General features: G+C 47.0%; 1 protein-coding gene and 1 long non-coding RNA gene across 9 annotated transcripts in view; both read left to right on the forward strand.

Annotated features, from left to right (window-relative positions):
- Positions 1-8,844: 8,844 nt before the first annotated feature.
- On the forward strand, positions 8,845-41,098 carry LOC135238492 (uncharacterized). Its single transcript, XR_010325131.1, has 4 exons — positions 8,845-9,398; positions 12,266-12,377; positions 32,037-32,145; positions 40,914-41,098. It is a non-coding gene; the product is annotated as an uncharacterized LOC135238492 (long non-coding RNA).
- Positions 41,099-53,267: 12,169 nt separating this feature from the next.
- Positions 53,268-72,089, forward strand: part of LOC135238424 (adhesion G protein-coupled receptor B2-like) — a 93,919-nt gene continuing 75,097 nt past the window's right edge. For 4 of the 8 annotated variants that reach the window (XM_064306309.1, XM_064306329.1, XM_064306318.1 and 1 more), the window contains exon 1: positions 54,700-55,477. The gene's annotated coding sequence lies outside the window, so the exon portion shown is untranslated. Of the gene's footprint in view, positions 53,407-54,698; positions 55,478-72,089 lie in introns of those variants that run through there. The other 4 variants (XM_064306301.1, XM_064306363.1, XM_064306337.1 and 1 more) reach the window with 4 other exon arrangements.

Below are 72,089 nucleotides of genomic sequence, written 5' to 3' on the forward strand. Positions count from 1 at the left end.
AGGCCTGTTAGACCCAGGAGAGCGTGCACGTCAGACCCGGGAGAGCGTGCACGTCAGACCCGGGAGAGCGTGCACGTCAGACCCGGGAGAGCGTTACTTCAGACCCGGAACTGCACGTCAGACCGGGAAGCGCGCACGCTACAGTCCAAGGAGAAGAAATGCGCACATCAGACACGCGTGAGAGCGCGACACGTCAGATCCGGTGATGAGCGCGCACGTCAGACCCGGAGATCATGAGGTGCGTTAGACCCAGGAGAGCGTGCACGTCAGACCCGGGAGAGCGTGCACGTCAGACCCAGGAGAGCGCGCACGTCAGACCCAGGAGAGCGCGCAAGTCAGACCCGGGAGAGCGTGCACACAGATCTATTGCCTACGCCCTGTCCTGCTTTCCTCTGGGCCGCACGCGGGTGTTTAAATAGCCTTCGCTAATGCTAAATAATGGTGATATTTTCCCTGGGTGTTCATGTTTACATGATGTCCTCATTACGGCTTATGAATGCGTGTTAATGCGCATTAAAGCAAAGCCCTTTGCCCTCAAACCGCCCCCTGCAGAAACGGGATCGTTGGCATGCGTGTTGGGTATGCGTGTTGGGTATGCGTGTGGGTATGCGTTATGCGTGCGAGCCCCGCTGTGCGAGCTGCAGCCTGTGAATGAGCCGCCTGGATGACGCATAAGCAGGAAACTCTCCATTTAAATCATTCTGAACGTCAAATAAATTCAGCTGCTTGTCAAATAGTCCATTAGAAACGTATGTATCTGCATAATGCCGTGCACACCGTCCATAATTCAGCACTGTGGGGAGAACCCCTATACAGCTCAGTGAGAGAACCCCTATACAGCTCAGTGGGGAGAACCCCTATACAGCTCAGTGAGAGAACCCCTATACAGCTCTGTGGGGAGAACCCCTATACAGCTCAGTGGGGAGAACCCCTATACAGCTCAGTGGGGAGAACCCCTATACAGCTCAGTGGGGAGAACCCCTATACAGCTCAGTGGGGAGAACCCCTATACAGCTCTGTGGGGAGAACCCCTATACAGCTCAGTGGGGAGAACCCCTATACAGCTCAGTGAGGAGAACCCCTATACAGCTCTGTGGGGAGAACCCCTATACAGCTCTGTGAGGAGAACCCCTATACAGCTCAGTGGGGAGAACCCCTATACAGCTCAGAGGGGAGAACCCCTATACAGCTCAGTGGGGAGAACCCCTATACAGCTCTGTGGGGAGAACCCCTATACAGCTCAGTGAGAGAACCACTATACAGCTCTGTGGGGAGAACCCCTATACAGCTCAGTGGGGAGAACCCCTATACAGCTCTGTGGGGAGAACCCCTATACAGCTCTGTGGGGAGAACCCCTATACAGCTCAGTGGGGAGAACCCCTATACAGCTCTGTGGGGAGAACCCCTATACAGCTCTGTGGGGAGAACCCCTATACAGCTCAGTGGGGAGAACCCCTATACAGCTCTGTGGGGAGAACCCCAATACAGCTCAGTGGGGAGAACCCCTATACAGGTCTGTGGGGAGAACCCCTATACAGCTCTGTGGGGAGAACCCCTATACAGCTCAGTGGGGAGAACCCCTATAGAGCTCAGTGGGGAGAACCCCTATACAGCTCGGTGGGGAGAACCCCTATACAGCTCAGTGGGGAAAACCCCTATACAGCTCAGAGGGGAGAACCCCTATACAGCTCAGTGGGGAGAACCCCTATAGAGCTCAGTGGGGAGAACCCCTATACAGCTCAGTGGGGAGAACCCCTATACAGCTCGGTGGGGAGAACCCCTTATACAGCTCAGTGAGGAGAACCCCTATACAGCTCAGTGGGGAAAACCCCTATACAGCTCAGAGGGGAGAACCCCTATACAGCTCAGTGGGGAGAACCCCTATAGAGCTCAGTGGGGAGAACCCCTATACAGCTCAGTGGGGAGAACCCCTATACAGCTCAGTGGGGAGAACCCCTATACAGCTCGGTGGGGAGAACCCCTTATACAGCTCAGTGAGGAGAACCCCTATACAGCTCAGTGGGGAAAACCCCTATACAGCTCAGAGGGGAGAACCCCTATACAGCTCAGTGGGGAGAACCCCTATAGAGCTCAGTGGGGAGAACCCCTATACAGCTCAGAGGGGAGAACCCCTATACAGCTCGGTGGGGAGAATCACTATACAGCTCAGTGGGGAGAACCCCTATAGAGCTCAGTGGGGAGAACCCCTATAGAGCTCAGTGGGGAGAACCCCTTATACAGCTCGGTGGGGAGAACCCCTATACAGCTCGGTGGGGAGAACCCCTATACAGCTCAGTGAGGAGAACCCCTATACATCTCAGTGAGGAGAACCCCTATACAGCTCAGTGAGGAGAACCCCTATACAGCTCAGTGAGAGAACCACTATACAGCTCTGTGAGAGAACCCCTATACAGCTTAGTGGAGAGAACCCCTATACAGCTCAGTGGAGAGAACCACTGTACAGGTCTGTGAGAGAACCACTATACTCCACTAACCACTGAGTGCTGGGCTCACCTGGCAGCGCTGCTCATGACCTTTAACCTTGTGGGTGCATCTCTCCTGTGGGTATATCTCTCCTACAGGTGTAGCTATTCTAAAGCTGTAGCTCTCATTGGGTGCAGTTCTCTTGCTGGTGTAGCTCTCCTGTAGTTGTAGCTCCCCTGCTGGTGTAGCTCTCCTGTAGGTGGCGCTCTCCTGTAGGTGGAGCTCTTCCGTAGGTGTAGCTCTCATGCCGGTGTAGCTCTTCCTCTGTGCTGGGCTGATGAAACCTTCACACTGCAATCCTTCCGTAGTGTACGGGAACCTGCTTGTGGGAAATGCTGTTCAGCAGTGCAGGTACATAGACGTGCATGCTGGGAAATTTTCTACTACCGACGCTTCCAACACAGGACTAGGCTGAGCATTCATCACTGGTGCATACACTGGTGTTCAGAGAGCGACTAACGTTATAAACACCGGCACTGACACCCGCTGGCAGGCACGCTGCATGAATTCTGGGTCTCTGTCTCCATCTTGGCTCAAAGCCATGCGGTAGATGCCCACATGTACCCCCGACTGATGGAGATGCACTGGGGACACTGTCTTTGTGTTGTCCTTATTTTGGCCTCTAGCCCAAAGAGCATTTAAACACATGCAGGTGGCTGTTGGGGATGCGGTGTGATTGCTGGGTTTCTCTGTCTCCATCTTGGCTCAAAGCCATGGGATAAATGCCCACGTGTACACCCGGCTGATGGAGATGCAGCAGGAAACCTTGGTCTCTCTGCCTCCATCTTGGCTCAAGGCCATGGGATAAATGCCCATGTGTCCACCCAGCCATGGGGGGAAGCTAAAGGGAGAAGGAAAGGATACCTTAACCTTGTTCAAAAACTTCATGCTTGGACATTCATGGGTCACTTTTGGATTATGCTTTACCTTCTTGGTCTTTCAAACTAAAATAAAGAAATTAATGTACCCCCAGTCCAACCTAGTTTGAGTAGAATTTTTTCACAAAATGCCCAAATGTTTTTGAGAGAGACATTCCTAATCAGGTAGCTTTCTGTCCAGATGGATTGATCATGGAAGTCTGTTCAGCAGGCTAATTCTCCATCAGTGCAGCAGTTTACCCCTCCTGCCGAGCATCCGTCCAGTCTGCACACAAGCATGGAACAGGCAAGTCCAGTCTGCACACAAGCATGGAACAGGCAAGTCCAGTCTGCACACAAGCATGGAACAGGCAAGTCCAGTCTGCACACTGGGAGTTTCTCTGCATGTAGATGTTATCACACGAGCATAACGATATATTGCTTTTCTCCTGATCTCAGAACCTGTGGCACCTTGTTTACATGCTGTAGTTTAATGTTCTTCTGCGTAGTTTTGTTGTTGTTTATATATTATAGTTTAATCCTCATTTGGGTAGTTTTGTTGTTTGCATGCTGTAGTTTAATGTTCTTTTGTGTAGTTTTGTTGTTGTTTATATATTATAGTTTAATCCTCATTTGGGTAGTTTTATTGTTTGCATGCTGTAGTTTAATGTTCTTTTGTGTAGTTTTGTTGTTTATATATTATAGTTTAATCCTCATTTTGGGTAGTTTTGTTGTTTGCATGCTGTAGTTTAATGTTCTTTTGTGTAGTTTTGTTGTTGTTTATATATTATAGTTTAATCCTCATTTGGGTAGTTTTGTTGTTTGCATGCTTTAGTTTAATGTTCTTTTGCGTAGTTTTGTTGTTGTTTATATAGTATAGTTTAATTTGCATTAGTGTAGTTTCGTTGTTGTTTATATATTATAGTTTAATTCTCATTAGTGTAGATTTCTTCCTGTTTATAAATTATAGTTCAATGCTCATTTGGGTAGTTTTGTTGTTGTTTGAATATTGTGGTTTAATTCTCATTAGTGTAGTTTTGTTCTTGTTTGTATTACTTAGTTTAACGTTCAGTAGGGTAGTTGGCAGGTTGTCAGTCAAGTGTGCACTTCTTGCTCTTGCTGTCTCTCCTGGGACTGCAGTCTCCCCCTCTGGGATATTTACTGCACTTAAATCCCTGATCTTTGCACTTATGTTTGCATTTTAAATCACTGGATAAGAGCATCTGCTAAACGCCAGAAAAGTCAATAAAGCATTGTGTGTGTGTGTGGGTGTGTGCGTGCGTGCGTGCGTGAATGTATATGCATGTGTTGTGTGTGTGTGTGTGTGGTTGTGCGTGTGTGCATGCATGGGCGTGTGTGTGTGTGTGCTTGCGTCCCTGCATGGGTGCATGTGTGTGCATATTTATGCATGCGTTTGAGTGTGTTTGTGTGTTTGTGTGTACCATGCTAACAAGATCAGCTGCACATGTTAAATAAATAGTCTAAGAATATATGCATTCTGTATTCATTAAACATTTGATTAGGAGCAATTCTAATTACTGTGGAAAGGACGTCTGCTCCCCTCATGTGTAGTGTCCCATCTGGACTGTGTTAATTCTATGGTTGCTTATTGTATTACTGACAGTAAAATTAATAGGCTCCAGCTTGTCAAAAACACAGCTGCCAGATTACTGGTGCACACCTGGAGGACTGAACTCACCACACCTGCCGTGCATCTGGCTGTCTTTCACAGATCTTCAGTAACAGCCAGCGATGTTTAGATCTCTAACGGTCCTCCCTGCGCTCGTCAGGAGCGGGAACGACGGAGGTCCCTGGGCGTGCGTGGGCGAATGCCGGAGTCCTCGCAGGTCAGCTGGGCAGAAATTCTTTAGTTATCTTCTCATTTTACACCAGAAACAGAGCAGCTAAGGATAGTGACTGGAACAAATTTACTCTCAGCAGACAGTTATTCTGAGTGGGTCGGGGTTTCAGAGTGGGTGGTGCATTTAGGGTGTGCGGGGCATTCAGAGTGGGTGGGACATTCAAGGTGGGTGGGGCCTTCAGATTGGGTGGGGCCTTTAGTGTAGGTGGGGGTTTCAGAGCACATGGGGGGTGTCACAGCAGCAGTTGTGCATGGTGTTCTGGTGCTTCTGGGCACAGTGGGCACTGGCACGGGTGGGATTCTTCATCAGACTGAGGTGCTCGTCAATCGACTAGAGCAGAGCCTTACCGCATGCGGCACTCAGCACCCCTGCAGTGAACATTTCAACATTTCATGTCCTTCATCAATAATCCATCGATACACCGCCCCCGGGGCCCATGAACATGCAGAATGCATGAGTTAATGCATGTGAGAATGGGTAAAACCCGGTCCTCTGCGTCAACACCAGCTCCGCAAACTCAGCCCTAAAAATCAAACAATCTGAAAAAGTTCACATTTCTCCTGGATGAGATTCATTTATAATTTATGCATCAGGTCCTTGGCCTCTATGGACAGCCGCCACGTTCTAAACAGAATTTATTTCCTCCTTCTAATTTGCATTTGTATCTTTTTTTTTTTTTTTTTTTTTTAGACCTTGGAAGACATTTCAGGGATTCGGCAGTGAATGGTACATTTCAAAAAACTTATTCAGAAGCTCTCAGCTCTAATGGGGTGTTTCTGTGAGCTTACAATGCTGAAGAGAAGCAACTTTTGTGTCTAGATGAGAAAATTCTTCTCTTTATGTCAGAGAGGGAAGATTGTGCTGCGAAATGCTTGTGTGAAATGGCTGTACTCTCTGTTAGACCCGTGAGCCTTGGGAGTGGCTGGAGCAGCTGCAGCCCAGTGGCTTCTAGAACATTCTCCAGGAGGTGTTTTCTAGAAACTGAAGTCACTGTTTCTTTAGTCAAACAAGTTTTTTGTGTGTTAAACTTGTACCATGTGGCTTAACTTTACATTTACAGCAGAGGCGAGAAATACTTTTCTAAAAAGTATGAAAAGTATGACATTTTGAAGTGTGAAAAACAGTATATAAAACAGACAGAAGTCAGAACAGATTCTGACTTTATTATGCTCAGGCACAGACAATCTTATGCTAGAAAAATTCATTGAAAAAACTGTTACTGATATACCTCTCTTCTGAGAACTTTCAAAAGGCAGGACGAACGCATGGGCAGTGTTTTTGTGTGTGTGTATGTACAGGATATGTTTGTGTGTTTGTGTGGCTGTGAGAGTGCGTGCAAGTGTGTGTTTGTGTATACAGTATGTTCAGTATATATAGGACGGAGTGTGGCACAGTGGGTAAGGAACTGCGCTTGTAACCGAAAGGTCGCAGGTTCGAATCCCGGGTAAGGACACTGCCGTTGTACCCTTGAGCAAGGTACTTAACCTGCATTGCTTCAGTATATATCCAGCTGTATATAAATGGATACAATGTAAAGTGCTAAGTAAAAAGTTGTGTAAGTCGCTCTGGATAAGAGCGTCTGCTAAATGCCTGTAATGTAATGTAATGTAATATACATATGTATATATGCATGTGTTGTGTGTGTGTGTACATGCGCGTGTGTGTGTGTGTGTGTGTGTGTGTGTCTGAAGTTAGTGACTCACCCAGCCACAGGGAATGTCAGGCTTATGCATGTCTACGCATGACACAAATAAACCGCAATCAATTGACCTTTAAAGCAGCGCAGTAAAGACGGCGGCCATGTTGGGCGGTCTGGCCGGAGGGGGAGGACCGGGCGGAGCTTCACAGAGTCCGCTTCTGCTCTCAACCTCGCTTTGGATAAATAAGCATATCGCCTTTTCACTTCCTCACTCTTCCCAAAGTCTGCTCTTCATGGAGTCTTCAAATTTTGGGTCATTGGGTGAGATGGTGGGGAGCTTGTTCCCTGCACCCAGGGGGCAGAAAGCCTGAATCATGACCTCACAGGTACAGTGCCTCCCATAGGTGAGCTGCAGCACCAGGGACAGCGCCACCCACAGGTGAGCTGCAGAACCAGGGACAGCACCACCCTCAGGTGAGCTGCAGCTGTAGCTGGTTGCTCATGGTCTCAGATGGGGTCCATACGCGGGTACAGGTTTCACAGAGAGGGCCTTTTTGGGCTGAGTGCTGTTCTGGGGTGTGCTTTGCCTGCAGAGAGGCAGCATCTCTGCCTGGGAGTGCACCTGCTGCTCATCTTTATTAGCGTCCTGCTTCAGCTCGTTTCAGGTGTTGTGTCTTTATTTTGTTGTGATGTGTGTGATGGGCCTGTTGGGCTGTAAATAAACCTGTCTCTATTACCTGCTGAATCTCTACCCCACACCCCCCTCCCTCACCTGCCCCACACCCACCCTTTCTCCTGCCCCACGCCCCTCTCTCACCTGCCCCATACCTCTCTCTCCCCTGCCCCACGCCCCTCTCTCTCCTGCCCCACCCCCCTCTCTCACCTGCCACACGCCCCTCTCTCTCCTGCCCCACCCCCCTCTCTCACCTGCCCCACCCCCCTCTCTCACCTGCCCCACGCCCCTCTCTCACCTGCCCCACGCCCCTCTCTCACCTGCCCACCCCCCTCTCTCCTGTCCCACACCCCCTCCTCTCCTGCTCTCACCTCTCTCACCTGCCTCACACCCCCTCTCTCCTGTCCCCACCCCCCTCCCTCACCTGCCCCACACCCCTCCCTCACCTGCCTCACACCCCCCTCCCTTACCTGCCCCACTCACCTGTCAATACCCCCCCTCTCACCTGCCCCACCCCTCCCTCACCTGCCCACACCCCCTCTCTCACCTGCCCCACCCCCTTTTCCCTGCCCCACACCCCCCTCTCTCACCTGCCCCACACCCTCTCTCACCACCGTCTCCCTCAGGATGTATCACGGCTGGTATTTGTGCAGTCTTAGCAGAGGCCGTTGAGCAGAGCGGCTCATTTCTGAGGAGTATAATTACACCCCCCCCCCCGTGCTGCATGTGATTCGCTCATCCGTAGTCCTCCATCCTGTCCTACAACAGGGGTTTGTAAACACGCAGGGTAAAGCCATCAAATGCTGCTTACAGTGAGGGCATCAGCTGATAAGGGAGCGTCCAGGGCGATGAGCAGGAGCATTCGCTGTGTGGTTATAAATGTGTGGTGAGGCTTAATAAGAAAACTATTCAAGGACAGGGAACAGAAAAGGGTTCAGGGAGGTGGGGGGGGGATGGGTGGGTCACATGCACTCTGTGACTGGCATCTCCATAGTTAAAGAGCTCTGCGAGGCCGAGAGAGAGAGACAGGGAGAGAGAGAGAGAGAGAGAGAGACGGGGAGAGACCGAGAGAGAGAGAGACAGAGAGAGAGAGACAGGGAGACTGAGAGAGAGGCAGAGAGAGGCAGAGAGAAGCAGAGAGAGACAGAGAGGCATAACAGAAGCTTAAAAGCATTTGTGCTGTTTGGTCTGTTTTGTCTTTGTTGTTTTGGCTCATTATTTTTGCCAGGAGCCCCTGAGGGTGAAGGGTAAGGATTTTTGTTTGTTTATCTGAGTGAAGAAGTCACACTCTCTCTCTCTCTCTCTGAATAAATGCCGGTGAAACCTGGAATCACCACATCTCCCTGTGGCCAGTTATTCTGTCCCTCCTGGGTGTGTGACCCAGGGGGTGACGGGACGGGACGGGACAGGACGGGACCGTTTTTTGTTTTTGTAATGAGCAGAAAACCACTGTGAGGTCCCCACGCTGAGCCTCCTGTGGGATTCTGGCCTGGTCTGCAGGAGGCCCAGTCTGCAGGAGGCCGGGTCTGCAGGAGGCCCAGTCTGGAGGAGGAGCGGTCTGCAGGAGGTCCAGTCTGGAGGAGGTTGGGTTCGGAGGAGGCCCAGTCTGGAGGAGGTCGGGTCTGCAGGAGGTCCAGTCTGGAGGAGGTTGGGTTCGGAGGAGGCCCAGTCTGGAGGAGGTCGGGTTCAGAGGAGGCCCAGTCTGGAGGAGGTTGGGTTCGGAGGAGGCCCAGTCTGGAGGAGGTCGGGTCTGCAGGAGGCCCAGTCTGCAGGAGGCCGGGTCTGCAGGAGGCCCAGTCTGGAGGAGGAGCGGTCTGCAGGAGGTCCAGTCTGGAGGAGGTTGGGTTCGGAGGAGGCCCAGTCTGGAGGAGGTCGGGTCTGCAGTGATTGTCTGACCTGAAGCCGCCCGTTTGTGAGCCATGGTTACACAGAGAAAGCACCCAGCTTTGATGCCAGTGTGTGAAACCAGGTGATGAATCCACAGACAGCACAATTAAAAAATTTAAGCAAACAGAAAAAAACAATCTCACACACACACACACACACACACACACACACACATGTCTCTCATCTATTCTCACACACACGCACACACACACACACACACTACATGTCTCTCATCTATTCTCACACACACGCACACACACACACACACTACATGTCTCTCATCTATTCTCACACACACGCACACACACACACACACTACATGTCTCTCATCTATTCTCACACACTCTCTCCCAAGCATACGCATATGCACATGCATACACACACACACATACACACTCAAGCATGTGACGTCTCCTGCTCCTCTCCTGTTGTACATCTGTAGTTTAGACCCCGCCCCAAAACGCCGCTCTGAATGTTATGAATATTAATATTAATTAAGTGAGAGAGAGCTGGAGAGAGGAAGCCGTTTCATTTTTTTTGTAATGATGCCACCACACTGGAGTTCCTCAACAGCTGTTATGTGTATGGGAACAATTTATATTCATAAGTTTTTTTGAATCCATATTTGCCTATTTATATTTGCATATTTATAGTAGAGTATTTTGTGCTGATACATACAGACGCAGTGTAACAGTTTAAATCTTCATTTTAAGTCATTTTGTGTTGTTTCTGACCTGCCTGTAAGGAAAGATGCTTTAAGTTAACTCAGCTGTCTCATGGTGCTGCCAGGTGGCTTAAGAGTCAGCCAGTGAACCCAGTTTGGAGCTCATACTGAGGTGAAGCACCGCATCATTAGCAAAGAGCTGCTTTTAAGAGAAATGTTCTCTTTAATTAGTCTCTGAAACATATCTCACAGAGAAGCTGAGGCCTTACCGGAAACAAGCAGCTGGACAGTCAAAGTCGTACATAGCAGATTAAGATTTTTTATTTTTATTTTTGGAAAGGTGCCATGGTAGTTTCGTGTGTTGGTATAGGAGTGGGGTCTGTGTGGGTACAGGGGGCAGGGGTTTGTGGGTAAAGGGGTGGGGTCTGTGTGGGTACAGGGAGCAGGGGTTTGTGGGTAAAGGGGTGGGGTCTGGGTGGGTAAAGGGGGCAGGGGTCTGTGGGTAAAGGGGGCAGGGGTCGTGTGGGTAAAGGGGGCAGGGGTCTGTGGGTAAAGGGTTGGGGTCTGTGTGGGTAAAGGGGTGTGGTCTGTGTGGGAAGGAACTCCCTTTACCCACTCGGTGAGATTAGGGACTCCCGTTACCCACTCAGTGAGATTAGGAACTCCCTTTACCCACTCAGTGAGATTAGGGACTCCCGTTACCCACTCAGTGAGATTAGGAACTCCCTTTACCCACTCAGTGAGATTAGGGACTCCCGTTACCCACTCAGTGAGATTAGGAACTCCCTTTACCCACCCAGTGAGATTAGGGACTCCCTTTACCCACCCAGTGAGATTAGGGACTCCCTTTACCCACTCAGTGAGATTAGGGACTCCCGTTACCCACTCAGTGAGATTAGGAACTCCCTTTACCCACCCAGTGAGATTAGGGACTCCCTTTACCCACCCAGTGAGATTAGGGACTCCCTTTACCCACTCAGTTAAATTAGTGGAAGGAAGTCAGAAGCAGGAAGCCAGGTCTGGATGGTGTTGTGGCTGTATAGAAGGTGGGGGGGGGGGAGAGCATCCAGGGGTCCCCCATCATGAGTTTTTATAAATGGTTATATTTAAAGGGAAAAGTTTTGTGTTTTGTGTGGGTATTTTATTCATATTTTATTTTCCCGAATCTATATATAGTGCATGTAAAGTCTGGCCAGGGACCCCCTACCGAACCTTCAAAGGGGCCCCCAGGGGTGCATGGGCCCCCTGAGGATAACACAGACTGCAGAGTATCAAACTGAAAATAGAATTGTGTGTGTGTGTGTGTGTGTGTGTGTGTGTGTGTGTGTGTGTGTGTGTGTGTGTGTGTGTGTGAGTGTGTGTGTGTGTGTGTGTGAATGTGTGTGTGTGTGTGTGTGTGTGTAAGTGTGAATGTGCATGTGTCTGTGTGTGTATGTGTGAATGTGTGTGTGTATGTGTGTATGTGTGAATGTGTGTGTGTGTGTGTGTGTGTGTGTGTAAGTGTGAATGTGAATGTGTGTGTGTATGTGTGAATGTGTGAATGTGTGTGTGTGTGTGTAAGTGTGTAAGTGTGAATGTGAATGTGTGTGTGTATGTGTGAATGTGTGAATGTGTGTGTGTGTATGTGTGAATGTGTGTATGTGTGCGTGTGTGTGTGTGTGTGTGTGTAAGTGTGAATGTGCATGTGTATGTGTGAATGTGTGTGTGAATGTGTGAATGTGTGTGTGTGTGTGTGTGTGTGTGTGTAAGTGTGTAAGTGTGAATGTGAATGTGTGTGTGTATGTGTGAATGTGTGAATGTGTGTGTGTGTATGTGTGAATGTGTGTATGTGTGCGTGTGTGCTTGAGCTGCTCCTCTCTCTCCCCTGAGCTGCTCCTCTCTCCCCTGAGCTGCTCCTCTCTCCCCCTGAGCTGCTCTCTGTGCCCCTGACCATGAGCTCCTCTCTCGGGGAACACCAGACTGCAGAAAGAGTGCAGTATGATGGCTGTGTTATCTGACACACAAGGGTGTCAGAAATCAAATCCTAATCCATCACTTCAAAGTGGTAGCTAAAGGATTTCTGCTTCATTTCCTTTTGTTTGCATTTGTTGATGGATTATAGCTCCTCTTGACTGAATGTATCCATAATGTCAGCAAGGTCTGTTGGTTTATTGTTGATTGAATTTTTAAATCGTTCTTTTATTTTTTTTTATTTGACAGAAACCCGGTCAGAGTCGGGGAGCTGAGACTGTATCGAGCCCCCTGGGAGACGGGCGGGGCGGAGGAACAGAGCGACCGCTCGCTCGCTGAAGCGCCAGCATCCTGCACGCAGGTCAGAGCACCCGGAGCATGCTATAATGCGCTATAATGCGTTATAACGTGTCCTAATGCACAGGAGGGATAAAGCCTCTTGTAACTGGATTCCATGCTGAACGTAATGTCAGCACTGCACTTTGTGCTCAGGAGCGTTTAGGAAAGTGTGCCTTAACTTCGGGATCACGCTGGAACGGGAGAGCCTAATAAAAGCACTTTAGTAAAAGGCTGTGGAGAAACGGCCTTTATTTATTCATGTGGCAGCAAGTCCAAGTTATTCTGAGCACATACGAATATTTACCAGGGTGTTGTGTGGGATTGTGCTCAGTTTTTACCTAGGAGTTGTGTGGGACTGTGCTCAGTTTGTACCAGGGAGTTGTGTGGGACCGTGCTCAGTTTGTACCAGGGAGTTGTGTGGGCTGTGCTCAGTTTGTGCCAGGGAGTTGTGTGGGGCTGTGCTCAGTTTGTGCCAGGGAGTTGTGTGGGGCTGTGTTCAGTTTGTACCAGGGAGTTGTGTGGGGCTGTGCTCAGTTTGTGCCAGGGAGTTGTGTGGGGCTGTGCTCAGTTTGTGCCAGGGAGTTGTGTGGGACTGTGTTCAGTTTGTACCAGGGAGTTGTGTGGGGCTGTGCTCAGTTTGTGCCAGGGAGTTGTGTGGGACTGTGTTCAGTTTGTACCAGGGAGTTGTGTGGGGCTGTGCTCAGTTTGTACCAGGGAGTTGTGTGGGACTGTGTTCAATTTGTACCAGGGAGTTGTGTGGGACTGTGTTCAGTTTGTACCAGGGAGTTGTGTGGGGCTGTGCTCAGTTTGTACTAGGGAGTTCTGTGGGGCTGTGCTCAGTTTGTGCCAGGGAGTTGTGTGGGACTGTGTTCAGTTTGTACCAGGGAGTTGTGTGGGCCTGTGCTCAGTTTGTACCAGGGAGTTGTGTGGGGCTGTGTTCAGTTTGTACCAGGGAGTTGTGTGGGGCTGTGCTCAGTTTGTGCCAGGGAGTTGTGTGGGACTATGCTCAGTTTGTACCAGGGAGTTGTGTGGGACTGTGTTCAATTTGTACCAGGGAGTTGTGTGAGGCTGTGTTCAGTTTGTACCAGGGAGTTGTGTGGGGCTGTGTTCAGTTTGTACCAGGGAGTTGTGTGAGTCTGTGCTCAGCATTTACTTGAACGCTGTATGGGTCCATGTTGAAATGTGTTTTTTATAAACTATTCATTATTAGGAGGCGCTTATCCACAGAGAGTCACTTGCCAGTAAAAGATACTCACATGCTGTACAGAACCTTATGGTACAGCAGTAAAAGAGCAAAGCATGCTGGGATGCGTCATAAAAATATGCAGCATTTTTTACACAGAGTGATGATCGTGTGTGGAACAGCTCGCTAGGCCATGTAGCAGCAACCTTCAGCATGCTCAGTTCCAGGCATGACTCACTGGTGGATTCTCTCTGTGGGTAAATTATGAGTCTAAGTGGGCTTATTGGCCTGTTCTCCCCGTTGGGTATCCTTCATTTCATGAAAGCATGCATCCAATGAGACCCAAGCACATCACTAGCTTAAATTCAGGAGTGCTAACGCACATCACATTAGCATCACTAGTTTAGACTCAAGAGCACTAAAGCACATCATATTAGCATTACTAGCTTAGACTCAAGAGCACTAAAGCACATCACATTAGCATTACTAGCTTAGACTTAAGAGCACGAATGCACTTCACATTAGCATCACTAGCTTAGACTCAAGAGCGCTAATGCACATTACATTAGCATCACTAGCTTAGACTCAAGAGCACTAAAGCACATCACATTAGCATCACTAGCTTAGACTCAAGAGCACTAATGCACATCACATTAGCATCACTAGCTTAGACTCAAGAGCACTAAAGCACATCACATTAGCATCACTAGCTTAGACTCAAGAGCACTAAAGCACATCACATTAGCATCACTAGCTTAGATTAAAGAGTGCTAACGCACATCACATTAGCATCATTAGCTTCAATTCAAGAGCACTAATGCACATCATATTAACATCACTAGCTTAGACTCAAGAGCACTAAAGCACATCACATTAGCATCACTAGCTTAGATTAAAGAGTGCTAACGCACATCACATTAGCATCATTAGCTTAGATTCAAGATTGCTAAAGCACATCACATTAGCATTACTAGCTTAGACTCAAGAGCACTAAAGCACATCACATTAGCATTACTAGCTTAGACTTAAGAACACTAAAGCACATCACATTAGCATCACTAGCTTAGACTCAAGAGCACTAAAGCACATCACATTAGCATCACTAGCTTAGATTAAAGATTGCTAATGCACATCACATTAGCATCACTAGCTTAGACTCAAGAGCACTAAAGTACGTCACATTAGCATGGATTCATACATAATTCATACAATTCATACTGTAATAGCGCTAATGCACATCACATTAGCATCACTAGCTTAGACTCGAGCACTAAAGCACATCACATTAGCATCACTAGCTTAGACTCAAGAGCACTAAAGCATGTCACATTAGCATGGATTCATACATAATTCATACAATTCATACTGTAATAGTGCTAATGCTCATCATGTTAGCGTTTGCACAGTTGTGACTATCCTAGTTGCTTAGGATGCCTAACCTGACATGCATGTCCTTTGGTGCAAGGGGGAACCCATGGGGAAATTTGTGGGAAGAACATGCTCCACACGGAGTGGTTCCGTTAGGGGCAGGGAGGGGGGGGGGGCGAGATGACTCTCATAGGAGCGGGGGAGTCACAGGTTTATAAACAGTGGGCGGATTACGGTGGGTCATTCAGCCTGAAAACTTGGGCCTCCCCAGTCCTGCTCTTCAAAAGAATATTTAATTATGAGAATCCTTTTAATTAAAATCGAAGCCGCAGACATACTTCTCCAAGTGGAATTGTGTGAATTAATTAAACATTGTATTTCAGGAGTGTAAAAATAGTAATAAATAACATTTAAAAGCTTGAAATTATGCATCAAGATCGAACAGGAAAAACCTTTATGATAGTGTCTGTCTGATGCGTGTGTGTGTGTGTGTGTGAGTGAGAGAGAGATAGAAAGGCTGTGTGTCTGCGTGTGTGTGTGAAGGTATTTGTGTGTGTGTGTGTGTCTGATGCATGTGTGTGTGAGTGGGAGAGAGAGAGAGAGAGAGTGAGGCTGTGTGTCTGCTTGTGTGTGTGTGTGTGTGTGTGTGTGTTTGCGCAAGCATCTGTGTATGAGTGAGACTGTGTGTGAGAGCGAGAGACAGTCTGTGTGTGTATGCATGCACACAATCTGTGTTAATATCCCTGGGTAATAATCACTGCAAATTGTGTATACTCCCTGTGTTTTAGACTGTGTAATGGAAAAAGGCTTTAGCCAACTCAATAAAGACCCTCTAGAGCTGCAGCATGTAATATATTTACCATGGCAACAGTGAAAATGACAAATACCTGGTCATCAACGTGAATTGAAACTCACATACTAATTAACCTTTTATTCTGGTTATTTTCTGACGTATGTACCTTGTGTCTAATGTACAATCAATTCATTAGGTCCATGACTACGTCATGTGAGTCTTTAAACAAAATGATACTGGATTTTCTGGACAAAAATCTAACTAAATTGCTCACAATATATATATATATATATATATGTATACCACTCTAGATTACCGCAGCCCACTCTAGATTACCACCGCTCACCCTGGATTACTACAGCTCACACTAGATTCCCACAGCTCACCAGAGATTCCCACAGCTCACCCTGGATTACCACACCTCACACTAGATTACCACAGCTCACCAGAGATAAACACAGATCACCAGAGACAAACACAGCTCACCAGAGATTACCACAGATCGCCAGAGATAAACACAGCTCTTCAGAGATTACCACAGCTCACCAGAAATTACCACAGATTGCCAGAGATAAACACAGCTCACCAGGGATTACCACAGATCACCCTGGATTACCACAGCTCACCAGAGATTACCACAGATCACCAGAGATAAACACAGCTCATCAGAGATTACTACATTACATTACATTACATTACAGGCATTTAGCAGACGCTCTTATCCAGAGCGATTTACACAACTTTTTTACATAGCATTTTACATTGTATCCATTTATACAGCTGGATATATACTGAAGCAATTTCGGTTAAGTACCTTGCTCATGGGTACAACGGCAGTGTCCTACCCGGGAATCGAACCTGCGACCTTTCGGTTACAAGTCTAGTTCCTTACCCACTGTGCTACACGTCAGATTGCCAGAGATTACCACAGTTCACCAAAGATTCCCACAGATCACCAGAGATTTCCACAGCTCACCAGAGATTACTACAGCTCACCAGAGATTACTACAGTTCACCAGAGTTTAGCTCAGCCCACCCTGGATGATTGCAGATCACCTGTATGAGCAGAGTCCATGAACTCTGACCTCTGTCCATCCCACCTTCCCCGGCAGACATGCTCTCTGTTTCTCTCCACTGCTGACTCTCTCTGCTGTGAACGGCCCTTGCTTGTTCCGGTTTGTTCCGGTTTGTTCCGCGAGTGCCGTTCCAGTTATCACACATCACATAGAGAATTTCTCCCTCTGTCCGTCTTTTGTATCAAGATCCTATTTAGATGTGTACTTATCTTGAAAATATTTGATTGCAGTTTGGAGTGGAAAAACCCTCAGACCTCTGCTTTGTGAACACCGGCGCATGACGCCCCCAATGCTGATAAAACTGATTAATAACCTGACAGGCTGAAACTCACTCTGCACTCTCCCAGCTTTTTCCATCTCAAGTTAATTGTAAGAAAATTCATATGTTGATGACATGAAGATGACATTAGCACCTGAAGCAGAAAGTGACTTGCGCAAGCTGTTCCAGAAAGAGCTACGCGTCATTAAAGATTTAATCACTGAAATTAAAACTGTCAAATGTCGAAAAGGGTAGCAACCCCACCTGAAAACCTTTATTAATAGAGACTAGTGAATAAAGGAATCTGAGATGTTTTTCTGCAGGAGCACTTTCATAATGGCACATCCACACACACACACACTCTCTCTCTCTCACACACACACATGCACTCGCACACACTCTCACGCAAACACACACACTCTCACACATGCACACACACACTTTCTCGCACACACACATGCACAAAGCACAAACATACACACACTATATTATGGTTGGTGCCAAATTTGTCCAGTATTATTTGGATTTGGATCTTTTTTCCTCAAATCTTTGATGTGATTCACATTGAAGTCAGCACAAAGTTTCTCAATTACACACACACACACACACACACACACCTGCAGAGAGACTAAACTCCTAAACCCCTACACACCGACATCCTAACCTCTGAACACCTACACCCTAACCCCTAAACAGCTACACCCCTACACACCAGCATCCTAACCCCTGAACAGCTACACACCAACATCCTAACCCTAAACACCTACATCCCTACACACCAACATCCTAACCCCTGAAAACCTGCACCCCTACACACCAGCATCCTAACCCCTGAACACCTACACACCAACATCCTAACCCTAAACACCTACACCCCTACACACCAGCATCCTAACCCCTGAACACCTACACACCAACATCCTAACCCTAAACACCTACACCCCTACACACCAGCATCCTAACCCCTGAACAGCTACACACCTACACACCAACACCTTAACCCCTAAACACCTACACCTAACACCAACATCCTAACCCTAAACACCTACATCCCTACACACCAACATCCTAACCCCTGAAAACCTGCACCCCTACACACCAGCATCCTAACCCCTGAACACCTACACACCAACATCCTAACCCTAAACACCTACACCCCTACACACCAGCATCCTAACCCCTGAACACCTACACCCCTACACACCAGCATCCTAACCCCTGAACACCTACACACCTACACACCAACACCTTAACCCCTAAACACCTACACTCCTAAACACCAACATCCTAACCCCTAAACACCTACACCCCTACACACCAGCATCCTAACCCCTGAACACCTACACCCTAACCCCTGAACACCTACACCACTACACACCAGCATCCTAACCTCTGAACAGCTACACCCCTACACACCAACATCCTAATCCGTGTTTAGCAGTTGTCTACGAACATGAAATGCACTTTTTTGTATGTCGCTTTGGATAAAAGCGTCTGCCAAATGAATGTAATGTAATGTAATGTAACCCCTAAACACCTACACCAGCGTACTAACCCCTGAACAGCTACACCCCTACACACCAGCATACTAACCCCTGAACATCTACGCCCCTACACACCAACATACTAACCTCTGAACACCTACACCCTAACCCCTAAACACATACACCCCTACATACCAACATACTAACCTCTGAACACCTACACCCTAACCTCTAAACACATACACCCCTACACACCAGCATCCTAACCCCTGAAAACCTGTACACCTTAACTCCAAAATGCCTAAACCCCTACACACACATACACCAGGAGATGTAACTGATGGCCAGTTAATGGAGTGAGCATGGCTATTCCTAACATGCACACTTACAATAAAACGATTGGTCGAAAAACTTGTAGCATCCAGTCGTGAATAATCAAGGGTGCATTTTCCCTGGGTGCTTTGATATTTAGAGAGATGAGAGTAAAGTCCTCAGATTCTCATTACCAGAGTTGAATTTTCATTTAGTGCATATTAAGCAGCTCATTCGCATTCCCGATGAAGACAACAATCCTAATTTCACACAGCAAAACACTGTCGTTTCTTCAGAGTGGCGTGTTTATAGCTGTTCAATTAGGTACTGTGGAACAACTGTAAAATTAATATCGTTTCCAAACTGTCATTCGTGAATGCATTCACAAGGAATAATCCAGTGATTGACTTCATATATCCATCGTTTATCATCTTCCATGAACAGAATGAAAAATGAAATGTGGTTTGTGAGAATCCAGGCAGGGTTCCAAGCACAGCCATATACCCATGGGACTGTCAGTTGCTATAAATCTGAAGAACATTGATTGCGTTCAATTATCTACCAGTAGATTAAGCTACCCAAATATCTACTGCATTTTGAACGTGCTGATTGGCACCAGAACTGATGTACATACACATAATTTCCCCAAAAGTTCCCACCCCCACAAAAGTTTTCTCCTGATGGTGAAGCAGTTATGCTTCCATGTATCAGCACTAGTAAAATGGGCTCAAATCTCTGTGGTCATAACCTGGATTTTCATGAAGGGGGTTAAAGTGTTTGTTAAGGCCCCCAACCCTGGTTCTGGAAAGGCACATGGTCTGCTGGGACCCCCAACCCTGGTCCTGGAGAGTTGCAGGGTAAAGATTTTTGTTTGTTGAGAGGCCTGTCACTCTCTGGGTCCAATGCTGGGGACCCCAGCAGACCCTGCGACTCTCCAGGACCAAGGCTAAAGACCTCAGCAGACCTTGCGGCTCTCCAGGACCAGGGCTGGGGACCCCAGCAGACCCTGCGGCTCTCCAGGACCAAGGCTAAAGACCTCTGCAGACTCTGGGACTCTCCAGGACCAGGTCTGGGGACGTCAGCAGACTCTGTGACTCTCCAAGACCAGGGTTGAGGCTTCGTGAGAGTAACGAGGCTTTTAAAAAAATTCATATGTGTTTTATCCACACCTTGCCTTGCATAACATAACGTAACGTAACGTAACGTAACATAAGCATAACATAAGCATAACATAAGCATATAACATAACATATAACGTAACGTAACGTAACGACGAGAACACACTTCAGCCCAACAATGCTCGCCATTTTCCAAAATAAATTGTACCTAGTGCTCCAGTTACCTCCAGCCTAGATATGATCTAACACCATATTATTTCTACGGCTGGTTTTTAGAGTCATGCAGTCTTATCATATTCTGCCCTTTTTCTGAAATATGTGGCAGACTGTGGAGCTGCAGAATCCCCTGGTGTCCGGTTTGCAGGTTATGTTCGGATTCCACAGCGAGGGGGGGGGGGGGTGTTCGGATTCGACATTATCATTTCGCCGGCAGGTCACTTTCAGCCTCCAGTGTCAATCAGCGCACCCCTTTGAACAGCCCGGCCAAGCTGTGTCGCTCAATTACTCTCCTGGAAGATTTTCCACCCTCTACCCATTTATTGCTTCCTGGCTTCTGAAATACACTTTAGATAAACGCGGATTGCGTTCGCTTTTCAGCCCGCAGGTTAGAAACAGGTGCGCAGATCAAAGGAATATGGTAGCGGCGGCATTGGCGGAAAGGTCCGGGCTCGAGCCGCTTCATTCCAGGTTAGAGATTTGAACCTTTTGGCCGGCTGCCTTCATCAGACTAATGGCGCTCTGAGCTGACAACAGCTCGCACTTTATTTAAAATGAAGATTTCTGGGTCGGCTGACAGGGGTTAAGTACTCATAAATAGCGGGCGAAATCCGAGCCTTGAGCGGTACGAAGCAGAATTACATCCATCTGAACACATCCACCGGGGAAAATATGAAATGCGTCTGAAAGAGCCGGACTCATTCAAAGATTAAACTTTCCCCAGATATAGTAGGTTTGAATGGGACACACATAAAAAGGCCGTTTAAAGGGCTGTCATTAACAGCGTATCTCAGCTGGGTGGATAATTACCCGCCAGACAGAGTCATTAGCACAGCGGAGTGGAGGGAAACCACAAAACACTCGAGTTATATTGAGGTTTCAGCGAGAACTCCAAATCTCTCCAACCTCAGACAACTTCCACACAGGCGCTAATGCCGCAGTATTTACCTTGTCTGGGGCTATTTTGGTTCAATAACAATGACTGTGAAACACGAACAGCTGCCTGAACTAGCCAAACTCGTCCAGTCGGCTGCTCTTCCAGCTTCCTGCAGGAGGCTATGATGGACTGCAAAAAGGGCGGATTCAGTTCAAAAGTGCAAGTCCTATTGGATAAGGAGGCTGTTCATCATTCCAAAACCTAAATGTCTCTGAATAGATCCTTGGGCCAACATCCCACACTGCTGGTTGTTTTGTATACAGGTCTGTTTGGGTTTGGGTCTGGTTATATACAGGTCTGTTTGAGTTTGGGTCTGGTCATATACAGGTCTGTTTGGGTTTGGGTCTGGTTATATACAGGTTTGTTTGGGTTTGGGTCTGGTTATATACAGGTCTGTTTGGGTTTGGGTCTGGTTATATACAGGTCTGTTTGGGTTTGGGTCTGGTTATATACAGGTCTGTTTGGGTTCGGGTCAAGTGATATGTACGTATAAATCCATAAATCCATGGGTCCGGTTGGGGTCGGGTGCCATTTTGGAGCTGTAGAGGCCTGCGGTGCCTGGCCGCTCAGTGACTCTTCCACGCTGTCCTCTCTGCTGTGAGCAGCAGCCCTTCGGCCTTCAGCTCTCTGTGCATCTGTCACGCACAAACAGGCTTTTCCCCCGGGTTCCGTGCGCAGCGCGCTCCGATGGCTCTTCCAGGCCGCGAACGTGTTTGGCAAACCGCCGTCCCTGTTCAGTCTCCACGGTGACAGATGGTTTTGGATTGAGGAGCTGTCTCTGTGTGTGTGAGGCGACACCCGCAGCAGCTCTGCCATTTTCACTGGCCGCTGTTCACTATCAGAAATGCAGAACAAGAGTACAGGGTTCTAACATAACATAACGTAGTGTAGCATAGCATAGCCAAGCATACCATGGCATAACATAACATAGCGTAGCATAGCATAGCAAAGCATACCATAGTATAACATAACGTAGTGTAGCATAGCATAGCAAAGCATACCATAGTATAACGTAACGTAGCATAGCATAGCAAAGCATACCATAGTATAACATAACGTAGTGTAGCATAGCATAGCAAAGCATACCATAGCATAACATAACGTAGTGTAGCATAGCATAGCAAAGCATACCATAGTATAACGTAACGTAGCATAGCATAGCAAAGCATACCATAGCATAACATAACGTAGCATAGCATAGCAAAGCATAGCAAAGCATACCATAGCATAACATAATGTGGGGTAGCGTAGCACAACGCAATGAAATGCAATGCAACCTAATGACGAGATCAGGCTCTTCTTGCCCTACAATGCTCGCCATTTTCCTACCACTAAATTGTACCTAATGCTCTAATTTCCTACAAGCTAGATAGTACCTAATGCTGTTAGAGCCTGGTCTAGAAAACCCCCAGAATTTCTGCCTCTACTACATGACCTGCAAGCCATTCCACACAGACTACTCACTGCGTGAAAAAATGTTTCCTACTCTCCGTGTGAAATGCTTCCTAATGTCTGTATGAGATTTCAATTTCCATTTATGCCCCCTCGTTCTACTAACGGAACTGTACCGGCCACACAACTGCGTCCAATCAGAGGAACAAAGTGACTCAGTCCTGTAGGCTCTTACGATAACTCAGTCGTAGCTTCTCTTTACCTGAGTAACTCAGTCCGTAGCTCCTTCTGAACTCAGTCCTGTAGGCTTCCTGTTTACCTGAGTAACTCAGTCCTGTAGTGTTCCTGTTTACCTGAGTAACTCAGTCCTGTAGGCTTCCTCTTTACCTGAGTAACTCAGTCCTGTAGGCTTCCTCTTTACCTGAGTAACTCAGTCCTGTAGTGTTCCTGTTTACCTGAGTAACTCAGTCCTGTAGGCTTCCTGTTTACCTGAGTAACTCAGTCCTGTAGGCTTCCTTTTACCTAGTAACTAGTCTGTATTTCTTTTACCTGAGTAACTCGTCCGTAGTCTGTTACCTGAGTAACTCAGTCCTGTAGTGTTCCTGTTTATTTACACAACTGTTTTTTTTTTTTTTCGAGAGATCAGTGAAAGTACTGCTTGAATCACTTCTCAGTTTTATTACCATTGAATAATGACAGTTCTATAGCATGTATATGAAGCTGTGGTGACAGTGTTGAGTGGGTGAGGCTGTGTTATGCAACATTAGGGAGAGTTTTATAAATGCAGGTTTCCCTGGTGATGTGCTGCTGAATGTGCTTTGATCCTAAAGGAAATGGACTCTGGCTTTCTTATCCATCTCTGTCTGTTTGCAAGAAACACGTTCTTTTCTACAAGAAACCTTTTAACAGACTCTCTCTCTCTCTGTCACACACACACACAGTTGGAACTGAGTAGTGTGTGTGTAATTTTCTTTGAATAACTACATTTCCACTAATTTCTGTAACTGACAGAAATAAAATGTAATCTACCATAAATTTGATTTGATTATACATATGATGTGAATAATATCATATACGTGATAGCACAAATTAAGACCAGACTTATTATATATAAAATTTTTATGAAATTAACTTTTTTAATTTTATAAATTGGATAATGAAATCTTTTGTGAACGCTGCTTTATTCAGGAAGAGTTCTCCTGCGCATTTGATTGGGTGATAAGGGGTAATTACTCTCATGGGTTTTCACCATTGTAAATGGCATTATGGGTCATTTTAATGGGCTCCGCCCACGTGACAGTTCACTGGAAAGAGAGAGAGTGAAAAAGAAAGAGTGAATGAGAAAGTAAGAATGAGAGAGAGAATAAATGAGAGAGTGAGAAAGAGAGGGAGCAGGAGAGAGAGGGACATAATGAGAAAGAGAGTGAATGAGAAAGATACGGAGTTAGAAGGAATTAGAAACAGAGAGAGAATGAGAGAGTGAGAAAGAGAGGGAGCAGGAGAGAGAGGGACATAATGAGAAAGAGAGTGAATGAGAAAGATACGGAGTTAGAGAGAATGAGAGAGGGCAATTGAGAGAATAAATTAGACAGAGATAGAAAGATAGAGAGAGGGTAGAGAGGGGATATAGTGAGTGAGTGAGAGAGAGAGAGATGCACTTTTCACTGCAATGCATGCTGTATATGGTTTATTGCTGCAATAATGCTCAAAAGGAAAATGCTAATGCATTTTGCTCAGAAAACCAAACTGCAGGCCCTCGTCTCCGTAAACTTAGAAGTGATTTATTCAAATGAGTGAACTTTAGTCAGGGGCCCTCAGTTACTGCCACAGAAATCCAACCCCATTTTATCATATTTCAAAAGGTTTATAGTTTTTATTTGCTTATTTTTCTGTGGAAAATTCATGCACATTAGTTAACCTTCTACAAGGATGTCTGTTGGAGGGAATGATTGATGGTTGTGGGGTGATTGAAGGATGTGCAGAGCACTGTATTTTTGGGGATTTATACTCTGTACCCCTAAAGGGACCCAAGAGATGGGGAGGGGGTGCCTGGGTGCCAGGCCCCCCGAGACTGAACTGGGCCAGGCGGAACTGAGCCAGGCTGAACTGGGCCAGGCTAAACTGAGCCAGGCTGAACTGGGCCAGGCTAAACTGAGCCAGGCTAAACTGAGCCAGGCTGAACTGTGCCAGGCTGAACTGTGCCAGGCTAAACTGAGCCAGGCTGAACTGGGCCAGGCTAAACTGAGCCAGGCTGAACTAGGCCAGGCTGAACTGGGCTTCCACTAAACCATGGCCTGTCCACCCAAACTTAACACCCCAAAAGGCTTAAGTAAGGAAACACGAGTGGAGGGTTTGTGGAAGTATTGCTTTTAGAACACATGCTGTACAAAACCTTGCCTCCTTTCCTTGCATCTTTTCCTCACATCCTTTCCTCGCGTCCTTTCCTCTCATCCTTTCCTCACATCCTTTCCTATTGTCGTCCGTTAGGTGGAGCTAAGGAAGTGAGGAAAGGGAGTGAGGAGGCAGGATAAGGGATTGGAATGAGCCACAGACCCCTGTGAGGCCGCTTGCTGTAGAGACAGCAGGGGGCGCTGTGCGATCTGCCCATTACATTTCTCTTACATGGAGGACGTCCTGACCCAGAGCTGGACTTATAGTTCCCAGACGGGGGGTGCGGGCTGGCTTTCAGGATGCCTGAGGGGGGGTTGAGGGGGGTGGGGTCGGGGGATGGGGGTCTCTGAATGTTACATCATTCTGCCAGACCTGGCACCTTTCCCGAAAGTAACTCCTCACTGGAACCTCGTCGCTCGTGCCGCTGCTTCTTTGAAGGAGGATGATGTCACCCCAGGTAAGGAACACTGAGTTTAACAGCCGATTTCCATGGAAACGCCACCTGCACCTTCCTTTAATCCCACAGTCCAGACGTTTTCTTTTTTCCCTTTTTTATCTCGTTCCAGTTCGCTGTTCACTGACCCATTTTAGGTTAAATGTTCTTTTCAGACTTGCCGTTTAGTATCCGTGTATTTTTATTACCGAGAAGGAACATGTAGTTCATCGATAAAATAACACCTCTATATTTCCTCTGTTGTTAGAAAATCCTTTGCAAGCAAATCAAATTAAGGATTAGCATACTGTGTACTTCAGAGAAAGGCTTTCTGAAAAACAAAGAGTTGCAATTAATTGGATTTGTCACATCAGAAGGATCGAAGACATTGCCCACTGAGAATAAATTTGTTAAATATTAGGTACTTCACACTCACACGGACACACACCCATCTACATGCACACACACACACACACACACACACACACAGACACTCACATACATGTGCACACACACACATACATGTGCACACACACATACACACACATTCACATACATGTGCACACACACGCATACTCACAGAGACGCACACACACACACATACACGTGCACACACATATACACATACACATACATACACGTGCACACACACACACACACACACACACAAACGCACACACAGACACACACCCATCTACACGCATACACACAGAGACACGCACACGCACACACATACACGTGCACACACACACACACACACACACGAGTCCTGCTGTTTCTGTACTCAGACGATAAAACTAGATGCAGACATACTTTTTTACAGGGTAGTGTGGTGTAATGTAATTCTGAACAAAACATCATTCAAATAAATTGTGTATTGTCACCTGAATGCTCTTTTCCCATAAAAAATCTTTTCCATTTACCTGCGTGCACAGAGATCTTTCCACCAAATGAGCTCTGCCATCTGGTCTCTCTTTCCTGGATACTGTTACCTGGGATATGTTACTTGGATACTATTTCCTGAGCTCTGTTACATAAGCTCTGTTACCTGAGCTCTGTTACATGAGCGCTGTTACATGAGCGCTGTTACCTGAGCTCTGTTACCTGAGCTCTGTTACATGAGCTCCTGTTATGTGAGCTCTCTTACCTGGACTCTGTTATATATGCTTTGTTATCTGAGCTCTGTTACCTGGGCTCTGTTACATTGGCTCTGGTACCTGTGTTACCTGGGATACACTACCTACCCTTTCCTTCTACTCAGTGAGTCTACGCTATACTATTCAATGCTATCTGTAATGTATAGTAATATGCCTGGACTGTCCATCAGCTGGATCTCATGAGCACATTCCCCTGCATACACATACGTGCACACACACACACACGCACGCACGCACACACACACCCACAGACACACACACACATGGGCACACACCCAGCCCCCCCCCAGGCCAGGACAGAGAGAAACAGGGCACAGGGCCGTGTTTCCTGTGACAGGGCTGAGAGGATTAGCAGGATAATCCAGTCCTTTCTCAGTCCTCTTCTCTTTTAAGGTCAGTGCGGTCCTGCAGGCACTGTGAGTAACCCCCCCCCCTTCTCTGTCCTGCATGCTGAGCACCCCCTCCCCCCAGCACTTACCCCCCCCCCCCCCCACCCTACCCTCCACCCTGCTCCATTTACCTCCTCTTCCTGTCTTCCATTTACAACACTACTTTCAGTACATTTAAACCCCCCCCCACAGTAATATTTATAACACCACCCCCGGCTGCAGTAACAAACATTTCCTCTGGAAGCTGTGTCAGATAGAAGCTGAGTCAGACTGAAGCTGTGTCAGACAGAAGCTGTGTTGGATGGAAGCTGTGTCAGATAGAAGCTGCGTTAGACTAAAGCTGTGTCAGATAGAAGCTGTGTTGGATGGAAGCTGTGTAAAATAGAAGTTGTGTCAGATGGAAGCTGTGTTGGATTAAAGCTGTGTCAGGTAGAAGTTGTGTCAGATGGAAGCTGTGTTGGATGGAAGCTGTGTCAGATAGAAGCTGTGTTGGATGGAAGCTGTGTCGGATAGAAGCTGTGTTGGATGCAAGCTGTGTTGGATGCAAGCTGTGTGGGATGGAAGCTGTGTCAGATAGAAGCTGTGTTGGATGGAAGCAAGGCCTCACTTGTCAAGGATAGAACAGGATGCATTCCCCCTCCATCTGCCCTCTGATGTGTGTTTCACAGAATCTGGACAGATGCTCTCCTGTGACCACATGTCAAAATATTCACCCATTTTCCTGGATTTAATTGCTCACCGCTGCATTCTAATTTAAAGTTTGCTTGTAGGTGCTGATCATAATACCATTGCAGACAGGCAGTTCTGCTGATGCACATTGTAACAAGCACATTTTCAATAACACATCTCATATAAGTGTTTACTTTGCAAGGAGTCTGTTCAAATATCGTCCATAATGCGACAGCTGGTTCATTGCAGATTCACACATTCTAAATGCCTAAGCAGTTACTCTGTGATGGAATCTGTTGTGTAATTTGGAATGAATTTTGCTATAAACAATTGCCTGTCATAAGATGCAGCTTTTCATATTTGCACAAGCGGTTTGAATGACAAAAAAAGGGAAAAGTTATAAGTGGTAAAAGCAAAACATTCCTGAGGCATATTGGGGAGATGGATTCTGAGAGAGAGAATCCTCATGGGTTCAACATTTTAGGAACACTGTGAGTGCCTTGAGTGTTTCCCAAACTTTTTCAGTCAGCCGCCCCCCCCCCCCCCCCCCTTTGGTAATAGCAGGTGGGTCATCATGGGGTGACCATGCGGTGGGGGGGGGGACGGATCACAGGCTCAGTAAAGAGTGGCCACACTATCTCCAGCAGTTATATTAGCCAATGATAATGTGCTATTTCTGGTGGTAAAATAGGGGTGGCACCTGGGGTGGCCAGTTAAATTATAGAGGTGGCCAGCGGCTGGGTAATAGGACATTTTTTAGGCAACCCACCCTCCTCACATACACACACACATCCTGCACTGTGCTGCCCCACCTCCCCCCCATGCACCCCCCCACCCAGGGGGAAAGCCCCTCCAGTTAGGGAATAACTGGTCCAGAGGATTCTGCAGGTGTGCAATTTGGTCCGCACTGATACAGTGTTTGGGTCCATAGCAAACCAGAGTCAATTCAAGTGTGTAAACCCCTGTTTTGGGTCACAGAAAAAAAAACTTAACCAGAGATGTAGCAAAAAAGTCTTTGTGCTTTGCGCCTCTTTTGGCGGATTTACGTTTCTGTTGATCATTTGTGAGTAAGGCGAATCTGCAGTCAACTTCCAGGGATGGTTTGGCTGAAGGTTGGTTGAGCACACCAGCGACGGTTTGGCTGAAGCTTGGTTGAGCACACCAGCGATGGTTTGGCTGAAGGTTGGTTGAGCACACTGCTGTGGTTTGGCTGAAGGTTGGTTGAGCACACCAGCGATGGTTTGGCTGAAGGTTGGTTGAGCACACCAGCGATGGTTTGGCTGAAGGTTGGTTGAGCACACCAGCGATGGTTTGGCTGAAGCTTGGTTGAGCACACTAGCTGTGGTTTGGCTGAAGGTTGGTTGAGCACACAGCTGTGGTTTGGCTGAAGCTTGGTTGAGCACACCAGCGATGGTTTGGCTGAAGTTGGTTGAGCACACCTGCGTGGTTTGGCTGAAGGTTGGTTGAGCACACCAGCGATGGTTTGGCTGAAGTTGGTTGAGCGCACCCGCGTGGTTTGGCTGAAGGTTGGTTGAGCACACCAGCGATGGTTTGGCTGAAGGTTGGTTGAGCACACTGCTGTGGTTTGGCTGAAGGTTGGTTGAGCACACTGCTGTGGTTTGGCTGAAGGTTGGTTGAGCACACTGCTGTGGTTTGGCTGAAGGTTGGTTGAGCACACCAGCGATGGTTTGGCTGAAGGTTGGTTGAGCATACTGCTGTGATTTGGCTGAAGGTTGGTTGAGCGCACTGCTGTGGTTTGGCTGAAGGTTGGTTGAGCGCACTGCTGTGGTTTGGCTGAAGGTTGGTTGAGCACACTGCTGTGATTTGGCTGAAGGTTGGTTGAGCGCACTGCTGTGGTTTGGCTGAAGGTTGGTTGAGCACACTGCTGTGGTTTGGCTGAAGGTTGGTTGAGCATACTGCTGTGATTTGGCTGAAGGTTGGTTGAGCGCACTGCTGTGATTTGGCTGAAGGTTGGTTGAGCGCACTGCTGTGGTTTGGCTGAAGGTTGGTTGAGTGCACTGCTGTGGTTTGGCTGAAGGTTGGTTGAGCGCACTGCTGTGGTTTGGCTGAAGGTTGGTTGAGCGCACTGCTGTGGTTTGGCTGAAGGTTGGTTGAGCACACTGCTGTGGTTTGGCTGAAGGTTGGTTGAGCACACCAGTGATGGTTTGGCTGAAGGTTGGTTGAGCACACTGCTGTGGTTTGGCTGAAGGTTGGTTGAGCACACTGCTGTGGTTTGGCTGAAGGTTGGTTGAGCACACCAGCGATGGTTTGGCTGAAGGTTGGTTGAGCACACCAGCGATGGTTTGGCTGAAGGTTGGTTGAGCACACCAGCGATGGTTTGGCTGAAGGTTGGTTGAGCGCACTGCTGTGATTTGGCTGAAGGTTGGTTGAGCGCACTGCTGTGGTTTGGCTGAAGGTTGGTTGAGCGCACTGCTGTGGTTTGGCTGAAGGTTGGTTGAGTGCACTGCTGTGGTTTGGCTGAAGGTTGGTTGAGCGCACTGCTGTGATTTGGCTGAAGGTTGGTTGAGCGCACTGCTGTGGTTTGGCTGAAGGTTGGTTGAGCGCACTGCTGTGGTTTGGCTGAAGGTTGGTTGAGCACACTGCTGTGGTTTGGCTGAAGGTTGGTTGAGCACACTGCTGTGGTTTGGCTGAAGGTTGGTTGAGCACACCAGCGATGGTTTGGCTGAAGGTTGGTTGAGCACACCAGCGATGGTTTGGCTGAAGGTTGGTTGAGCACACCAGCGATGGTTTGGCTGAAGGTTGGTTGAGCACACCAGCGATGGTTTGGCTGAAGGTTAGTTGAGCACACTGCTGTGGTTTGGCTGAAGGTTGGTTGAGCACACTGCTGTGGTTTGGCTGAAGGTTGGTTGAGCACACCAGCGATGGTTTGGCTGAAGGTTGGTTGAGCACACTGCTGTGGTCATTTTTACCACCTACTGCAAAAAACTGCTTCTGCTGTTCAGCAGTTTTTGTTTTTGAGTTTTTTTGGAGACTTTTTATTCAATTGGATTAAAACGGGTGGTTTTTGTTTTGTTTTGTTTTGTTTTGTTTTGTGAAAAGAAGAGACTTGATTGTTAAGAAGCCTCTGGCTTCCTGTTGTTTTATTTGGAGACAGTTAAATAGGCAGAGCCATTTTGAACACAGAGACTGGGTGACCCATACATACCACGTAACACAATGGGCTGGACAATGAGGAAATTCCATCCTCTCCACGGGCCCTTCTTGGTCTCTGTATTTGACATTCATTTTACTGGGAAGGTCAGCCGAGAATTGTATTATGCAGTGATAAAGCAGGGAATCCAAGTGGGCGGGGAATCAAAGGCATTCAGCCAATCAGATGTCGGAAATGATTAGATTGGCATACGTGGTAAGGCCTTTTCACTGTAATTTGGCCAGCTCATCAGGGTTAGCACTCCTGCTCTTTCAAAGCACCATGGAATCTTTAATGACCCTGGTGATTCAGGACCTCGGTTGAGTGTCTGATCCAACGAATGTCAGCTTCTACAACACAGTGCCCCGTGTGAGCTGGAGCATTTGAGTTGAAGGGTACAGGGCTATATGGCTGCTTAGCTTCAGCAGTTAGACGTGAGAAGGGTACAGTGTGGTATGGCTGCTTAGCTTCAGCAGTTAGCCATGAGAAGGGTACAGTGTGGTATGGCTGCTTAGCTTCAGCAGTTACCCATGAGAAGGGTACAGGGTGGTATGGGTGCTTAGCTTCAGCAGTTAGCCATGAGAAGGGTACAGGGTGGTATGGGTGCTTAGCGTCAGCAGTTAGCAATGAGAAGGGTACAGGGTGGTATGGCTGCTTAGCTTCAGCAGTTAGCCATGAGAAGGGTACAGGGTGGTATGGGTGCTTAGCGTCAGCAGTTAGCCATGAGAAGGGTACAGGGTGGTATGGCTGCTTAGCTTCTGCAAATAACCATGAGAAGGGTACAGTATGTCTACTGTACTGAGCTGTATCATTCCTGTGTATCAAATTCTGACTGACAAGTGTTAGCCTCTATACAAATAGAAATTATATATAATAATGTGAAAGGTCTAAAAATATATTCTCCTATGAGTGATATTCCTGAGTTTCCATAGCAACTGCGAGAAATGCGGGCTGGATTGACAATTTGTCAGCTGAAATATTGAACATTAAATTGATTTATAAAAAGAAGAATAAACCTTCTCTGGTGAGCATTAACTACACAAACTAAGGCATTACCACAAACAAAAACAAGGTCCAAAAGGCTTCTGCTGGTCTTTTGATGGTATGAACTCTCCTTAGCCAATGATCTTCTCAGTCGGTACAGACGTCCTAGCAGCCTGGTAGACTAGCACCTGACTTTAAAATTTGAAGGTAGCCAGAGAAGGGAGAGTGGGGGGGGGGGCAGGCGGGGGTGTGGTGAGGGTATTTTGGTAGGTTGTATACCAGACGAAGCTGAGGAGCAGAGATCAGTGGAGAAAAGCAAAGAATCGAATAGAACTGAGAGTTTTCTTTTGTCCTGATTTCCTGACCCAGGATGAAAGGCAGGCTCGGGAGCTCAACGGCAGGACTGCTTGCGATTACAGGCAGTCGTGTCTAAAATGGCGGAAAGCCAGGGGAAAGAGAACGGCTTCCCGGACAATAAGTAAGTGTTACTCCCTCTATCTGGAGTCTGAAGGGGTGTTAGTACTGTGGGGCAGTCAGAATATGGTCAGTGGTACTGGCCTAGGGTGAAATAAGAATGATAATATTTATATATATCTTTTTTTTTTTTTTTAACATACTATTTATTGATCCATATTGAATTTTCACGGTAATGACACCAGTGTCTCTGCCGGGATTCAAACCCACAACCACTTCGTTTACAAGCCCCCTGTTCCCTAACCATTATACACATTATGCTACACTGGCATCCTAAGGTGCAACTCCCTTAGAAACAAGGAGGGGAAACAGGGTGAATCTGATTGGACGCTGCCTGCACGGCTAAAGATGATTGGACAAGGTGAGCGGCTGGTTCTGTGCAAGGCTCAGACTTTGTGGTGGCTGATGGGAATTCCAGCTTGTCAGATGGGATCTCATCGGTGTCCTGTGTCTGCCATGGACGTGTGTGTAGATCTGAGGTTTTCCAGTGCAAACAGGGATCCAGGCGAATCTAACGGAATGTAGTTACAGCATCGAGCATGATGGGAAAATAATCTTTTTCCTTTTCTCAATCATACCCCTGGTAACTCAGCCAGGATGGCCAACATGAATGAGCCCAAGTCAGCAGCAATGCCAGTCTCCTAATCCATCTATATTACATATCTATCATATCACATTTCATTACGTCACATTAGCGTACATTATATTACATTACATCGCATTAACCTACATTACATTACATCATATTTCATCATATCACATTAGCCTTCATTACATTACATTAGCCAACATTACATTGTTATATTACATCACATTAACCTACATTACATTTCATTCCATCACTTAAGCCTACATTACATCACATTTCACTACATCACATTGGCCTACGTTACATCACATTTCATTACATCACATTTCATTTCATTAATTCAGAAGATGCTCTTATCTAGAGAGACTTTCAGTGTGAGAGAAACATTAGTGCATTCACCCGATTGCCATTGAGCAGTACTGCCATACCTGGCTAACAGCAGTCCCAGGCTAGTGATGCAGAAATGCAGATTGACCAGATGCAGCCATTATCAAACTACCAGCTGCAGCTGACAACGCTAGCTAGGCTAACAATGTTCAGGAGCCTCAGAGGAATCAGGCTGGAGAAACACCGTTTCCCAGAAGCACTTGGGATCAAGAAGCACTGCTATCATCGAGCACTAGCTTCGGTTCAGAACCCTGGTGGGTCCAAAGCCCACTCTGTGTCTCCACTGAAGAAGGACGTCGTCGGAATCCACGGTGGGAAAGTGTTGAATTATGGAGTTAAAGAACCATGTTGGGCAACAGTGTAGCATAATGGGTAAGGGACTGGTTTTGTAATCCAAAGGTCACAGGTTAGACCCTTAAAAAAAAAAATCATCACGATTCATGAATCATCCCAGATATTTTGATGTATGCTATTATTCCTCATGTTCTCAGTTTACAACTGTTACAATTACAGCATTCATGTAAGAGTTGTAAACATGCAGATGGAGCTGCAGTAGCATATGCAAACAGCTGAGATAGTGATCTTACATTCATTAAGAAGACACCCTCTTTGTTACAGTGTTTTACCATGTTGTTGATTAACATTTCCACTGACGGCCTACTAAAGAATGACAGTTGCAAGTATATTTGTTTATGTCGCACCTGTGTTCCCAACCTCACGGCATGCTCACAAGAGTAAATTAGAAATGAAGCGCTTACTTAATATAATTTGAGAACTGCTCATATAAATGACAGAGAAATGTTTCAGTATTAATTTTGTCATTACACCGTGCTCCTTGTAAATATTGTCCATAGGCTGGTAATTTCATTTAAATGTATTTAAACTGTTTACACTGTCAGCAAGGTGAGGATTCATTGAAATATGTTTAATTTTATGAGCCCAGTAGTTTTAATTATTAACGCTTGTTTGACGTCCGGCACTCTGAACACCGAACACAAGTGTATCAACTGTTAAAACACCTCACTTACCCAACATGTAAAATATATATTTATTTTTATTTAATTTGGTAATTATTCTCAAAGATATCAATTAAATTGCCAAATTTGTTGATAGGCAGAGCAACCTTTATCAAAATGTACATTCACAACCAGAAGAAAATTAAGAAATTTATTAAGTTACAACAAATATTCACAGCAAATCTAAAGACAAGGTTCAACTACCTTAAAACAATTAACAGGGTACAGGCATGGCAGTCACACAAGGAATGACAGTAAGAAGATTCCAAACCACAGCTTATTTGTCTCAAAGTAATCAAAACTTGAAAAACCCAAAAGACAGAAGAATATTACAATAGAACCAGGGATGAACTGAAGAACGCCCGACCTAGATGCAGGACTCAGTTGCCCACTTCCAATTAACTGTTACAAACTTCTCAGGTTGCCCAGAACTGACTGCTAACTGAAAGAATGCTGCATATTTTATGTAGACACACAGACACACCTCTTCTGACACACACACACACACACACATGCAGAACCACACTCACACACAGACACACACATTCACACCTCCAATATGGCCAAATGGTGAATTAGATTTCTGACAACACAGAGCATTTGACAACATAACTCCTGACCTGGCCAGCTGATGCTTGGATCATGATGCTGAAAAGTTTTTTTAGTTTCCCATTTAGTTTGCATGTTCTCCCTGTGTCTGCGTGGGTTTCCTCCAGGTACTCCGGTTTCCTCCCACAGTCCAATGATGTGCAGGTAGGCTAATTGGAGACTCTAAATTGCCCACAGGTATGAGTATGAGAGTGAATGGTGTGTGCGCCCTGCACTAGATTGGCGGCCTGTCCAAGGTCTATTCCTGCCTCTCGCCCAATGCATGCTGGGATAGGCCCCAGCACCCCTCGCCACCCTGTCCAGCATAATTGGGTATTGTGGATGGATGGATTTGTTAGTTCCTATCAGATGCACCCCTTTTTCTGTGTCAACAAATGCAAAAAACAACATCATCATCTTAATGTGGGAAGATGGACATTATTATGAAATTGATGTCATTAAAATAGGCTAATCAGTTCTCCCATCAAAGAAATGAAACAAAACTAACATAACAAAACACGAAATGTGAACAGATGAAATCATTTCAAGCCATAATTACTTTGCATGTTTGCTTTCAATTATTTACCGCTAGTTAGTGAAACTGTTATAACTTGAGCAACCTCATCTTGCTATTCTGGTATCTGCCATGGATAAATCTCATTATTGCATAAACTGTAATTAGATTATGAGGGGATTCTTGTATATTTATCAATGAAACAAACAATATGGTATGTTAAATGAAGAGGGAAACATCACTCTGAAATGATTGTACTGTTCATTTTTGTTGTAACATAAAAAGAATTCATAAAACAGGAATTATACAACAATAGTAAAGCACATGGTCACCGCATAAACAGTATGAAATGAAATTTTCTAACTTGCTCCCAATTGAAAGTCAACTGCCGTTATACAGGTGCATAAAAATAATGAAAAAGTTTTAGCCGGAATAGGTCACCAAACACAACATAGGCTAACATTAACAACACAGGATTAAAATAGGCTAAGCAGCCCAGGCTATAAAACATGACAGTCAATAGGTTATAAATTTAGCTATGCATATTGTGTGGGCTAGGGTATTGTTTTCAAGAAAAGATTCAGCGATCGCCAAAACAACACGGTTGAGCTGTCAAATCAGAGGTTGTCAAACCACAATGACAGCACGCGGAAAACATCCATCAAAGTTTTAGGATTTTTATGGAGCTTCTTCAAACATTACACTACAATCCTTTGAGGTTGTAGGTTTATGGGGTCATTATTTGTGCTGTCACAGAAAAATGCTTTATTTTGAAGCCATAAGGGTTCAGGGTTTTGAATCAAATGATAGAATGTTTGATGCTTGTGCTGAGAAACCCAAAAAAACCTCTCTTCCACTGCCACACGTAAGGACAGAAAGACTGGCCCCACAGTGGCAACCACCGTATTGGGATCCAAATCAAGATGGCCGTTATAAGAAGTGACACAAAATGAACAAGATGGCCACAAGGCGGAACTGGCATAAAACAAACAAGGCGGTCACCCAGGGACGGATCTAAAATGGCTGATAATGGAGTGTGGCTCTTAACTCCATAGCAATACAGAATCAGTCCCTGTGAAAAGGCTGGTGATGTATTATAGAAAAAAAGACCTGTTACTAGAGATTTAGCAAGAGAGAATCATAGTTTTTTATTTTATTTATTTACTAATTTATTTTTGCTTAAAGGACACTTAGCCGATTACATTTCATGTTCATCGTGAGCAAAGTGGATCTTCATTCAACTTCCAGCAAAGATACGATTTGGTGAGCAAACCAGTGTGGCTATTTTTCTGTTAGCTGATCGACATGTGCAGGCAGAACAGTGTGTTAATTCTCATCCAAAATACTGCCACTTCTCCACACTATAGTACTGCCACTCCTCCTCTTTCACATCCACACTACAGTACTGCTGCTCCACCTGTCTCACATCCACACTACAGTACTGCTGCTCTACCTGTCTCACATCCACACTACAGTACTGCTGCTCAACCTACCTCACATCCACATTACAGTACTGCTGCTCCACCTGTCTCACATCCACACTACAGTACTGCTGCTCTACCTGTCTCACATCCACACTACAGTACTGCTGCTCAACCTACCTCACATCCACATTACAGTACTGCTGCTCCACCTGTCTCACATCCACACTACAGTACTGCTGCTCCACCTGTCACATCCACACTACAGTACTGCTGCTCCACCTGTCTCACATCCACACTACATTACTGCCACTCCTCCCCTTTCACATCCACACTACAGTACTGCTGCTCCACCTACCTCACATCCAGACTACAGTACTGCTGCTCCACCTGTCACATCCACACTACAGCACTGCTGCTCCACCTGTCTCACATCCACACTACATTACTGCCACTCCTCCCCTTTCACATCCACACTACAGTACTGCTGCTCCACCTGTCACATCCACACTACAGCACTGCTGCTCCACCTGTCACATCCACACTACACTACTGCTGCTCCACCTGTCTCACATCCACACTACATTACTGCCACTCCTCCCCTTTCACATCCACACTACAGTACTGCTGCTCCACCTGTCTCACATTCACACTACTGTACAGCTACTCTGCCTCTCTCACATCCACATTGCCGTACTGCTGCTCCACCTACCTCACATCCACACTACAGCACAGCTGCTCCACCTGTCTCACATCCACACTACAGTTCTGATGCTGCTCTACCTGTATCACATCCACACTACAGGACTGCTGCTCCACCTGTCTCATGTTCACACTACAATAGAGCTGCTCTATTTGTCTCACATCCCACTGGTTGTATTCTCATTTTCTGATTTATTTGATTTTCCTCTCCCAGTCACGCAGCGTCTGCCCTCTCCCAGTCAGCTACAGCGTCTGCCCTCTCCCAGTCACACAGCGTCTGCCCCCTCCCAGTCAGCTACAGCGTCTGCCCCCTCCCAGTCAGCTACAGCGTCTGCCCTCTCCCAGTCAGCTACAGCGTCTGCCCCCTCCCAGTCACACAGCGTCTGCCCCCTCCCAGTCAGCTACAGCGTCTGCCCTCTCCCAGTCAGCTACAGCGTCTGCCCTCTCCCAGTCAGCTACAGCGTCTGCCCCCTCCCAGTCAGCATCTGCCCCCTCCCAGTCACGCAGCGTCTGCCCCCTCCCAGTCACGCAGCGTCTGCCCCCTCCCAGTCAGCTACAGCGTCTGCCCTATCCCAGTCAGCTACAGCGTCTGCCCTCTCCCAGTCAGCTACAGCGTCTGCCCCCTCCCAGTCAGCTACAGCGTCTGCCCCCTCCCAGTCACACAGCGTCTGCCCCCTCCCAGTCACACAGCGTCTGCCCCCTCCCAGTCAGCTACAGCGTCTGCCCCCTCCCAGTCACACAGCGTCTGCCCCCTCCCAGTCACACAGCGTCTGCCCCCTCCCAGTCACACAGCGTCTGCCCCCTCCCAGTCACACAGCATCTGCCCTCTCCCAGTCAGCTACAGCGTCTGCCCCCTCCCAGTCACACAGCGTCTGCCCCCTCCCAGTCACACAGCGTCTGCCCTCTCCCAGTCACACAGCGTCTGCCCCCTCCCAGTCAGCTACAGCGTCTGCCCCCTCCCAGTCACACAGCGTCTGCCCCCTCCCAGTCACACAGCGTCTGCCCCCTCCCAGTCAGCTACAGCGTCTGCCCCCTCCCAGTCACACAGCGTCTGCCCCCTCCCAGTCACACAGCGTCTGCCCCCTCCCAGTCAGCTACAGCGTCTGCCCCCTCCCAGTCACACAGCGTCTGCCCCCTCCCAGTCACACAGCATCTGCCCCCTCCCAGTCACACAGCGTCTGCCCCCTCCCAGTCACACAGCGTCTGCCCCTCCCAGTCACACAGCATCTGCCCCCTCCCAGACACACAGTATCTGCCCCCTCCCAGTCAGCTACAGCGTCTGCCCCCTCCCAGTCACACAGCATCTGCCCCCTCCCAGTCAGCTACAGCGTCTGCCCCTCCCAGTCAGCTACAGCGTCTGCCCCTCCCAGTCACACAGCGTCTGCCCCCTCCCAGTCACACAGCGTCTGCCCTCTCCCAGTCACACAGCGTCTGCCCCCTCCCAGTCACACAGCGTCTGCCCCCTCCCAGTCACACAGCGTCTGCCCCCTCCCAGTCACACAGAGTCTGCTCCCTCCCAGTCACACAGCGTCTGCCCCCTCCCAGTCAGCTACAGCGTCTGCCCCCTCCCAGTCACACAGCGTCTGCCCCCTCCCAGTCACACAGCGTCTGCCCCCTCCCAGTCAGCTACAGCATCTGCCCCTCCCAGTCAGCTACAGCATCTGCCCCCTCCCAGTCACACAGCGTCTGCCCCCTCCCAGTCACACAGCGTCTGCCCCCTCCCAGTCACACAGCGTCTGCCCCCTCCCAGTCACACAGCGTCTGCCCCCTCCCAGTCACACAGCATCTGCCCCCTCCCAGTCACACAGCGTCTGCCCCCTCCCAGTCACACAGCGTCTGCCCTCTCCCAGTCACACAGCGTCTGCCCCCTCCCAGTCAGCTACAGCGTCTGCCCCTCCCAGTCAGCTACAGCATCTGCCCCCTCCCAGTCAGCTACAGCGTCTGCCCTCTCCCAGTCACACAGCGTCTGCCCCCTCCCAGTCACACAGCGTCTGCCCTCTCCCAGTCACACAGCGTCTGCCCTCTCCCAGTCACACAGCGTCTGCCCCCTCCCAGTCACACAGTCTGTCTGCCCCCTCCCAGTCACACAGTCTGTCTGCCCCCTCCCAGTCACACAGCGTCTGCCCTCTCCCAGTCACACAGCGTCTGCCCCCTCCCAGTCACACAGCGTCTGCCCCCTCCCAGTCACACAGCGTCTGCCCCCTCCCAGTCAGCTACAGCGTCTGCCCTCTCCCAGTCACACAGCGTCTGCCCCCACCCAGTCACACAGCGTCTGCCCCCTCCCAGTCACACAGCGTCTGCCCCCTCCCAGTCACACAGCGTCTGCCCCCTCCCAGTCACACAGCGTCTGCCCCCTCCCAGTCAGCTACAGCGTCTGCCCCCTCCCAGTCACACAGCGTCTGCCCCCTCCCAGTCACACAGCGTCTGCCCCCTCCCAGTCACACAGCGTCTGCCCCCTCCCAGTCACACAGCGTCTGCCCCCTCCCAGTCAGCTACAGCGTCTGCCCCCTCCCAGTCACACAGCGTCTGCCCCTCCCAGTCACACAGCGTCTGCCCCCTCCCAGTCACACAGCGTCTGCCCCCTCCCAGTCACACAGCGTCTGCCCCCTCCCAGTCAGCTACAGCGTCTGCCCCCTCCCAGTCACACAGCGTCTGCCCCCTCCCAGTCACACAGCGTCTGCCCCCTCCCAGTCACACAGCGTCTGCCCCCTCCCAGTCACACAGCGTCTGCCCCCTCCCAGTCAGCTACGTCATTCATCCTGTCTCCTCAGGTAGGGAAATTAACACCGCAACACAATGGCAGGGAAACAGGCCGAGTTCTGAGTGGGGAGAAGCTCATTCAGTGGCAGATTAACACGCTTATTACACACGCCTACGCCTCCTGCCTGTTCCACCTCTCTGCCCTGCTGCTTAGTGCAGGGAAATACCAACCCGTCCAGCTCTGCCCTTCTGGCAAGTTCTGTTTTGTTACCTGAACTTTGCGGATGGCCCCAGTTAATGGACCTGTGACATTTTACATGAAAGTACATAATTTGTATAATGCTGTGGCAGGTCACAGTGAAAGTCCAACCAAAAAAGTATATCTTTCTCTCCCTTTCTCTCCCTTTCTCTCCCTTTCTCTCCCTTTCTCTCCCTTTCTCTCCCTTTCTCTCCCTTTCTCTCGCTCTTCCTCACTCAGTGCAGATTCCTCTGGACTCACCTTTGGCTCATCCTCCTCAAGTTTTTTCTTGTACAGGAGCAAGTTGACCTGTCACGCAGAAGCTCTGAACACTGTGCCTCTAAACCCCCCAAAATCAGCTCTGCCTTTCTGAAAAGTTGTGTTTTATTGCCTGAACTTTGTGGAGGGCATTTAATGTCCATTTAATGGACCCTACAACATTTTACATGAAAGTGCATTATTTATATAATTCTGTGGCATGTCACTGTCAGTCTAGCCAGAAAGTATTTACATCCCTCTCTCCACCACATTCTCCCCCTCTCCCTCACCCTCTCTCCCTCTCTCCATCCCGTCTCACACCCAACCTCCACTCCCTCTCTCCCTATCTTCTCCTACAGCACTGACACACAAAGACCATGTGACCCCTCAACCACCGATGACATCATCACTGCCACTCACAGGCATACAGTCGTGATGGGAATTTTATAAAATTAATTTTTGTGATTACAGAACTTTCAGAACTGTGATTTTGACAGAGGACTAAAATGAATTAATTTGCAAGGCAAAGGGAGGAGCATGTTGATTGAGCTGGAGGGGGGTTTGTGGAGGTGTGGGGGGGTTTGGGGGGTATGGAGGGGTTTGGGGGGGGTAAATGTCCATCTCTGCGGCGGAGGAGGCCGTGACGGAGGAGGTGTGGTGGAGGAGGAGGCGTGGAGGAGGAGGCGCAGGGAGAGGAGGCGCAGGGGAGGAGGAGGCACGGCGAAGGAGCCGTGACGGAGGAGGTGTGGTGGAGGAGGAGGCGTGGAGGAGGAGGCGCAGGGGAGGAGGAGGGGCAGGGGAGGAGGAGGCACGGCGAAGGAGGCGTGACGGAGGAGGTGTGGTGGAGGAGGAGGCGCGGAGGAGGAGGAGGAGGAGGAGGCACAGCGAAGGAGGCGTGACGGAGGAGGCACTGGAGGAGGAGGAGGACGCGGAGGAGGTGCGGCGGAGGAGGAGGACGCGGAGGAGTAGGCCGCGACACTCTTCTTTTTATTATGCAAATCCTTGCTGTCATGGCGACCTCGCCATAAGACGCGTGAGAATGTTCCATCTGTTCTAATTATTTAGAGTGCCCCTCGCTCCGCTCCGCGCTCTACACTTCACAACCTCTCTGCCAAGCGAGCCCCATGCTTCAGCGGGAAGAGGAGGTGGCGTTTCTCATTTTCGCTCTCGAACACTCCCCCCCCCCCCCCCCCCACACCCACTCCCCCACCCTGCGACTCATCCTGTTATAAACGAGTCACACCATTTCTGTCACCATTCATAATTAATAGTCACACCATGCCACCACCCCAGCCGCCCACAAAAAAAACTGCCCTGATTGTGTCTGCCTTGTAAATTTTGCCAGACTACTTAAAATATAATAAAATTTTCTTTTTCTCTTGCTAATACACTTCAAATTCCAAAGTAAGTAATTATTCATGGCTTACTTGTACTGTGAAAGCACCCTAATTGTGTCAAAAATCATGAAAATACATCTGAAGCTAAAATGACAAGGATTTGTGTCAAGTTTTTTTTTTTTTTTTTTTTTTGCATAAGGTTCTCTGGTCCTGAGGGACTTGATAGAATTGTCAAATATAAGTTTATAAGTAACCAGCTTGTAATTGATTACTACTTTGGCCACTGCTCCACACTGCTACTCTGACCACTGCTCCACACTGCTGCTCTGATCACTGGTCCACACTGCTGCTCTGATCACTGCTCCACACTGCTGCTCTGACCGCTGCTCCACACTGCTGCTCTGATCACTGGTCCACACTGCTGCTCTGATCACTGCTCCACACTGCTGCTCTGACCACTGGTCCACACTGCTGCTCTGACCACTGCTCCACACTGCTGCTCTGACTGCTGCTCCACACTGCTGCTCTGATCACTGGTCCACACTGCTGCTCTGATCACTGCTCCACACTGCTGCTCTGACCACTGGTCCACACTGCTGCTCTGACCACTGCTCCACACTGCTGCTCTGACCACTGCTCCACACTGCAGTTCCTCCTGTCTCATATCCACACTGCTGTTCCTCCTGTCTCATATCCACACTGCTGTTCCTCCTGTCTCATATCCACACTGCTGTTCCTCCTGTCTCATATCCACACTGCTGTTCCTCCTGTCTCATATCCACACTGCAGTTCCTCCTGTCTCATATCCACACTGCTGTTCCTCCTGGCTCATATCCACACTGCAGTTCCTCCTGTCTCATATCCACACTGCTGTTCCTCCTGTCTCATATCCACACTGCTGTTCCTCCTGTCTCATATCCACACTGCTGTTCCTCCTGTCTCATATCCACACTGCTGTTCCTCCTGTCTCATATCCACACTGCTGTTCCTCCTGTCTCATATCCACACTGCTGCTCCTCCTGTCTCATATCCACACTGCAGTTCCTCCTGTCTCATATCCACACTGCTGTTCCTCCTGTCTCATATCCACACTGCTGTTCCTCCTGTCTCATATCCACACTGCTGCTCCTCCTGTCTCATATCCACACTGCTGTTCCTCCTGTCTCATATCCACACTGCAGTGCTCCGGCTGCCACACTCTCTGAATTCATCTGTGAAACCCGCAGGTTGCTGTTCTCATTGCTTTATTTGTTTGGTTTATTTTTTTGAGTTCCTTTTGCTTAATTTTGTGCTTCTGACCGCTGGCGCTGTTGAAGCGTGAGTTCTGCCAGACACAGTCTGTCTGCCCCCTCCCAGTCAGCTACGTCATTCATCCTGTCTCCTCAGGTAGGGAAATTAACACCGCAACACCATGGCAGGGAAACAGGCCGAGTTCTGAGTGGGGAGAAGCTCATTCGTCGGCAGATTAACACGCTTATTACACACGCCTACGCCTCCTGCCTGTTCCACCTCTCTGCCCTGCTGCTTAGTGCAGGGAAATACCAACTCCGTCCAGCTCTGCCCTTCTGGCAAGTTCTGTTTTGTTACCTGAACTTTGCGGATGGCTCCAGTTACTGGAAGTTAGTCATATGACAAATTAAGTGTTTTGAATGCTAATGAACATATTGCATGTTATTGTTCTTTCCTACTCCCAGCTCTCTATCTCTCTCTCTCTATCTCTCTCTCTCTCTCTCTCAATTTCAATTTCAAAGTGCTTTATTGGCATGACAAATATAGGCACTTGTGTTGCCAAAGCAGTGGTTATAACATACAACTATATACAATTAATCCGTTATATATAAAAAAAAATAATAATAATAAAATAACACTCTCACACACTCACTCTCTCTCTCTCTCTCTCTCTCTCTCTCTCTCCATCTCTCTCTCTATCTCTCTCTCCATCTCTCTCTCTATCTCTCTCTCTCTCTCTCTCTCTCTCTCTGTAGATTAACCCCTCTTTCCGATTAACCCCAAAATTCAGAGAAAGCGAGGGGGGGAGAACAGGGATAGACGGAAAAGAGTAGGGATGTTGTGAGACAATGGCGGTGTGCATCACGTGGGAAAAGCGAAGCTGCCTATGAAGGCCTCTCTTTCTCAGCTCTCTCTCGTCTCTCTTCCCCTCTTTTCTCTCTCTTATCTCTCCATCCCCCTCTCTCACACACTCTCTCTTTCTCTCTCTCTCCCCTCTCTTTTGCTCTCTCTTTCTCTCCCCCTCTCTCTCTCTATCTCTCTCTCTCTCACTCTCTCTCTCTTTTTCTCTCTCTTCCCCCCTCTCTTTTTCTCTCTCTTTCTCTCCCCTCTCTCTCTCTATCCCCCCTCTCTCTCACACTCTCTCTATCTCTCTCTCACACTTTCTCTCTCTTTCTCTCTCTCCCCTCTCTTTTTCTCTCTCTTTCTCTCCCCCTCTCTCTCTCCCTCTCTCATACTCTTTCTCCCTCACTCACTCACTCCCTCTCTCTCTCTCTCTCTCTCCTCCTGGAGGAGAGCTGGCTAACGGCAGCAAGCAGGGTTACATAAAGATGGAGAGAATAGCTCTCCTCCTGGGACCGGCTGTCGAGCCAGGCCAGAATAATCAAATCTCTCATTTCATCATTAAATGGAGCAGCACGGAGCCGCTCGTCTGGCTGCCCTTTTTTTGGGCACTGCGTCCGCCCGGTCTCCTCAGCATTTCGCCCTCGGTCCACATCTCCACCTGAACTTCGTTTCATCGGCTGAGTCAACCGATTTGGCATTATCGAGAAAGTTTAAAATGGAATCATAGCAGGATATCAGAAAAGATGAGACATTACCGACCCAAGTCTACTTGCAGAAAAGCTGGACTCGTTTTAATGCTCGGATCTGCAGCTCCAGCTCAAAGGACTCAAAGCTTTAACATGAAAAGCTTGCAGCCTGGAAGTTTTGGGATGATTTTCTCGTAACTTTTTTTTCCTCCTCTGGTCCCCATTAACATGCAGCTGAAGTTCAGGTTTTAATTGCGTTCAACTGCTGCTTTTTCGCTTGTAACCGGCAGCGTTCGGCGGGCTCTGAAGATGCCAGGCTGTGGTTATGAATTATGATAATCATAGAGGAAAATATTGTTTTATGTGGTGTGTCTGGGTGGCTTGTCCAGCTGACAGATGGTTATCTATGTGATCGCTGTCTACAGTATGTTTATTTCTACCACCACAGACACCACAGGTACACTAGATACTCCGCTCTGTATTCTTAATATTGGAAATTTAACACTAAAACTGAATCAATCTTCTCAAAATTCTTTAAAGGGGCACAATACTGTGGTATTTTTTGTACTGTAATACAGCTCCAGAAATCCTGTTACAAAAATCTGAAATCCTGCCTTCCTGTTGTAAAGGAAGCAGAGAGTATTGAGGGGTCTTGTGGCTAGGGGAAAAACCAGTGTTCGCTGAATATGGCAGATTTTTTGAAGCCTGCGTTGGTAAGGATGAATGCTGATTGAAGGCAGTGGTGTTTGGTAATTTGAGGCAGTGGTGTTTGGTGATTTGAGGCAGTGGTCTGCGGTGATTTGAGGCAGTGGTGTTTGGTGATTTGAGGCAGTGGTCTGTGGTGATTTGAGACAATGGTGTTTGGTGATTTTAGGCAGTGGTCTGTGGTGATTTGAGACAGTGGTGTTTGGTGATTTGAGGCAGTGGTGTTTGGTGATTTGAGGCAGTGGGGTGTGGTGATTTGAGGCAGTCGGTTGTGGTGATTTGAGGCAGTGGTGTTTGGTGATTTGAGGCAGTGGTGTTTGGTGATTTGAGGCAGTGGTGTTTGGTGATTTGAGGCAGTGGGGTGTGGTGATTTGAGGCAGTGGTGTTTAGTCGGAGCAGAGCGCTGTGCTGATGAGCTGATTCTCACATTCAGCAAATCAGGAAAAGTCCAACTGTGGGGCTCTGGGAGAGAAGTATGGACATGCTGACATTCCTTTGTCTCTTTTGCTCTTTCCGCCTTTGTGACTCCTCTCTCTCTCTCTCTCTCTCTCTCTCTCCTTGTCTGTGTCTGGTGTCTGTGTCCCTCTTATGGTAATGACTTTAATAGAGCAACGGGGGGGGGTTATGCGTACATCACTCTGTGGCTCTCCATAAATCAGCAGTGATGGGATTGTGTACAACAGAGATTAAACGCTTACACTGTGACATTCAGCATTCCAAATGAGGTACAGGTGGAGGTGGGGGGGGGGAGGTGGAGGGGGTGTCGGGAGAAGAGAGGAGGGGCTGTGGGGTGCAGTGGTCCCCACAAGGAAGTTTAATGTGTCAGGGGCACAACGCATTCTGGGGTCCTTATTTAATAGAGTCGGTCCAAAGCTGCAAGGTGGTAGGATAGCGACTGTAATGCGATAAGTGAGGCGTGTGATTCGATTTTGATGGCGGGTCGTTCCGTGCGGAATCAGTGTTGCGTTTCAGTCGAGCAGACGCCCAATCTGTTCTGTCCATGTGCTCTGCATGGCAGAGTCCTTCATCCAGAACCAGACAGACACAGGTATAGCTAAACTCACTACCTTTGCCAAACTCTGCAGGTATATTATACACCTTTTCCAAACTCCACAGAGAAATATAACTTTCCCAAACTACAGCTACATACACTTTTTTGAAATTCCACAGGCAAACACAGATATTATACAGGTTCCGCAGATAAACGCAGCCTTCTGACGCAGGAGAACAGTCACAGGTGGCGGTGCTACAGGTGGTCGGACATAAAGAGTGAAAAACGCTCGGCTGTCCTTGTCCTGTCCTTGTCGTCGCTCTAGATAAGAGCGTCTGCTAAATGCCTGTAATGTAATGTAATGTAATGCCTCTCTTGCATATCGATGCCATGGACATCTCACTCCAGTCTCTGGTGTAGTTGCTGAGTCCAGTCGGCTTTTCTCTGTGTTCCTTCGGCATTGCCGGGTGCAGTGTTCCATAGTGTACAGCGTAGAGTAACATAACACTACACAACACAACGTAACAATGAGAGCAGGCCATTCAGCCCAACAATGCTCGCCATTTTCCTGACTAAATTAGTGCTCTGATTACCTACAGACTAGATGGTATCTAACACTGTATCAAGCCTAGACTTTAAAATCCCCAGATTTTCAGTAGTAACTCCATGGCCTTATGTTCCCTTGCTGGTGTTTGCAATGGAGTTTTAATTGTGAGTCCCTGTGGTCAGAAGCCTTTGCTGAATGAAATGTCTGTTTCTGCATTCTGGCCCTAATCTGCAGGATGGTGAGGCAAGGCTGCTTTCCTGGGGCACATTCCCAGGGGAAATCAGACCTGGCAACCCATCCCTGCATAACACACTATATATCAGCTGTAACACACAGACCTGGCAACCCATTCCTGTGTAACACACTATATATCAGCTGTAACACACAGACCTAGCAACCCATCCCTGTGTAACACACTATATATCAGCTGTAACACGCAGACCTGGAAACCCATCCCTGCGTAACACACTATATATCAGCTGTAACACACAGACCTGGCAACCCACCCCTGCGTAAAACACTATATATCAGCTGTAACACACAGACCTGGCAACCCATCCCTGTGTAACACACTATATATCAGCTGTAACACACAGACCTGGCAACCCATCCCTGTGTAACACACTATATATCAGCTGTAACACACAGACCTGGCAACCCATCCCTGAGTAACACACTATATATCAGCTGTAACACTCAGACCTGGCAACCCAACCCATTGCCTAGTTGGCTGTGCAGATGTTAGACCAGGATAGTGTTCATTGTTCTCGGCTAGAAATAGCTGTACAAAATAAGTAATTGTACCTTACTGAACCCGTGTTCAGCAGTTGTCTACGATCATGAAAATGCACTTTTGTACGTCGCTTTGGATAAAAGCATCTGCCAAATGAATGTAATGTAATGTAATGTAAAACATTATAAATCTGCTGTAACACTCAGACCTGGTAACCCATCCCTATGTAAAACACTATATATCAGCTGTAACACACAGACCTGGCAACCCATCCCTGTGTAAAAACACTATAAATCTGCTGTAACAACCTGAACACCCTGTAACACTAATCAGCGCAACCGACTGCACCCACCTGTGTAAACACTATAATCAGCTGTAAACACACAGACCTGGACACAACTCACCCATCCCTGTGTAACACACTATAAATCAGCTGTAACACACAGACCTGGCAACCCATCCCTGTGTAAAACACTATATATCAGCTGTAACACACAGACCTGGCAACCCATCCCTGTGTAACACACATACAGCTGAACCACCTGGACCATGTGTAACACACTTGTGCACCTGTGTGTTTCTGTCTGTTTGTCTGTCTGTCTGTATGCCATTATCCACAGCTTGACTCTGAAAGCCCCTTACCTGCATGGCCAGGGTAAGCTCTCATCCTCTCCTGTCTCACCTGGGTCAATCCGCCTCCTGTTTCTAACCTTTCGGTTTCTACCTTCATTTCCAACCCTTAATGAGGACCTCGCTACTGGAAAACCATTACCCTCCTCTCCCTCTCTCCATCTTTCCCTCTCTCCCTCTCTCCCTCTCTCCCTATCTCCCTCACCGTCTTTACTGCCAGTGTCAGATGTTATTCATGTGAGCGGCGAACACAGCCTGTGAGTAACAAAGTAATTCCACCGGAAAGCCATTCTTAAAGAATAACGGTAAAAACCAATTAAGTGTGCAGTAAAAGCTGCCAATTACACCACCTCTAGGCAGATTGATCCATGTTCTGCAGGGCAGGGAATTGTGGGTAGATTTGCGGTTTCTCTGACCAGTCTCTGTATTGGATCCACCGGTCCTGTATCATCCTCTCACTGCTTAGGTCTCTCCCTCCATGATGAACAGCCACTGCTCTGAATATGACCTGTGACCTCTGACCTGTCACCTCTCATGGTAATGGTCCTCCAAGCCTGCCCTGGGTTATGTCTGAAACAGCTTACTTGTCTGCTACTGAGTATACAACTTGTATGCAACTTGTATACTCAACAGTAGGCAAGTGCGCTGATTCGGACATGGCCCTGGTCTAAGACGCTGGGTGAGATTTGCATGTGCGTTTGTGAATGCGCAGCAGCTCTTACTGAACTCACATGGACACGGAGTCTCATAAACGCTCGTGATATTGGCCCAGACTCACGGCTCCGCAGCAGTGGGGTACAGAGGCGCACTGGGGTTTGTGTGGGGTGCAGTCGGGGGTTGGGCTGTAGTGTGGGGTACAGAGGCGCACTGGGGTTTGTGTGGGGTGCAGTCGGGGGTTGGGCTGTAGTGTGAGGTACAGAGGCGCACTGGGGTTTGTGTGGGGTGCAGTCGGGGATTGGGCTGTAGTGTGGGGTACAAGGCGCACTGGGGTTCGTGTGGGGTACAGTCGGGGGTTGGGCTGTAGTGTGGGTACAGTCGGGGGTTGGGCTGTAGTGTGGGGTGTAGTCGGGGGTTGGGCTGTAGTGTGGGGTACAGAGGCGCACTGGGGTTCGTGTGGGGTGCAGTCGGGGGTTGGTCTGTAGTGTGGGGTACAGAGGCGCACTGGGGTTTGTGTGGGGTGCAGTCGGGGGTTGGTCTGTAGTGTGGGGTACAGAGGCGCACTGGGGTTCGTGTGGGGTGCAGTCGGGGGTTGGTCTGTAATGTGGGGTACAGAGGCGCACTGGGGTTTGTGTGGGGTGCAGTCGGGGGTTGGTCTGTAGTGTGGGGTACAGAGGCGCAATGGGGTTCGTGTGGGGTACAGTCGGGGGTTGGGCTGTAGTGTGGGGTACAGTCGGGGGTTGGGCTGTAGTGTGGGGTGTAGTCGGGATTTGGGCTGTAGTGTGGGGTACAGTCGGGGGTTGGGCTGTAGTGTGGGGTACAGTTGGGGTTTGGGCTGTAGTGTGGGGTGCAGTAGGGGGTTTGGAGCATAGTGTGGGGCTCTGGTCTCTTCGCTCACAGTCGACCCCACACTGGCGGCTCAAGATGTCTAGGTGGCAACGGTCAGTGTTATTTTTAAAAATGATGGTCTGCGTAACCATGGAAACTTCTATTGAACACGGGTGAAGAAAGTTGCATGCGATAATTATCCAGGTTACAGATAATGATATTAATTCAAGCATTCATCCATAGCAGTTTACTTTTGCATACATCTTTACATTTTGCTAAAAAAATGAAGAGTAATTAAGTGTTTTTAGGCACCATTGTCTGCCAACTCCCAATCTCTTAGGGCGTGGAAAATCAAGTGCAAGCCAATGGGTGATATATCTACAGGTTTTTATGCAAAACAGGATAATTTGTTACGATAAAGCCCTAATTAATTCTGTTAAGGGAGATGAGGTTGGTCAGATTTACATTCTAGGCATTCAGCGGATAATCTTATCCGGAATGATTGACAGGGCTTACGTACTTACAGCCCATTCATACCGCTGGAAACTGTGCTGAAGCAATTGAGGTTAAAAACCCTGCTGCGGGGAACAAGTGCTGCAGCTCACCCGGGAGTTAAGCCTGCAAACCCAGTTACACGGCTAACAGAGAGGAGGCCTGTGTTCCCCTGCTCACCGGGCCCAGCCGAGCTCAGCTGGCGCGAGAGGACAAACAGGTAATTAAGGTCACCTGAAAATGATGTATCAGGGTTTGTTTGCAGAACCAAAACACTACATCAATAGTTTTTTTTTAAAGCAAACAGGTTTGAACTGGGCATCTGGTTGCGGAACACTGCAGTTATGATGATTATGAGCAACGTTCACGCATTCTACAGCTGTTACACTTTTTAACATGTAACCCCCCCAACTCACCCCCAACTCACCCCCAACGCCGCCCCTTTTAAAACTCGCAGACATTCCCACCCCCATAAAAAATTCTAAGAAACAGCTCCTGTTCAATATTGGAAATCGAACATTCTGCATACGGAATGAGCCCTCTGTTGTTGTTCAACAGGTCTTGTGAGGCAGCTGTAGCACCACCTTGCTGTTGGAAGACTGAACTACAGGCCAAAACTATCTAGCTGCAGGAAAAGCCCAGTCTTGGTTATTATCGCTGAATGGGACCGATCATATTATTCCTAGCCAGCTAGTGTTTTCGTTGGTTCATAAGAAATGGTGATGATTGACATGTGGGGTTGCGGAAGTTCCTCTGTGTTTCCCATCCACTATATTAAGGAGACTTAAACGATTACCCTGAAAGAAAGCATGGTGAATGAATGCCATTGTGGCCAGGCATTTACACAATGAAAATATATGGCAATACATTAAAATATATCATGTAATACATTGAATAATACATTTTAATATGTGGAAACACACAAAATACATTTTCCAGTACATGACATTGTACAATTTTTCACTGACACTAATAGCTTAAATATCTGGTTCGTTTTTGTGGCATATTTCCATAAATTATTCAATTAATTCATGAATACAAATGGCATATTGTCCGTTTCAAGGAATAGTTTTTTCTTTCATACATTATTCACTTGATATTACATGTATGATGTCTTTGTATCTTTGGCATGTGTTAAATGCTGAATATCTTCTTAAAAATTGGATAGCCTGCCATTGTCACAAAACATTGCAAATAATGAATGTAAAAACACCAGATTTCCATACACGGAACTACATTTGTTTTTTATTTAGGAGGTTAATGTGATTAATTGGAGTTATTTAAAATAGTAATCATCAACTCTAATCCTTCAAGTGGCTACTCAGATCAGCTACACATGCCTGTCATTTGTGTTTGAGAGAAGTATTAATTCAAAAGTATTTAAATAAAAAATAATGAACAGATGCAGATCTGAATACAAATATAAACACATCAAATGATCCCGATATGCCACACACTTTGGGCCTCTGTGTGTGTACACTTGCATATGTGTGTGTGTGTGCACACGCTTGCATTGTGTGTGTGCAAACGCTTGCATTTGTGTATGTACACTTGCATATATGTGTGTGTGTGTGCACACGCTTGCATTTATGTGTGTGTGCTCAGATGCATGCACGTCTGTTTGCATGTTTCTTTTTGTCCGTGTGTGCACGTGTGCGTGAGTGAGTGTGTGTATGTGTGTACTTGTACATAAGGTGCGTGTGAGTAAATGTGTGTGTGTGTGTGCACGTGCACGTGTGCGTGAGTGAGTGTGTGTGAGTGTGTGTATGTGTGCACGTGCAGGTGTGCATGAGTGAGTGTGTGTATGAGTGTGTGTATGTGTGTACTTGTACATAAGGTGCGTGTGAGTAAATGTGTGTGTGCACGTGCACGTGTGAGTGAGTGAGTGTGTGTATGTGTGCACGTGTGCATGAGTGAGTGTGTGTATGAGTGTGTATGTGTGTACTTGTACATAAGGTGCGTGTGAGTAAATGTGTGTGTGCACGTGCACGTGTGCGTGAGTGTGTGTATGAGTGTGTGTATGTGTGTACTTGTACATAAGGTGCGTGTGAGTAAATGTGTGTGTGCACGTGTGAGTGAGTGTGTGTGTGTGTGTGTGCACGTGCACGTGAGCGTGAGTGAGTGTGTGTATATGTGTACTTGTACATAATGTGCATGTGAGTAAATGTGCGTGCGTGTGAGTAAATGTGTGTGCATTTGTGTTTGTGTCTGTGAGTGTGTGTGTGCGTGTGTGTGTATCATCCTTAATGCCTAATATATTCTGTATCAGACTGAATAATGTAAGAACAGGTGAGTCGCATTAGACCCTCTCAGACTCCACTGGAGAGCTCTAAACGCTGTTTCAGCTTACACTGTTTCCCTGTAAAGGTCATTTAAAAGGACTCGATGGATAATTGAACAACATGAGTAATTGCTATTCTCTGCTTTTATTGAGGCAAGGTTCACCACTGAGAAATTCCATAAAAATACTTCTAAACGTGTAAAATGACTAATAAATCAAACGTGCATTTAGCTGGTGTGTGTAAACACTGAGCTATCTGTTCTTCCAGAAAGCAGAGTGCTTATGATAATAGCAATAGAAACAAGTACAGTAACAAAACGACAAGCTCAAAGGGTCACAACACACATCTCAGTGGGCAAGTGAAGTTCCTCCATCTTGGACAGGAAGTGTTTTCTTCCATTTGTGTCGACATTAAATTTTTTTTGTACTGTGTGTGATTGACCCCTCATATATTGCAGTTTTTTTATTTTTTTTATTAACCTTTCCACAGATGTTGACTGCAAAGAGAATTAAAGTTTGTCACAAAACATAGAAAAACATAGCATTTTCTTACTTCATCAGTTAAAATGGATTTCATAAAACAAAACACATTTTTCTTTAAAATTTTGAAGTTCATTTGCCTATTTCTCTCAATCTGTTTTTTTTTATTTTCAATGTTATTCAGCACCAGTGATAATGCTCCGTGCCTGTGTGGTTCCTGTATTAGGCTAGCTGTTGGTGCTGTTGATTACCTGCTGTTTTGATTTTTTTAACAGGCGGACTGGCACCAGTCAGCACATCGTCCATAGGCGCAACTCCCTGCGGGGAGGGGGTGTCCCAAGGTTGTGAGACCTGAACTCCTCTGAACCCCACTTCACCGTGTACCCCTCAGATTACTGTCTCCTTCTATACGGTAACTAAAAGGGTAACTGTTCATATTGCTAAAAATGTATATCTCTGACCACCTCACCTCTCCGCTTGACATTTTGCGTGTAGTGCTCGCGGGGTGTGTCCTCAGTGGAGGGGTGGGCGTGTCCTCAGTGGAGGGATGGGCGTGTCCTCAGTGGAGGGGTGGGCGTGTCCTCAGTGGAGGGGTGGGCGTGTCCCAGTGGAGGGGTGGGCGTGTCCCCAGTGGAGGGGTGGGCGTGTCCCCAGTGGAGGGGTGGGCGTGTCCCCAGTGGAGGGGTGGGCGTGTCCTCAGTGGAGGGGTGGGTGTGGTTGAGGTCCAAGGAGGTGTGAGTGGGGTTTACAAACACTGAGTCTACAAGGACCACACAATAGTAGTATACCTTTAAGCATATAAATTAGTGTCAGTTCATACATGAGCGCGCATGACTAAAGAGTGTCATTTGTTTGTGCTCCTGGTGTAAGTTTGATGTGTCTGCACATTCCTGGTGAATCTAAATTATTCTTATTTCACCAGGCCAAAACAACATTGCACATTAAAACCTGATGGCCTGTTCTGAGCATGAAAACACAAGCTGTGCAGCTGCAAATGGAAAAACACACGCAGCTCAAGAGATTCGCCTGCAGGTCTGAAAAAATTGTATTTTGCAGAATAAAAACTTGAAAGATGTAAACCTAAACAGCGGTGTTCAACTTTTAAATCTCATATGTGATTCCACTTTACTTTCTGGTGGACAAAAAAAATGTGTTGCAAAGTACATATTGAGTATAATGATAATATTTGCAGTCTAAAAACCATGTCAGTAAACTGCTTAATTACCAAGTACTTTAATCAGAATGAGATACTCCCTCTAAATAGCATGCATATCTATTTCTACCAGGTATGGCCTCAGAGCAAATCAAGTGTTTTATTGAGATCAATTACCAACTCGCTACACTTGAAGAATCGCAATTAAGTTTGGAAAGGAAAGCTGCATGTTAAGCCATGTCCCAATACCTAAAACTATTTTAAGTATGATGTAAACTTGATTTGATATTTTGACCATCTATAAGTGTCTTATTTAGGAGAAGTCCAGTAGATTGTGATGAGATCTTTTCTGAATATCCTCCAGAGTTTGCCCAGATCCAGAGGTGGACAATCCAGGTTCAGAAAGTAAAAGTCCTCCCCAGTATTTTGTTCCAGTCACCTGGATTTGCTAATTAGCGCAATTGTTCAGCCAGGTGGTAGAATTAATTTGTGGAATCAGATGGCTGAGTTCATGGGCGTAAGAAACACATGGCAGGACTTTTACTTTCTGACTCTTTCTTGGACTTTTCCACCTTTGCCAAGATCATGCACACCATAGTCGGTTGGCTGGTCGAAAACTTTCGGTTCGTTCCATCTGTGCTGACGTCACAGTGCGCGCGGTCCCGATCCCCCTGGTGAAGACAGCGCGCGCTTCTGTCCCGTCTTTACAGAAGCAGCGGCGTGAAGCGAGATGACCGTCTGCGTGCGGCTGCGTGTGGATCTCTTGAACGCCGGTGGCAGGGGACTGACAGACAATAAAGAGGCGCGAGAGTGGGAGACCGTTTGCGATTAGTGCGGCACGACTGAAGCACGGGAAGGCGAGTTGTACGTTGACGGAATAAACCGAAGGCTGGACGCCGCATTCAGGTTGTAGAGTTTTAAACAAGACAAGGACAGATTTGGAATACAGTGTGCGCGATGAAAGGGGCGCTTAGTGGATTCATCAAGTCCCCGTTTTATGTCGCATTTCGTTAATATTTTATTTTGCCGTGCTGGGGTGTGTATGATATTTTTGATTTTCGTTTGATTTAGTCAGTGTGTGTTCCGATACAAATATTTCTGTGAATCCTGTTTCGTTGATTTGTGTGTCTGTGTGCATGTGTGTACGTGAGTGTGCGTTCCCTGGAGTCACTGGGGGGACAACAGGGGATTTTCTCAATGGCACGACGAGAAGATTTAGCGCTACACTAAAATTGTGTTTCACTCTCCGGGGAGTCAGAGATGGGAGACTTCGTGCAGATCAACGAACCCGGCCAACAGATATCTCATAACTACTGCTAACAGCGATAAGGTATGCACTTTGTAGTATGTGTTCTGTCATTTCTTGCTGCCTCGTCGATATCCCCTACCTGTCTGAGTTCGCCGCGAGTGATCGCGCAATGGTTGTGATGTGGGCTTCCAGAGGCGTTTGTCAAAGTACTTTGACTAGGGCTCCTGGCTGTAAATATGAGTAACTGCACGATTTAGGCACACGAGCACCCACGCTAATTCTCGCACTATCGGAAATACAGATCGAAGTTAATAGCCTGCAAATTAAATCCAAACCGTAAAACCCCGCTGGTTCGCGCAGGCGAGAACTGGCACCTGCAACTGTGTGACTAAGTGGTCGCGTGCCATTTAAAGCTTTTTTGCGTTGAAAGTGTGTGTGTGTGTGTGTGTGTGTGTTTAGTATCCCGAATGTTCCATAACTATATAGCAATAGAGGGGAACAGAGATCTGTATCGCCCTGTTAATTGTCGTGCGGTCTTGTCGCCTATTAAACGCAGAGCTTTCCTGTGTTGGGCTGCTGAGTTGCGTGCGGAGAATGATAACAAGTCTCCCTTATTGTATACGGATGCAGCGCGTTCGAGGATCATTTCGAGATCAATGAAAACCGGCGACAAAAGCTGGTTTTTCGCCTAGGCCAATACGTTGTAATTATAATATTGCTCACGTACAAAATGCGAACATACATAATTATTCTAATACTAAAATCTATCTGGCTAAACAGGGAGGTTTCTGTCAGTTCTTCTCCATTTGATGTTGAAAAATATTCAGTTTTAATACACATTTTTCATGCTGACATTCTGTATTTGAGGAGAATTTTAGAAATGGAATTGAATAAAAATATCACGAACTGGACACCTGGCGCAGAGACTGGTCTGTGGCTGGAAACGTGTTCTTTGGCGCCCGCTTTAGTCATTTTAGACAATAGTTTATTTGAGAATAGGGTTTGTTTTCGGAAGTAATGCTGCGTGCCCTCTCGCAAATTCGCCGATGCTTTAGTTATCTGATTAGCCAATCGTATTCAGGAAGCCCGCCATATGATCCGGTGAGGTACGCAGATCGTTGGGTCGGTGCGCTGGGTCATGGAGTGCCGATGTAAACCACTGCTCCGTATGCTTTTGCCCAAAACGTGATACTTTTGTCACTGTGTCTGCATAGCGCAAGCGGCTTTTCTGTGGTCTGTGGGTTTTGCGTGGTGTTGATAAATCCTAATTTATAACGGAATACTGGGAGCATTAACAGTGCTTATACATTATACTGAGGAATTCGTTGTATAAAGTGCTCTTTCTTAAGTGTATTTGTCAGCATAGTTCTTCAGCATTGTTTTCAAAACTAGCCCATGGGATTGTTTGTTTATTATGCTAATCCCCGATTTGCTTATTTAGGAGTAGTTTGTTTCACACAATATTGCAACTAGTATCAAATTCTGGGTCTCTACTACCATTTGACCCCGTGGGCTTGCGGTAAAGGCAGGCGGTTTTGAATATTCATTTCTTCGCCCATCACCCGCGGTTTCTGATTTGTATCGCTATGGATATGTGTAGAATTGCTGCAGCCGCCAATAATTCATAACCTAAGTACATCCCGGACTTGACAGCTTATAAATATTAATGAGTTTAGTGTTGGAGAAAAGCCGGGCTTACCTGAGGGACGGGAGAGGGCCCTGCGCTGTGCCCTAACAGAACATTATATTGGGGTGGCTTTTTCCAGCGTCACTGATTTAGGGCATTTTTCAGGACCAAACTGCAGGGCCTGCAGTTATAAAACCGAGAATTGAAACGTCTTTCTCTGGACCAAACCACGGTTTGTTATTGGTTTTTTTTTTTTCTTCTACTTTTCAACATGATTTTTTTTACTGGTTTTTTTATTTATTTGTGTTTGTTTCAGTTGCCCACTTTCTTGTTTTGATTTGCAGTTTTAGTGCTTCAGCACGTTTTTTTGTGCTGTGAAGGATATTTTAGATACTGTTTCTGACAACCAGGCAGCTTTACCATGGCTGGCTTAGGCACGTTTGGGAGTTTGTGTTTCAAAGCAAGAACATTCACTTAAATTAAGTTCAAGGGGGGCAGGGGGCACAGCACTGTTATGTTTACAGAAGCCGCACATGTAAAGTCATTAAAAAAGAAAGAAAATATGTCTAAAGGGGGTCAGGGCTAACTGCAGTGGGAAGATGGGCAGGGTTTCTGCTGTTCTGACTGCAGTGGAAGATGGGCAGTGTTTCTGCTGTTCTGACTGCAGTGGAAGATGGGCAGTGTTTCCACTGTTCTGACTGCAGAGGGAAGCTCATTCCACCACCAGGGGGCAGAGCAGACAGGAGATGTTACCTCCATGCTCTGGGTGGCTTGGAGGCCAGTCAGGAGGGAGTTGTAGTAGACCAAAGGGGAGGTGACCTGGGCCTGGGTGAAGAGCTGGTTTGAGGCAGTTGATTTGGAAGGGGCAGATTCATCATTTGTTGTAGAGGAACAATCTGCACACCTGAAAAATCATCATGATCATGATGTTTCTCAGAGAGGGACTCAGATTAGGACCTGGAGAGGGTTCGCTGTCCAGTAATACTCCATGAGTCCCAGCAGATGAGAAGAGTGTGACATTGTGGTGATATCCAGGGTGAAGGATAGGTCAAGCAGGTTCAGTCCTGGCCAGTCGGATGTTTGCATGTTCTCCCCGTGTCCACATGGGTTTCCTCCGGCTACTCTGGTTTCTTCCCACAGTCCAAAGACATGTAGGGCTCACTCGCAAAGCAGGAGTCAGTCTTAATGTGATTACTATGGTTAAATGAACGTGAAATAAAATATAAATTTAAAAGAAGTTGGACAGTGGGATAATAGAGCAGTAGCCCATATCGCCAAGCTTGATCAGCTTTTTTTCTTTTCCCTCAGTAATAAATTAAGCCTTGTTTAGCTGCTGAGCTTCCAAGATTCGTATCTGGGGTGATGGACTCAGATCGCCTGTGAATCTCAATTAAAACTGACAGCGAGCGGCCTCCGGCATCAAGAAGAACCTCAGCCTGCATTCTGAGGCTGTCTATTCAGGGGGTTCTGTGGGGTTCTTCTCAGTGTAGGTTCTCCGCATTGTGGGGTTCTCAGAGTGGGTTCTCCTCAGTGTAGGTTCTCTTCATTGTGGGGTTCTCAGTGTGGGTTCTCCTCAGTGTGCGGTTCTCCTCAATGTAGGTTCTCCTAAGTGTGGGGTTATCCTCAGTCTAGGGTTCTTTTCAGTGTGCAGTTCTAGGTGATTAAGGTCAGCAGGTCTGGGAATGTGTGTGTGTGTGTGTCTGGTTGTCTCTTTTTCTTTTGGTTTCAATCAGCTGTCCACTTTATACAGTTGTTACTAGTCTTACACAGTCCTGACCAGACCTACACAGTCTTTACGGGTCTTATATTATCTATACCAGACTGATACAGTCTTTACCGGTCTTATACTGTCTTTACCGGTCTTATACTGTCTTTTCCAGTCGTGTAGTATCTTAACCGATCTTTGGGGGCCCTACCCAGTCTGACAGCCTGAAGCCCTGTGATTGGCTATCGCGGCCGGGCAGCTGGGATGGGGGCTCTGGCTCACGCTCGGCCTGGCACACGCTCTGTCAGCTCCCCCGACAGCCCCGCTCACGCATGTTGGGAGGACATGGCTGCTCGCATGTGCACACACGCATGCTCAGAGCATACACACGCATGCACAGAGCGTGCACACGCATGCACAGAGCGTACACACGCATGCACAGAGCGTGCACACACATGCACAGAGCGTACACACGCATGCACAGAGCGTACACACGCATGCTCAGAGTGTACACACGCATGCACCGAGCGTGCACACGCATGCACAGAGCATACACACGCATGCACCGAGCGTGCACACGCATGCACAGAGCGTACACACGCATGCACAGAGCGTACACGCATGCACAGAGCATACACTCGCATACACAGAGCGCACACACGCATACACAGAGCGCACACACGCATGCTCAGAGCATACACTCGCATACACAGAGCGTACACACGCATGCACAGAGCGTGCACACACATGCACAGAGCATACACTCGCATACACAGAGCGCACACACGCATGTACAGAGCGTACACACGCATTCTCAGAGCATACACACGCATGCACAGAGCGTACACACGCATGCACAGAGCATACACTCGCATACACAGAGCGCACACACGCATGTACAGAGCGTACACACGCATGCACAGAGCGTACACACGCATGCTCAGAGCATACACACGCATGCACAGAGCGCACACACGTATGCACAGAGTTTCTGTTTCTTTATAAAGTGCAAAAAAATTTTAAAAAACCCAGTGGGCTCAGTTCTCAGCTTTTATTTTAAAATTCATAAATTTGGGCTATTTATTGAGTTAAGGGTAGAGGGTTTAAATATCAAAGGTAAGGTAAGGGTATAAATATCAAAACCGGCAGGTTTTTCAGTGTTGGAGCATACCACAGTATAACCACTTAAATATATTCATCGATTCCAGCCATCCATCCATTATCTAACCTGCTTATTCCTGGTCAGGATCGCAGGAGAGCAGGAGCCAATCCATTGCAGGATACATTCAACATTGACTCACACACTCATACCTAGGGGCAATTTAGGCTTTCCATTCATCCTACCCTGCATGTAGTTGGACTGTAGGAGGAAAGCAGGGTACTTGGAGGTAATGATTAGATCTAATATTCAAATTTATAAACATTTAAAATGAAAGCCATTGGCTTGCCTTGGACATGAGCAGTGCAGGGTTGCAGTGCCCTATTTTTGGTGTGATATCCTGCGTAAAAATTCTTTATTCTTATCAGGCTATGTCCTTACATTCTTTAAAATGACGGAAATCAAGCTAGCACTCAAGAAATCAAACTGACCTGTCTAACCATAGACCTATTTCAAACCTTCCATCTCTATCAATGATCCTTCAGAAATGTGTCGCTTGGTGGCTTTTTTCTTTCTTACAGGCTAATAATGTGTATGAGAGGTTTCAGTCTGAGAGTAGGAAGCAGCATAGCACTGAGACAGCCCTCGCCTCAGTAATGAATGATCTGTTCCTCTCTCTGGATTGTGACTGTATCTCCTTACTTATCCCTTTGGAATTAGGACCTGTCTTTGATACAACAAACCTCCATATTCTCCTCGGTGGGCTTGAAAAATCAGTTGGTCTCACAGGAAAAGCTCATTTGTGGTTTAAGTCCGATCTCTCTGATAGATATCGGTTTGTGAGGGTAAACAATGAGTCATTGACTATTCAGGGATAAGCTTTGGACAATCTGTTTTAGAATTGGTTCAGAAGGGTCTGTTCTGGGTCGTTTGTTCTTATCTCTGTGCATTCCCTCCCTTGGGGACGTTATAAGCAGACGTTGACTAACACTGCTATGCTGTCGACACGCAACCATGTCTGTTAAACACCGCAAAGTTGTCCAGCTTGCCAAACTAGAGGCCTGTCTTAAAGACATCAAAGCCTGGATGACCCTAAATGTCCCCTCATTGAATTTCTGATTAGAGTGAGATGCAAGTAGGAGGCCCCAAATCTCAGAGGCGAATTCGAACACTTTGAATCAAGATGGCCTCTCTGTCTCAGCGCTCAACGCTGTTTGTAAAGGGTACTTGCGAGAACTAATGAGTTTGTGCATATACAGTAAGTCTGGTGCTCTCTTCATTGGTTGCTTGTTAAATTTAGAATTTACTATAAGATTCAACTCCTAATGTATAAGGCTATAAAGGGTTTGGCTCCAGAATATTTTAGAGAGTTGGTTACTTTCCTCCTGGATGGCTTCGCTCACAAGATGCGGGCTATTCCGAAATTCCACGCATATCTGAAATTACAATGGGAGGCAGAGCCTTCTCTCACAGAGCTCCTGTCTTATGGAATAATCTCCCTTTGCATGTTTGGGCCTCAGACAAACTCTGGCTTTGGGTGAAGGCTCAAAACTTACGTCTTTATTCAATCCCTTATTTAAAGATGTCTAGAGGGGGGTAATCCAGGACCATAAAGATGTTGTGCGAGCTCAGCTGACTGCTGTTGCCCTGCCGCTGGATGTGAATGCTCAGGCCTGCTCTTCTGTATCGGGCTCGGGTACTGCTGGTCCAGGATCACCCTCGTGGTTGTGTGTACACGCCCTTTTCTGCACATCTTTTAGATATGCTCCCATAGCATAGTGCCCTGGGGCTTTTCCGTAGTAAGCAGTTAATCTCATTATTACACAGTGCCCAATCCTTCTCCTCTTCTCTGTTTTATAGGGCAGCCTGCCCAACCAATTTGATCATTTGCTTTGATTGATCCCCAATTTTATTTTGCCATTCATTCTATCTTAACTATTAAACCAGGCTGACCAGCAGCGGATTGGCTATCCCTTTATAGCCGGGGTCCTCTCAAGAGTTTTTTTCTTGCCACCATTTTGAGTGTTTTTCTTCCCACTGGGTAGTTGTTGTTGTTTTTTACCACACTTGTTTGCCTTTTTGGGGTTCAGACCAGTTTTTTGCCCCATTTTCTCTTCCGTTTCCTCTGTAAAGCGTTACAGTGTCTCTGTAAAAATCGCTATACACCCCTAGACCACCGGGTGTTCCTGCGTCGACTAGTCTTATTGATTAGACTGTTTCTATCTGCCTGTATCGGCCAGTCTCATTGGCTACTCTGTGGCAGGTATTCCTGTGTCGGCCGGTCTCATTGGCTAGTCTGTGGCAGGTATTCCTGTGTCGGCCAGTCTCATTGGCTAGTCTGTGGCAGGTATTCCTGTGTCGGCCAGTCTCATTGGCTAGTCTGTGGCAGGTATTCCTGTGTCGACCGGTCTCATTGGCTGGTCTGTGGCAGGTCCTCTGAATGGTGTTTGAATGTGTTGGTGCCTAACCCTAACACCAGGACTAACTGGTACACTTCCCTCTGCTCTCCCTCTCTTCCCTTCGTGTCTCTCATTCATCTGTTTTCCTCCCTCGTCTCTGTCTTCATCTCTTTCCTCATCTCTGTGACCTTCACTCCGTTCTCTCCCTCTTGTCTTCCCTCCCTTTCTCCTCTCTCTCTAATGATGAGCTTAAGAAGCTTGTAATGAGTCTTTCTCCTTTCTTCCTGCAGTCTTTTTCTCCAGCGTGTTTATGCTCGAATTAATTGTGAAAACGAATACGGCTCCAAATGGCCTCTTTAAATATGCAGAGCCGATGCTAACGGTGGACACGGCCGGCTGATCAATGGCTCTTCTGTCATTAGCTGTAAAGTGGGTGGGGGCGGGTGGAGATCAGTCCGAAAAGCATGATGTGTTTTACAGGGTCTCTCTGATTGATGAGTGTTCGTGAAATTGAGCTTCACGGGAACGCTCTGTGAAAACACCCTCCGAGCCCTGGTACCAGGCCAGTGAGAGTTCATAACGCGGGCCTTATTGAGCGGATACCAGCGTTAACGATCCTGCCCTTGTGTGGTGGATATCAGCGTTAACGATCCTGCCCTTGTGTGGTGGATACCAGCGTTAACGATCCTGCCCTTGTGTGGTGGATACCAGCGTTAACGATCCTGCCCTTGTGTGGTGGATACCAGCGTTAACGATCCTGCCCTTGTGTGGTGGATACCAGCGTTAACGATCCTGCCCTTGTGTGGTGGATATCAGCGTTAACGATCCTGCCCTTGTGTGGTGGATACCAGCGTTAACGATCCTGCCCTTGTGTGGTGGATATCAGCGTAACGATCCTGCCCTTGTGTGGTGGATATCAGCGTTAACGGTCCTGCCCTTGTGTGGTGGATATCAGCGTTAACGATCCTGCCCTTGTGTGGTGGATACCAGCGTTAACGATCCTGCCCTTGTGTGGTGGATACCAGCGTTAACGATCCTGCCCTTGTGTGGTGGATACCAGCGTTAACGATCCTGCCCTTGTGTGGTGGATACCAGCGTTAACGATCCTGCCCTTGTGTGGTGGATATCAGCGTTAACGATCCTGCCCTTGTGTGGTGGATATCAGCGTTAACGATCCTGCCCTTGTGTGGTGGATACCAGCGTTAACGATCCTGCCCTTGTGTGGTGGATACCAGCGTTAACGATCCTGCCCTTGTGTGGTGGATACCAGCGTTAACGGTCCTGCCCTTGTGTGGTGGATACCAGCGTTAACGATCCTGCCCTTGTGTGGTGGATATCAGCGTAACGATCCTGCCCTTGTGTGGTGGATATCAGCGTTAACGGTCCTGCCCTTGTGTGGTGGATATCAGCGTTAACGATCCTGCCCTTGTGTGGTGGATACCAGCGTTAACGATCCTGCCCTTGTGTGGTGGATACCAGCGTTAACGATCCTGCCCTTGTGTGGTGGATACCAGCGTTAACGGTCCTGCCCTTGTGTGGTGGATACCAGCGTTAACGGTCCTGCCCTTGTGTGGTGGATATCCGCGTTAACGATCCTGCCCTTGTGTGGTGGATATCAGCGTTAACGATCCTGCCCTTGTGTGGTGGATACCAGCGTTAACGATCCTGCCCTTGTGTGGTGGATACCAGCGTTAACGATCCTGCCCTTGTGTGGTGGATACCAGCGTTAACGATCCTGCCCTTGTGTGGTGGATACCAGCGTTAACGATCCTGCCCTTGTGTGGTGGATACCAGCGTTAACGATCCTGCCCTTGTGTGGTGGATATCAGCGTTAACGATCCTGCCCTTGTGTGGTGGATACCAGCGTTAACGATCCTGCCCTTGTGTGGTGGATACCAGCGTTAACGATCCTGCCCTTGTGTGGTGGATATCAGCGTTAACGATCCTGCCCTTGTGTGGTGGATACCAGCGTTAACGATCCTGCCCTTGTGTGGTGGATACCAGCGTTAACGATCCTGCCCTTGTGTGGTGGATATCAGCGTTAACGATCCTGCCCTTGTGTGGTGGATACCAGCGTTAACGATCCTGCCCTTGTGTGGTGGATATCAGCATTAACGATCCTGCCCTTGTGTGGTGGATACCAGCGTTAATGGTCCTACCCTTGTGTGGTGGATACCAGCGTTAACGATCCTGCCCTTGTGTGGTGGATACCAGCGTTAACGATCCTGCCCTTGTGTGGTGGATACCAGCGTTAACGATCCTGCCCTTGTGTGGTGGATATCAGCGTTAACGATCCTGCCCTTGTGTGGTGGATACCAGCGTTAACGATCCTGCCCTTGTGTGGTGGATATCAGTACGTCCCATTGGGAGGATATTAAAATGTATAATGCTGGTCTCATCGGGTGGATATCAACATGCGTAATACTTTCCCTTTATGGTGAATATCCATGTTTACAATACTGGCCTCACAGGGTGGATATCAGTGTGTATAATGCTGGCCTTGAGAGTGGATATCACCGTGTAAAACAGTGTAATTACAGATAGACCGGTGGACATGTACAGTGCTTAGACAGATCCTTTCAAACAATCAAACAATGTAAAGTAGGTCTTTCACCACCACATTTGCAATGGTGTCTCCCCAAGATAGTCAACACACAGCACCCCCTTTACTCCCCCCCCCCTCCCCAAATAGCACTCTGTGCCCTCCATGAGGTGGAAGCTTTGTCTCTCTTTAAAACGGCCAGTTCAGGCTGAGCAAGCGGGAGGTTTGCAGGTGTACACACGGTGTATCCCTTCTACTCCCAAGCTATGGCACACCAGAACTTTAAAATGGCTTCAGAAAAAACACACTGAAAAAAATCATTACACGTGTTGTGAGGAAAGGAAGGTGCAGATCAGTTTCAACCAATGGGAAAGAAGAAAGCAATGAAGACCGACACAGTAGACTTTTGTCCTCAAGACAAAAAAAAAAATAGATGGATATGGTTAAGGGCTTCTTAATTAGATGAAGGGAGAGCATCTGCCGTCGCCTTGGGAGGCCCGAACGAATGACCCCGTTAACGGGAGGGGTTATTCGTGGGAATTCTGAGAAATGGGGAAAGTGTTTACAGTCGCCTCGCTGCACGGCCTCCACCGGGCGCTGTGCGTAGACGGATGCAGGTGCATGGCCTCCACCGGGCGCTGTGCGCAGACGGATGCAGGTGCATGGCCTCCACCGGGCGCTGTGCGCAGACGGATGCAGGTGCATGGCCTCCACCGGGCGCTGTGCGTAGCCGGGTGCAGGTGCATGGCCTCCACCGGGCGCTGTGCGTAGACGGATGCAGGTGCTTTCGCTCTGTCGACCCCTTTCCACTATGGCGGCGTAGTGAAGGCAGACAGAAGGATAATTAAACGCCAGTCCTTCAATTTGAGACCAAATAGGGGTGGCAGTGTAGCATAATGGGTAAGGAACTGGTCTTGTAACCTAAAGGCCACAGGTTTTATTCCCTGCTAGAACACTGCCGTTGTACCCTTGAGCAAGATACCTAACCTGCATTGCTTCAGTATATATCCAGTTGTGTAAATGGATGCAGTGTAAATGCTGTGTAAACGTTATGTAAGTTGCTTTGTATAAGAGCGTCTGCTAAATTCCTGCAATGTAATGTAACTGCACCGACTTCACTGTAGGTTCCTGTTGCTCATTGTGAATAGCTATTATTTATTTATATTTCTCTTTGTATTGTGACTGCATAATCCTGGCAATAATGATGGTGTCAACAGTTTGCATAGCTTAATTAGAAATGCTGCGTTAAAAATGCAAGGAAAGTATTAACACGGTTTAGTTAACTTCTGGGTGAATTTATAATATTTAAAATATCATTTTTTCATATGTCAGTTTCATATGTCATTTCTCATTATTTTAGGGTTATGCTGTAATGAGACTGAGCATTTTAACACTAGCGTTCCGAGGGAGCTTAATTGAGCTGAAACGTGTGTGTGCTTAACGAGTGGGTCTGCTTTTGATAATTAAGATGTGAACCAATGCTCCCGTTCGTGTGTGACGCTCATTACACGGGTCTCTCCTGTTCCCCTAGTCTTTTTATTGTACTTTCTTAAAGATACTTTGTCACTAGATAAGTATTGTTCTGCATAACCTTTCTCTTAGGAAGATAGGAAGTTTTAAATAATCATATTCTCTTACTGATAAGTGTGATACTGACACATTATCCTTAATACTGCTGAGCAGTGTTTTCTTCAATTTACAGTGCTGCCACTCTATGAAACAACATTTGATTTCTGTATTAGCATTTAGCTGCTGGGGGGGTTAGAGTTAGAGTTAACTGAATTATATGATTTGAACCTGGACTGCTAATACACACGGTCCTAACTATAATAAATGACATTTTTCATTTTTTGTTTTGATTTTTTTCTTTATTTTTTACTCAAATGTTTATTAAACACTTAGTCTTTATGAAATCGATGTAAATCTTTCCATCTCCTCCTGTTCCAGTCCTGTTCCATTCCTGTTCTGCTCCTGTCCCTCTCCTGTTCTGCTCCTGTCCCTCTCCTGTTCTGCTCCTGTCCCACTCCTGTTCTGCTCCTGTCCCACTCCTGTTCCGTTCCTGTTCTACTCCTATCCCACTCCTGTTCCATTCCTGTTCTGCTCCTGTCTCCTGTTCCGTTCCTGTTCTGCTCCTGTCCCACTCCTGTTCCGTTCCTGTTCTGCTCCTGTCTCCTGTTCCGTTCCTGTTCTGCTCCTGTCCCACTCCTGTTCCGTTCCTGTTCTGCTCCTGTCCCACTCCTGTTCCGTTCCTGTTCCATTCCTGTTCCATTCCTGTTCCACTTCAGTTCCAGTTTCCTAAAGTTCTTGTGGCTCCACAGTGCTAGAAAGGCAGCAGATGAAACAGAATAATTCTACGATGCAGGTAGCAGATGCAGATGTTGTCTACTGTTAATTTCATATGACATAATTAATCTTTTCTGTTGTGCTCAATCCTGCATAATAGAGCTGCACATTCTTCCTCAGGCTGCGAGCCCTTGGCGACGCCCCTCATGAATATTAATGAGCTTGCGGTGGTTTCACGTGGGCGGCGGTAATGATGCGGAGTGGCCCGCCATCTCCTGCTTGAACACGCCGCTGAACAGCCTCGTTTATTTCAGCTGAAATTAGCTCTTTGACCTTTGATCTCTGACCTTGTTTCAGGAGGTCACACATTCTGGTGTGTAAGTCAATGTAATGGCTGAGAGAAAGATTACAGTGCAATTATCCTGTCAGAGAGAACACTATTAGCTATTAAACAGGCCAACTCGGGGTGAGGAAGAAGCATACCGAGCTGTGATTGGTCAGATTATCACTAGTGATTTTCAGAGGGGCCCACACTTATGGGATTGGTCAGTTCTACAGTTCATACCCTTCAGAGAGGCCAATCAGATGCAGATGCAGTTGAATGGTTGGGTTAAATAAGGGTAGTTCATACTTCCATACCCACACGTGTGTGTCTGTTTGTGTGTGTGCATGTGTGTCTAGGTGTATCCATACTGTGTAGACGTGTGTACACTGTACATACATATGTATAGGAGTGTGTGCGTGTGTGTCTCTGTGTATGTGCATGCATAGGGAAGACGTGCTTATTAATGTGGATGTGATTACATCTCTTGCAGGTATTACATCATGCAAATATACTGTTGGGGAAGTATTGAGTATTGAAGGATTGAGTAATATAATTTAATTTCCTGAATCCGGCTGTTTTGACCGCTAACACCCTTGTATCTGAAAGCCAGCAAATTTATTAAACTTGCCTTATGTTGTTGGAAGCAGGGCTGAGCACTATTATATCATTATCAAAAAATGAATTGTCTCACAATCTTTATAATGAGGCCAAACATGGATATGTGCGGAGGTAACCCAGCTCAGCTACTGCATATCAATTAAATATGCAAGCTTCCTTCTGTTTCTGACAAGAGAGGCGTTTTTGTAGACAAATAATAGTTAAAGCCAGCCGATTGTACTCTCCGCTTTCAAGCAAGATATTTTCTATGTAACAAAGCCAATAACACCGCATTGGCTTCTGCTTGATGCTGGAACTTTTTCCATTAAAAAAGTAGATTTCAACCATCAGGCCTCAACAATCATCATTTATATTCACTCTAAGATTTCCACTCAGTGATTTCAATTAAATATCACAGATTGAATTCAAAATGGACCCAGAGGAGTATGATCTGTGTATAGCCGTGGCGGACCTCCGACCCCTAATATGGTTGTCCTGAAGTAATAAAGCCATGCAACGTTCAAAAGGAGAGAAAATTCTCCAGGACATGTGGGCTTCTGTGTCACGAGGGGAAAAACAGTCTCCCTCGGCGTGACTAATTGCCACCAAATTGTTCCGATCGTGTTTGAGCTGCGGAGAGCGGGGGGATGAGACAGAGAAAACAGACACATTCCTGTGATCACACAAATTCTACTGTCTGTTCCTCGAAGGTGATGATCTGTTTCCAGATCTGGCGAGTTTTTCTTTAGGTCTCCGGGGTAATTTCCTCAGGTCTTTGTGTTGTACCCCTCATGATGAGATGCTGGGGTGAGTCATTTATGCACATGTTTCAGTTTTATAATAAATGTTCTTTGTGTGGCCTTTGTATGGTGAACTCTTAATTTTGCATTCTCCAAATGAATTTTTATCTCTGATATTTTTGCACTGAAGTTCTTTGTAGCAAGCAGACTGCAGAGAGGGTTCCTCTGCATTTTTCAAGCTCCAAAATCCTAAATTAAATCCTCATAAATACTTGAGTGAATCATGATTCCAAAATCACTAAAGAGATAAAGGGAAATAAAGGTATCATATAGGTGCATTACCTGCATGTTGTGAGTAGTGCGTGTTTGTGTGGTATGGTGGTAGTGTGGGTTTAGTTGGTGTGGGTAGGTGTTGTGTTTTATGGTGTTGGGTTTGCGGTGTTGTGTGTGGAAGGCTGGGTGGTGCAGGTTGTAGATGTGGGTGTGTGGTGGTGTGTGTATGTAGTATGGAAGTGTGGTGTGTGCATCTACGTGTATGTTGTGTGTGTGTTGTGTGTGTGTATGTATGGAGTGTGTGTGTGTGTGCTGGTGTGTGGATGTGTGTGTGTACGTATGGTTGTTGTGTGTGTGTGTGGTGTGTTGTGTGTGTTTTGCGTGTGTGGTGTTGGTGTGTGTGTTTGTGTGTACATGAGTTGTGTGGTGTGTGTGTGTGTTTACTATGGGTGTGTGTGTTGTGTGTGTGTGGTGTGTATGTGTTGTGGTGTGGTGTTGTGTGTGTGCGTGTTGTTGTGATGTGTGTGTGTGTGTGTGTGTGTGTGTATGGAGTGTGTGTGTGTGTGTGTGTATGTATGGAGTGTGTGTGTGTGTGCATGTGTATGTATGGCATGTGTGTGTGTGTGCGTGTGTGTGAGTGTGAGTGTGAGTGTGTGTGTGCATGTGTATGTATGGCGTGTGTGTGTGTGTGTGATGTGTAGTGTATGGGTTGTTGGCTGGTGTGTGGTGATGTGTGTTGTATGGCGCGTGTGTGTGTGTGTGTATGTATGGCGTGTGTGTGTGTGTGTTTGTGTGTGCATGTGTATGTATGGATTGTGTGTGTGTGTGTGTGTGTGTGTGCATGTGTATGTATGGTGTGTGAGTGTGAGTGTGAGTGTGTGTGTGCGTGTATGGTATGAATGTGGGGGCAGATGGCGCGTGCTCCAGAGATGGGATGGAGGGACAGGATCTGTTGCCCTGGGTAACGGGTTCGCTCTAAGGAGTAAAGGTAATGCTTAGTGTCTGTTTTTGCATAGACTGTGTTGTTGCTGTTCTTATTTGTGTTAACGTTAATGTTAATCAGTTTAACCTACAGGGTCCAAGTTTAACTGTGCGGTTGTTCCCTGCATTGGAAAGGTATTTCTCTCTAGGGTTTTCGACACACTTGTTCCTGGTTATGGTTATACACTTTGTTGTACGTCGCTCTGGATAAGAGAGTCTGCCAAATGCCTGTAATGTAATGTATATCAGTTCAAAGGTCAAGTGTGTCATTGTTCAACATACCTTTACCCATTTTGACATAAATGTTTTTTTTATCATTTACATTTCATCTGTTTTCGCCAATATTCAGAACAAAATGATTCTTTAAAATGTTTGTATGTCCTGGATAGTAAGATGTTGTCATTTAAAATTCTCAGATCCACTTCAGAATCATAAAATACATATTGACCATTTTCACCATGCTTGTGGAAATGGTGTGTGTACATATTTGACGTTTGACCCAGGTCTGGTATACTTGGCTTTTAGTATGTTTTAATCCCATTTGTTGTGCTATTGTGAATCTCAGATTGTAACACTAACAAGGTACATTGTATGAGAGAACCACAGACTGACTGTGATTAGATCTAACAATTGTCTTTAACAATGATTACAATCATAGCAAATCTTTAACTTTGTCTGAATCCACAGACTGTCAGTCGCTCTGTTTACATCTACAGACTGTAAATCTCAGTAATAATGCACACTGTCAGTGGGGCTAAATAGGTACTAAGTGCTGGGCCACAAAGTTGTATTTATCTGAAGTAAGGATATTGAAGAGACCCACACATATATTAGAAGACATTTAAAATGTGATTTTAAAGTGTAAACATACAAAACATTGTATTTACTCAATGGATTGGATTGGAGGAATTAGATACACGTTTTCAAATTAATATCCTGTTTATATTTATCTAGCTTTTATGAAGCTCATTTAAAAAAATCATAAATATCACATCCACTAGCAAACTCTGTCAAGTCTTAGCGAGCTCTCCAAAATGCACTTTGATTAGGCTGAGAAAACCGGCTTGCTGTTGCATCATCATTAGGCAAACTGTGCTGTGCCAGCTCTGGAGTGGGGTGTGCTAGTGGGTACAGCCTCTATCCTCGTTATTAGCTAGCAATGAGTAAAATCTCTGGGGTGAATCCCAGAACAGCTCTTTTTTATTTTTCTACTTCCATCCATGTTTCAGATTTGGGATGGTTTCAGGTTTTACTCGGCGCAGTTATCCAGCTAACTCAGTAATCCTGCTCTGTGATACAGGGTTTTACTCAGTGCAGTTATCCAGCTAACTCAGTAATCCTGCTCTGTGATACAGGGTTTTACTCAGTGCAGTTATCCAGCTAACTCTGTAATCCTGCTCTGTGATACAGGGTTTTACTCAGTGCAGTTATCCAGCTAACTCAGTAACCCTGCTCTGTGATACAGGGTTTTACTCAGTGCAGTTATCCAGCTATCTCTGCAATCTTGCTCTGTGATACAGGGTTTTACTCTGTGCAGTTATCCAGCTAACTCAGTAACCCTGCTCTGTGATACAGGGTTTTACTCAGTGCAGTTATCCAGCTATCTCTGCAATCTTGCTTTGTGATACAGGGTTTTACTCAGTGCAGTTATCCAGCTAACTCAGTAATCCTGCTCTGTGATACAGGGTTTTACTCTGCACAGTTATCCAGCTAACTCTGCAATCTTGCTTTGTGATACAGGCCCCAGGAAATAATGGGTGTAATGAACATGTCGTTCAATCCCGGATCCTGAAATATCTTTGGTCTCGAGTTCCCTTTACAGACTCCTCTAAGCCTGTGTTTTCGCCTGTGTAAAGCACCTGGAATTGCCTCTGAAAGGTGCAATATAAATAAACTTGCCTTGTCTTGCCTAAACCAGGGGCCTGAAATATCTGCCTTTCCTTGTTACTGTTATGAACTCTGCTAAACCAGGAGCCTGAAATATCTTCCTTTCCTTGTTACTGTTATGAACTCTGCTAAACCAGGGGCCTGAAATATCTTCCTTCTCGAGTTACAGAGTCCTCTAAGCCTGTGTTTTTGCCTGTGTAAAGCACCTGGCGTTGCCTCTGTGTCTGAAAGGTGC

Source organism: Anguilla rostrata, chromosome 1 (assembly GCF_018555375.3).
Source record: "Anguilla rostrata isolate EN2019 chromosome 1, ASM1855537v3, whole genome shotgun sequence".
Classification (NCBI taxonomy): domain Eukaryota; kingdom Metazoa; phylum Chordata; class Actinopteri; order Anguilliformes; family Anguillidae; genus Anguilla; species Anguilla rostrata.